This window comes from Apium graveolens, chromosome 10 (genome assembly GCF_009905375.1).
Source record: "Apium graveolens cultivar Ventura chromosome 10, ASM990537v1, whole genome shotgun sequence".
Taxonomy (NCBI): domain Eukaryota; kingdom Viridiplantae; phylum Streptophyta; class Magnoliopsida; order Apiales; family Apiaceae; genus Apium; species Apium graveolens.
The window spans coordinates 173,056,947-173,129,035 of record NC_133656.1 but is presented as its reverse complement, the minus strand read 5'-3'; the positions used below and the strand labels follow the sequence as shown (position 1 = coordinate 173,129,035).

General features: G+C 33.8%; 1 protein-coding gene and 1 long non-coding RNA gene across 2 annotated transcripts; one reads left to right on the top strand and one right to left on the bottom strand.

The window, feature by feature from the left end:
• Positions 1–30,868: 30,868 nt before the first annotated feature.
• Positions 30,869–33,159, bottom strand: LOC141693995 (zinc finger CCCH domain-containing protein 29-like). Its single transcript, XM_074499197.1, has one exon. The coding sequence runs from the start codon at positions 32,999–33,001 to the stop codon at positions 31,070–31,072; it is 1,932 nt and encodes a 643-aa protein (XP_074355298.1). The 5' UTR covers positions 33,002–33,159; the 3' UTR covers positions 30,869–31,069.
• A 12,808-nt stretch (positions 33,160–45,967) lies between these two features.
• Positions 45,968–47,160, top strand: LOC141689586 (uncharacterized). Its single transcript, XR_012562443.1, has 3 exons — positions 45,968–46,232; positions 46,351–46,561; positions 46,747–47,160. It is a non-coding gene; the product is annotated as an uncharacterized LOC141689586 (long non-coding RNA).
• Positions 47,161–72,089: the final 24,929 nt, after the last annotated feature.

Sequence of the window (72,089 nt, the reverse complement as noted above, 5' to 3'; positions counted from 1 at the left end):
CCCGACGGATGTTCATGAACTCGACGGATGATCATGAACCCGACGGATAAAGAATTCAAACATCTGTTGACAGTGACAACACAGTCAATTGCCTTGAGTGTATGCAAATGGAATATGGAAGCCTATTCAACTGGGTTTTAGAGAACAAAGAAGCATTGCCATTTCCATGTGATTATGAAGATATTCAAAGATGCTGGAATAGAGCAATGAAGTAGTATAGTATTAGACTTGATAGTTTTTGTTTTATTGTCTTATCTTATTGCTTTGTAATCTTGGTAATATATAAATCAAGAAGCATCAAATAGAATAACTAACTAGACAATCAAAAGAGAAACATAAGTAAGCTGTATTCTCAGTATTTCTCTGTATTCTTAGTTGTTCATTTGTAAGCAGCTGTGAGCTAATTGCTACACAGAGTTCTCTTGATATATTATATATCTCTGGTGGATACATTAAAATCCACCAGAAAGTTTTTAAAGACTTGTGTTTTTAATTACTTGTGTTTTGATTCATTTCAAGTTATTATTCCGCACTCTGCAAATCAATTCACACTGATATATATATATATTTAAGTTAGAACAATTTTATTTGTGAAAAAATTTCAAGAATTCCATTCAACCCCCCGTCTGTAATTCTTGTTACATTGTTAAGGGACTAACAAGGCTTATCAGCACTTAGTACATTCATAAGATTTACCAACATCAGAGCTTAACAGATAAGAAGCACTATTCTAGTTTTTCACTTAGTAATAAGATACACAAAGTAAACCTAACCAATATCAATATCATAATTTGCTTGTGATAAAAGGTTTCCACATAAACAATTACTTCAAACATGGAATCTTTAGTATATTCAAGACTACTAGGTCAGCATCTAGCACAGTTATCCTCATTGGATTGAATAGTCACAGAAACATTCATATCACAATCAGAGTTTAGAAATACACATCAGATAACAATCAGTACTTAGGAAAATTTCAATTAAAGCACAGAATACACAAATATAGTAATATCTGTAAATACTGATTATAAAATCTGATGTATTAGAACATAAACTAAGCAGATTTAGAGAAAGAACCTTAAACCATTCCAAGTTCATTTACCAATCTAGTAAAAGTAGCTTCACACAGTGGTTTTGTGAAGATATCTGCTAGTTGTTGATCTGTTGGAACAAAATACAATTCCACTGTATCTTCATCCACATGTTCCCTTATGAAGTGGTACCTAATGCTGATGTGCTTTGTCATTGAGTGTTGAACTGGATTACCTGTCATAGCAATAGCACTTTGATTATCACAGTAAATAGGGATTTTAGAATATGTTAACCCATAATCCAGTAACTGATTCTTCATCCAAAGAATTTGTGCACAACAGCTTCCTGTAGTAATGTATTCTGCTTCTGCAGTTGATGTGGAAATTTACTTCTGTTTCTTGCTAAACCAAGAAACCAATCTGCCTACAAGAAGTTGGCAGCTTCCACTTGTGCTTTTCCTGTCAATTTTGCATCCTGCAAAATCTGCATCTGAGTAACCTATTAGCTTAAAGTCTAATTCTCTAGGATACCACAATCCCAGATCAGCTGTACCCTTAAGGTACTTGAAAATTCTTTTCACGGCTGTTAAGTGAGGTTCTCTTGGATCTGCTTAAAATCTTGCACAAAGACAGGTAGCATACATGATATCAGGTCTACTTGCAGTTAGATAGAATAGTGAGCCAATCATACCTCTGTAATCAGTAATATCTACTGATATACCAGTATCCTTATCTAATTTTGTTGCAGTGGCCATAGGAGTGGATGCACTTGAACAGTCTTGCATTCCAAATTTCTTCAACAAATTTCTGGTGTACTTAGATTGACAAATAAAAGTTCCTTCTTCATTTTGCTTGACTTGAAGGCCCAGAATATAGCTAAGTTCTCCCATCATACTCATTTGATATCTTGACTGCATTAACTTGGCAAACTTCTTACAAAGTCTGTCATTTGTAGAACCAAAAATGGTATCATCAATATATATCTGCACCAAAAGCAAGTCCTTTCCATGGCTGAGATACAACAATGTTTTGTCAATATTCCCTCTTTTAAATCCACTTTCCAGAAGAAACTGAGCTAAGGTCACATACCATACTCTTGGAGTTTGCTTAAGGCCATAAAGTGCTTTATCAAGTCTGTAGACATGATTAGGAAATTTTGAATCTACAAAACCTGGAGGTTGTTCAACATATACTTCTTATTCCAATTCTCCATTAAAAAAAGCACTTTTTACATCCATTTGAAAGACTGTAAACTTTGTGTGAGCAGCATAAGCCAAAAATATCCTTATGGCTTCCAATCTAGTAACTGGTGCAAATGTTTCATCATAATCAATTCCCTGTTGTTGAGAGTATCCTTTTGCAACCAACCTTGCTTTATTCATTGTAATTGTCCCATCACTATCAGTTTTGTTTTTAAACACCCATTTTGTACCAACAACAGATCTATTCTTTGGTCTTGGCACTAGGGTCCAGACTTTATTTCTTTCAAATTCATTTAACCCTTCCTGCATTGCTTGCACCCAATCAACATCTTGAAGAGCTTCTTCAACTTTCTTTGGTTCAGTCTGAGAAAGAAAAGAGTGATAGAGACATTCATTTGATGTTGTTGTTCTAGTTCTTATACCTGCTTCAGGATCTCCAATAATCAAGTCAGGTGTATGTGCTTTAGTCCACTTCCTTGCAGATGGAAGATTATCTCTAGAACTGGATGCTCTCCCATGATCCATGTTGTCTCCATCAATATTTTCTAATGCTCCCCCTGAAATTATGCTCTCTGAGTTGGATCCTTCAGAATTTGAGTTTCCAGAATTATCAGAACTTGGCCCATCAGAACTTGAAGAGCCTGTTCTAGGTTCTTATGTTTCTTGAGATGTGGTTGTATCTTCAATATGCTCCCCCTGCACAGGTGCATTTTCCTTTGGCGTAGTTACCACAGATTCAATAACATCAGAGTTTAACCCATCAGAGTTTGTAGTATCAGGATTTAGACTGTCAGGATTTACAGAATCAGAATTTAAAACTTCATTCTCAAATCTCAGCTGATCATGATCATTAAAATCTTCAAGTCCTATAATCTTCTTATCATCAAAAGAGACATTGATAGATTCCATGACAACCCTTGTTCTTAAATTGTAGACTCTGAAGGCTTTTGTGGAAAGTGGATATCCAACAAAAATTCCTTCATCAGCTTTTAGATCAAATTTGGATAGCTGTTCAGGATGAGTCTTAAGAATAAAACACTTGCATCCAAATACATGAAAATACTTCAGATTTGGCTTCTTTTTCTTCACCATCTCATATTGTGTCTTTCCATGCTTGTTGATAAGTGTTGCATTCTGAGTAAAACAAGCAGTCTGCACAGCTTCAGCCCAAAAATAGGTTGGTAACTTTGCTTCATCAAGCATAGTTCGTGCAGCTTCAATAAGAGTTCTATTCTTTCTTTCAGTAACTCCATTTTGCTATGGAGTTCCAGGAGCGGAAAATTCCTGCTTGATTCCATGGTTTTTGCAGAACTCTTCCATAATCAAATTCTTGAACTCAGTGCCATTATCACTCCTTATGATTTTCACAGAGTCTTTGACCAATTTATTCATTTGTTTGACATGATCAATCAAGATAGATGCAGTTTCACTTTTTGTGTGCAAGAAATACACCCATGTGTATCTGGTGAACTCGTCCACTATGACCATAGCATATTTCTTCTTTGCAATAGACATGACATTCACTGGACCAAATAGATCAACATGTAGTAGGTGATAAGGCTCAAGAATTAAAGATTCAGTTTTGCTCTTGAATGAAGATTTTCTTTGTTTTGCCTTTTGACAGGAATCACAAAGGCCATCAGGAGCAAATACTGATTTTGGCAGTCCTCTCACAAGATTTTTCCTGATAATTTCATTTATATTGTTAAAATTTAAATGAGAGAGTTTCTTGTGCCAATCCCAGCTTTCTTCAATTGATGCTCTGCTTAACAGACAGATTGCAGAACCATCAGAACTTGTTGAAAGATTGGCTTCATAAATGTTACAACTTCACAGTATTCTTCAAAGAAATCCACATGATAACCTCTGTCACAGATTTGACTAACACTTAGCAGATTGTGTTTAAGTCCTGAGACTAGAGTTACTTTTTCAATGATGACATTCCCAAGATTGATATTACCATATCCCAGAGTTTTTCCCATGTTGCCATCTCCATAAGAAACACCTGGGCCAGCTTTCTCCACAAAGTCTGATAGTAGGGCTTTATTTCCAGTCATATGTCCTAAACATCCACTATCCAGAACTAGGATATTTTTCCTGTTGCCCTGCAATCACAAAGACCACTAATGATTAGTTTTAAGGACCTAGACTTGCTTGGATCCTTTGGCCTTATTAAGTTTGTTAACATTTGCAGCGGATTTAATATCAGAGTTTACGTTAACATTTTTCTTATCGGAATTTACAATATCAAACTTTGCATCAGAACTTACACTAGAAGGAATAATGCTAACATTCTTTAAAGAAGGTTTTATTTGATAATAATTATAGTACAAACTATGATATTCCTTACAAGTATAAATGGAATGCCATAAACTACCACAATGAAAACAAGGATTTTGTGGCCTATATCTAACAGATTGACTCTTAACTCCTGATTTTGAAGGTAAGGAGTTTATGTTCTTATTCTTCCTACAAAAAGAAGCCAGATGGTTAGAATTTCCACAGTTATAACATTTCTTTCTAGGAGCATTAGGAACAGGTTTATAATCATTGCTTTTATTCACACATTCCTTTCCATTCCTATTTTTCCTAGGTGGCTTTACCTTGTTTACATTCTTAACATCTTTCAGCTTATGCTTAAGCTGCTTCTTTGTCATTAAGCCTATGTTAACTTCAGTTGGCTTATCCTGTTTTGGTTTGTCAGAAGTTAATTTCTTTTGAACTTCTGATTTATCAATATCAGACTTTACAACTACAAACTTAACAGGATTTACCTTTGGCTTTTGTATAATAACTATAGGCTCAATTTCTACAGTTCCTTTATTATTCTTATCATCTCCATAACCTAAGCGCTCTTTCCAGTTTCCACTACTTAACAAATTCTGAGTTGTTCTGCCAGAGTTAGTCCAAGTCCTGATAATCTCTTTTTCCTTTTCTAACTCAGTTTTTAGAGACTCATTCATTTTAAGCACTTCATCTCTAACATAGAAAGCATCATCTCTATCTTTCTGAGTTTGATGGAACATAACTAACTCTTTTTCTAAATAATCATTCCTCTTTTTATAAGCAAGATTTTCAGAAGTTAATCTCTAACATGTTAAAGTTTGATCTCTATAACTAATGAACATGGTTTTAAGATATCTTCTCAACTCAGTAATATCATCAATATGAAAAGCATAAGTTGTTTGAGGTACCTTTAACTCAGCAGCTTCAGAACTGCTATCAGCATTTGCCATCAAAGCATAGTTCACCTCACTTTCAGAATCTGAAGTGTATGTCCAGCTTTTCTTCTTTGTGACAAGTGTCTTGCCTTTGTCACTCTTCACTTTCTTGCAATCAGGAGATATGTGGCCTTTCTCACCACAGTTGTAGCATTTGACATTTGAGTAATCTCCTCTGTCAGACCTTCCTCCTTTGCCTTCAGATTTTCTGAAACCTTTCTTATCAGAACTTGCACCTTTCCTGGAAAACTTCTTTCCCCTTCTGAATTTCATGTATGCAATCTTTGTGATTCCTTTCACCATAAGAGCACACAGCTTCATCATCTCTACATCAGGGTCCATCTCAGATAGACTTTCAGTTTCTGAATCCTCATCACTATCAAGACCTGATGACTCAGAATCAGACATTGTGATGAGAGTCTTTCCTTTGCCTTTCTTTGAGACAGACACTTTAGGGGATTCCTCCTCAGCCTTAAGAGCAATTATCCTTGACTTTCTCCCATGCCTCTTGCTTCTTTGTTCCATCTCAAGTTCATGAGTTTTGAGCATACCATAAATTTCATCAAGAGTAGTTTCATCAAGAGCATAGTTGTTTCTTATAGTAGTTGCCTTCAAGTCCCAACTTTCAGGAAGAGCTAAAAGGAATTTAAGATTAGTATCTTCAAGATCATATTCCTTATCCACCAGTGATAGATCATTCAAGAGTTTGACAAATATGTCATATAAACCAGTTAATGACTCATCAGGTTTTAAGTCAAAGTGCTCATACTCTTGAGTGAGTATAGTCTTCCTGTTCTTCTTAATTGAATCAGTTCCCTGGCATCTTGTCTCCAGGGCATCCCATATCTCCTTTGCAGTCTTGCAGTTAATTATTTTATTTGACATGACATTATCAATGGCACTATGCAGCAAATGTCTTACCTTTTCATCATTTGCAATAGATGAGATATCTTCAGCTGTATATTCACTTTTCTCCTTTGGTATAGTCTGTGCTGGCTGATCTGCAACTACAACAGAGAGCTTGGTTGGCTTATGTGGTCCTTCTTTAATTCTATCAAGGTATTATGGATCTGTAGCTTCCAGAAACATAGACATCCTTACCTTCCATATGGGATACTCAGAAGGTTTCAGTATGGGAACCTTAATAGTCTCATATCGATTATGGATTTGAGTCTTTGGAGTTTCTTCAGTTTTGGTGGGCTTGGTTGGAGTTTGTGTTTCTTCAGACATGATTGTTTTTGGATCTTAAACTTTTTGTATGTTAACAGATCTGCTCTGATACCACTTGTTAGGTCACACAAACTGTAGAAGGGGGTTGAATACAGTGTTTACAACAATCAAATCGGATATAAGAACTCAAGTAACAGAACACAGATTTTATTCAACACAATAAACTCTGTTATAAAGAACTGTTCTCTCTCAGTGATGAACAAATTATCACGAGAGCTGCTAGGATTACAAAGAATAATATTTTTGATTAAGATAAAACATATAGTGTAAACCCTATGTCTGTGTTTATATACTACACAGTTACAAGATAATCTTCTAATTGATATTGAATATAATTCTGCTTCCTAGTATATCAACTAGTTATCGTTTCTTCCAAGTATTCTATTCTTCATAGAATTTTCTCCATGCATACTTCTTTTTGTTATAGTCTCGGTCTTCTTTCCTTTCAATCAGTCGCCTTCCTTATCTGAAAGTCTTATTAAGTCCTGATATTATCTCCTGATAAATATCTTCTGAAAACTTAACTTCTGACAACTTAAGTTCTGATATCTTAAGTCCTGACTTCAGTATAAGTACTGATTTCCAGTTAAGTCCTGTTAGTTAAGATCTGAAAACTAAACAGAAATCATCTTAGACATGACATCACAAATATATATAACAAGGTACGACCTCTCGTGTGCCCACAACATCAGTAGCATCGTGCATCCATTAAGTGTTGTTGCACTCTTATGAGCAGCCTTGGTCAAACCTCTAAACAAATAGCTCAATACAGTAGCTCCCCATGCATACGATTTAATCTGAGGTGAATCCTGGATGAGCTGTAAGTACCTGCGACAAATGAAATACAGAGTAAGTAAGAATACAGGGCATGATATGGGCATGATATACAAAAACAATACGGCATTAATGTCAAATTAGAACTAAGATGCTATAAACTACAATTTAAGAACTAAAATGCATCAATTACAAGAATTATAGTGTCAAATTAGAAATAAATGAGAATACAGGGCTTCATATGCAAAATCAAGAAAAAAGGACAAGTGAAGGAATAAGATGCTATAAACTACAATTTAAAAACTGAAATGCAACAAATACAAGTAAATACCTCAGATGCACGGTATATCGACTCGATGAAGGAAATAATATGCCCCCAATGATGTATAAAAGATAAGCTCGTGTATAAACCACAAGATCATATTCTAGCCCCCCCCCCTCTGGTAGCTCCGCATATCGTTCCCTTAATTTGTAAATCTTGACCCCGTCCCTATATATATCTTTACGCCCCACCTCATCCAATCTTGCATCCTGCCATTCCCTCATCCAATACGCCTTCAGAGCGTCAAGCTCCCTATGAGTAACTGGACGACCCTTAACAGGGAGGCCCATAATCATGTATACATCCTCGAGGGTGATTGTCAACTCACCAAATGGAAAGTGAAAGGTGTTAGTCGTGAAAGGTGTTAGTCGCTGGCCTCCACCTGCAATTGCATTCATACACAAACATCACAAACATTGCCAATGACGATTCAAATAAATGAAAAAAATGATTACAAATTAGTACCTTTCCACTAAGGTCGTTATCAAACGAATATCGTTCTGAGGAACTGAATGATTGTTCGTGAAAGCTGAGAAACCCCATTGCCTCAGCAACTCACGTTGGTAGGGGTGAGCAGAAAACCGCACAAACCGCAAAAATCGCCCGCACCGCACCAATCCACACCACAAAACGCGGTTTTTAATTTTCGTGGTGCGGTTGCGGTTTGAATTTTTAATAAACCGCGCGGTGCGGTGCGGTTTGTGGTTTTAAATTTCAGAAATGCGGTTCAAACCGCATCGGAATATTTAATATATTATATATATATACACACACACACTTATATTCCTATCGGGTAACATAAACAAGCATTTTATGTTCTTAGTTAAACTGAATTTCACCAGATAGTCATAGCATCCTTATTGAGTTAGAAATATATGTTAAATTCATTAAGGAATTCAAATGGACAACACGATCTTCTGACAAATAAAAAAGAGACTACACAATCTCTTGTTTGTATTTCTTCACTAGGAAAACCAAAATCCAAGTATTTATACTAGTGAACTAAGATGTTGCATTCTGATTGACTAAAACTTTTTCGGAAATTAGATTAAATTTAAGTTTTGTATTTATTTTTTTGAACTTATAAAGTATAAATCGCAGTGAACCGCACCACACCGCACCGCATTTTCGTGGTGTGGTTTATGGGGTTTTCGTGGGTACGCGGTGCAGTTGCGGTTTGGATATTTGAGCAAACTGCATGTACGGTTTGGTTTGCGGTTTGAGGAAAAAACCGCACCGCCCGCACCGCGCTCACCCCTACACGTTGGGGATCAGAAAGTATCCACTGCTGATGATTAGTTGTGTACTGTCGTACATCCAGCTTATCCCGCACACCTCCCGCCCATATGGCAGTACTAATATGATCATCTTGCATCGTCAGGAATGATCTAACAATAGGCTCGCACTCATTCTCCATAGTAACTGCAAAGTGCACAATAAAAAATACTATATAATCGGGAAGTTACTTATACCCAACTTAAACACGAAACATTTATAGAACCGTTATTTTCTATTTTAAGTCCTACTGAAAATTCGGCATGACTCATTCGTTTATAAGCTAGCCACAACCAATCAATCAATCAACAAGCATTACATCCACTGTCTAATCACAACAACATATCTCAACTTACTATGCCAAACTATTACTAGTACATTTCGAACCATTAATTAGCACAAACGAGTCAAATTACTACTAACCATTAAAACTTTTAAAAACCAAAACAAAGAATATACAGGGCAGGAGATTAATCTATATAAGGCTTTTTCTGCTCCTATCATATTTTAGCAACCAAATTCACAACAACGCAATCCAAATAATTCGAATTATATACAGACGACAACAAATAATTCAAACAATTTGTACAATTCGTTATAATCACAGAAAATCATCTGAATTATATACAATTATCATAACAAATAATTCAAACAAATACACAGACACGCACAACACACATATCGGGAGAAAAGGGACAGGAGGCGGCCGGTTCCGCCAAGAACATCGAGTAATCAACACCAAAACAGACACAATGGGGCTCATTGCGGAAGCAGCAATGGGTCATTGCGGTAGTATATAACTGTGTGTATGTATACGTGTATGTATACATGTGTGTAGATGATGAGAATCATAATTGAATAGCTGAATCGCCTGAGTAGATGTTGAAATCGCTCGAAATCGCCTGAAATCGCCCGTTGCCGCTGAATTAGGATTTTGTTATTATGAAATTAGGGATTTCAGGAAGAAACGGGTTAAACTCGGGTCTCGTTTGCCGTAATGACTCATTGCGGAAGTAGCAATGGGTCATTGCGGAAGCGGGGGTTGTTTTGTAATTTCGCGAATTTTAAGTAATAGTTTGTTAAAATAAAGAATTTATTAATAGAAATATATAAATATAAAATAAAAATATAACAACCAAATAATAAATATATTAGGAATTTATGCATCAATTAAAATTATTTATATATTTATTATCTATTTTTTACAATTATTTAAAAATAAAACTAAATTATTTGCAGCAATGAAGCATTGCTTAAGGCGCATTGAGTCAAAGCTGTAGTACTCCTGCAATGTAACATTGTGTAGCCCGCATTGAAGCAAAATTGCTATATTCCCGCAATATAACAAAGCGGCAAGTGGTTATTACAACCACCTGTGGCTGTGGAAGGCCACCCATATATATATTAGTTAGTTATTATACGAAAATCTATACTATACTATAATAACCGGAATAAGATATAATTTGGTTCAACGGTTATTCCCTAATTTTGGTTATTAAAAATATAAATAAATAGTGTTATATATCTGTTGAACTACTGGATTATTAAAATACTATATACATAGTCTACTTATCCTACTAAACTACAATCATAACTTATTCTATTATTTAAAAAAAATAGTATTATATTTCCGCTAAACTACTAAATTGTTTAACTACTAGATATAATATACTTATCCTACTCAAATACGACAACAAGTTATCCTATGATTTTTATTATAAATTTATAATTATTATATATTTATATAAATATTTTAAGATTATAATATGACGGGATAAATATTTTTTTTAAATATTAACAGGAACCCGAAAGGATTCGAACCTCCGAATACCGGGACCAAAACCCGTTGCATCACACGGAATTTAAGGTAGTATAAATAATATATGACATAACATGTTTTTCAGTAAATAATGTAATATATATGTCTATAAGTAATTGTCTTATTAAAATCTATGATATCTTTTATAAAAAATAACTAACAATGTTAAATGATCATGTTCACACTTACACGAAATATAAAAAAATAAAGTTTATGATGCGTGTTTATTTATCAAAATTTATTTTGTTAGAAAGTATATGTAATATAATTTTAAGAAAATAGAATGCTTAATTTTATTCATTTGATCAAAATCTAATAAGTCAACAATTATGGGATAAATGAAGTAGTGTTATGTCACGATTAATAAAAAAAATTCAATTTTTGATTTTGACGAATATATTTAAGCTTATTTTTAACTTAGCATCAGAATCTACTCGATTTAAAAAACATAAAATTGACCTTTTTTCAAAAATGTTCTAGCGCTCGATTGAGCTGAAATGTATTTTTTAATAAGAGGAGTTTTGGAAAGTTTGTTTATTAGATTGATGAGGACGTTATACCAATGAAATAAGATGTTTGTGTCCTCCTACATTCACATAGATTAATGTGGTGGGAATCTTTATAAGGCAAAGTCAATAAATAATGGATATCAAAATTGCTAACTTACTTTAGACACAATTTTAAAAAAATACTCAGTATTTGGTCCAGATTATATCGTATGATCGGGTAAAGTTAATGTGTTGTACTCAATCAACCTTTTTTTCATATTTCACTTTGGTAAAACAAGATATGTATGAGTATCAAAATTTAAACTACGCGTATATGTATTTTTATAATGATAAATTCTTAAATAACGAATTTTAAATTCTGATATATTGCTAGAAACGGCTCGCACAGGCTATTACGCTAGTATATAATAATAAGTAATCTAATACACTGCTCTCCGTAATTCTTAAATCATTACTAAGGACTCAAATCCAATTTTTTTTGTTTTTTTTCTTGCGCGAAAAAAAACAAATACTTGAATTTGGGTTTGTCAAATATAAAGCCCACGCTCACCCGATTCTAAATGGGTACAAGACTCATACACAGAAATCATAATATTATTATATACAGATCATAATGTATGCACACATTTTCGATAGCTTCCTTTAGATAAAGAAAAAAACACGATAAAAAAGTAAAACAAGATGGAGTTATGTCATCAACTAATGGTAGGGAATCAAATAATTCCCCCGTGGGCGGCTAGGAGCCTGTGACTCATTTTCCCACATTAATTTATACGCCTTCTAACCTTTTCAACATTCCATGCCACTTCCAATTCATTCTTTTCTTGCTTTTTTAACTTTATTATCTATGCTTTACAATTATTCATTTTCCTGTTATCTTATTTTTCTCTTTTCTTGTCTACCATTAAAACTTAGTTGAAAAGGTTTTTAAGTGTACTTTCTTCAGTTTAATTTGTACTTGCTACTAAATAAAAATTGATTTATTTAAATTTGTACAATACTATAAATTTTCTTTTTCAGTAAATTATTATGCAGAAATTATGCTCACTAATGCATCTATTTATTATATGTTTAATCAAATTTAATTGCTTTATTTTGCAAGTGAGATTCATATAGTTGTCAAGTAATGATAAAAAAATAAAATAAAACAATAGCTCTCTTATTTCATAATTTTTTTATTTTTTATTAAACTGAATAAAGATAATGAAATCGTAAATGAGAAGAAAAATATCCAAATATACCAAACATATAATCTCAGGACAACATACTATTACTGGCCTCTAGATAAAATTTTAGCCCGAGTAACAACTAGTGCATTATTTCAGTTTCTTTATAATACTCTCTATTTTCTATTATATGACGTTTGACTTCTCTGCACACATTTCTAAATGCTTTGATCGTATAGTTAAAATAATAATTTTTAAAATTTTCTTTTTGTGAATAAAAGTATATAACTAGAACTTTAATTTACAAAAAAAAATAAAAATTATTATGTTAACAATACGGTCAAAACATTTAAAAATATGTGCAGAAAAGTCAAATATCATATAATAAAAAATGGAGGGAGTACAAATTTATGGAAGATAATATAGTGAAGTTTTGAAAAAATCAACTAATGTAGATTGAGAGCCGGTTTATATAATAATAGTAGTAGTTGATTATTCAGCAATCAACCATGACTTCATGAGTAGAGTCACCAAGTCAGCTGGTAGACCAAGTCATCTGTGGGGGAAGATGGTTATTTTTGACTTAATTGTTTTTTGTCTGATCATTGTCAATTCTATAGACGCATAATTTGACCCTTAATCATCATAAATTCATAATCCTTTCTTCTTTTTCCTTCTTGTTAGTATAATCAAGAGAAATAGTCAAACTGAGAAGGACCCCAATATATTTTTCTTAAGTTTTAACAATAAAAAAACGTAAAGAAATTATGTAGGAGGAAAAATTTCGTACTCCTCATTAGGCCTGTTCACGTATACTAGCTCTTTGACCCGCTGCATGGGTATGTTGGCAAAAATATGTATATGAGATTAATTATTCGGAGGAGTTTGTGTTGTACGATTAATAATCCTACAAATTTGCTCAATTATTTTCTTATATACATGAAAGTTCGATATTTGTTATATATAATACGTTTAAAATTTTTAGCATTATATTACATATATCTTTCGATCTAATATTTGTGTACAATTGATTTCAGTCATATTATGACAACTATGCTTACTTATAATATTTTTTTAAAACATTTGCACAAAATAATTTGTGCTCGTCACCCTGAAATCTTCGTATCGTGACATTAATAATCTTCGACGAGTATGTGTCGTAAGATAAATGATCCCACAAATTTGTTCGACTGTTTTTCTTATATATATATATATATTAAAATTTGATATATGTTACATTTATACACGTTTAAAATTTCAGCATTATATCATGTATATCTTTCAATCTAATATTTTTTTACGTTTAGTTTTGGTCGTATGGTGACAATTATGCTTTTTTATAACAGTTCCTTGTACCATTCATATAAAAATAATTTGTGATTTTCACGCTGAAGTTTTAGTACACTAACCTATTTTTTTAAAAAAAATAGTCGTTGTATTTAATATATTCACTCAAAATAATAAAATTTTAAAATTGTGTTAAAATTTTGTTCAGTTTTAAAATATATTAAGATAGATGTAATCAATATATATAGTTATAAATTATTTTAAATGATGAAATAGTAATAAATATATGTAATAATGAGTTAGACTAATTAATACATTCACATCAGTTATAACCAATACGTGTATATTAAATGAAAAGTTATGAACATATATAATTATGAGGGATATTTTATTAATTTTAGAAGGAATAAAATGTCTCAATGAACCTCGTAGTTGCTCTATTATATATATAATATATTAGCAAAAGTTTTGTGAGAAAATATTGGTAGAAAAATAAGAAAATTCCAACAAAAATTAACATTTTAACATCAAATTAGTATAATAACATGTGCGGGACATGGAATATAGAATTTTCTAATAATATTTTATATGTAATTTTTGAAATTTCAATTTACATATATTTTGTGAGAAATAAAGTGCATGACCCTTAATAATTTAGTTAAATCGTGCAAAAAATACCATTGGAAGCAAATTTCCTAGACCGTTGAGTGATGGTATGTTGTGTCATATTTACAATTTTTTTTACAGGTTTTGATGGTTCAGGTGACTGAAAATATTTTGGTTGTACATGATCTCTAACTTAAAGATATGATGTTCATTTCAATTTGTGTAGAACTAATATCTATGATTATAAGGTGATTGAACCTAGACATGACAGTACTGGTATTAGATAGAAGGACTTGGAGGTGTCGAATTAGAGTAGTTGATTAACTTATGTGATAGATTGATCTTGTATTTTGAGGGGTTAGTAGAATTCAGTGTTAATAACATAAAGTGTCAGTTTATTCATTTTGTAAAGGTACTTAATTCTATTATTATTGTATTCTGGGTTTCATACATTATTGACACTAATTACTTTTTGGTAGATAGAATGTCTTTTCTTTTTGGAACAGGGAGTCATTTGATTTACACATTAGAAATTCTGCGAGTGTTCTTAACCAAGATTGGGTTGGAGATATCAAAAGTGTTTTTATATGGGATAAAAGTGACTACAAACAATCACTATTCGGTATTGCATATTATATCTTTTATAGTTATATTCTATATTTGCACATGTTCACACACAAGCCGGGGGTCTTTTGGGAAACAGCATCTTTCTTCTTTTGAATGAAGGGAAGGCTGCGTACATCATATCCTCCCCAGACCCTGCTTTTGCGGGATATACTGGTTACGTTTGGTTTGGTTTATATAATATATATATATATACACTAAATGCCAAATGTGAATTTTTTCTATTCTAAATAACGTATATATAATTGTAAATACTAAAATATATTTTATTGTTCCTTCGACTACATGAGTGAGCACTTCACCATTTAATTACCTATTGAATTTTTTAAAAAATAATATTTTTTGTATATAATTTGGGTACTTTAGTGTACTAAAGCGGGTAAACATGAATATATTAGTTTCAGGTTAATATCACCAAATTAGTACACGAATGCAAATTCGGGTCGGGTTCGGGTTTAAGGTTTGGTACACGAAAATACGAAAGTATATGGAACGTTTGTACACGACACGGAACGTTGTCAGGTCTAATTGAACTTTGTTGTATATGGAATCGACAATATTTCGGTATAACTTCAGCGTTCTCGTATTAAAATATCAGTACAATGTTATTAAATTCATTGTGATAACGTGCAGTTAGCAAATTAATTGTATATATGTCATCGTGTGTTGCTGTATTAATGTACCTTGTGTGTATTTTCTACAAAATTTCACGATGTGACTACTGTGAAAACTTGTAATAATTAGGCTTCCAAAACCTTTAATTTTGTACTTTATATAAGATTTTTCAGTATCAGCTCTTTTATGAGAAAATGACCTAGATAGCATAAAAAATGTAAAAGGACAAAATAATGGCCATTTACGATACTCTAAAATGATACATCGTGTTGCGTTTTTGGTTCAGGACAGAAAAATATTAATTGTACACAGGTTTACATGCAATCAGAGTACCGTGCCACAGGGTCGACATGCAGTTAGAGTGTTGTGCCATAAACTTTTAATTACTAAAATAATAATTAATTAATAGAAATGTGTTATGAGTACAGGGGATTATGCATAATAGCAAGTGAGTGGACCCCGCCTATTATATATATATATAGCTACTCTAAGTAGAAACCAATTTTAGAATAGAAACTAGAAACCAAATATTTTTTTGTAAAATTACTTCGAAATATAACACATATACTATGCAAATCGATCGTTGAGAGATGTAGAAAAATATAATGATATCGGATTTAAAAAAAACTTACCGTTTGACGGAAAAAAATCAACTTAAAAACGGTGGGGAAAAGTTGAGATTGTATGTCTGAGGAGTACAGATTAGTTGAGTGTGGTGTTTTTAGAGGATATTAGATTAGATTGATCTAGTGACTTATATATTCCCTCCATCATAATATGTGTACTCTTTTGACTATTATATAATCAAGTTGACCATATTTTGACCGATAATTAAGATAAATTTATGTAATTTTTATAAATTTAAACATGCATTTTAAAGAGGATAAGATTTATTTTTCTAATGATATAAGTTTTGACATTAATTTAATTATTTACTAAGTATAATTTGTGGCCAAAATTCGAATAAATTGACTATTGACTAGTCAAAACATGACACATAATAGAAGATGGAGGGGTATATTGTTTGTGTGGTCATTAATCAACGAAAAATAAACTGTATGAATATGGTTGCTTGGTACTTATTTCTTGTACAGTACGGATATAGAATTTGTGTAAATGCTAATTAAACACGTATTTGCATGGCTTTTTAAAATCAAAAATTTACGGGGAGAAGAAACGTCGCACGCCATTATATTTCTCAAAACATCTCTTTAAGTTGCGTTTATTTTTTTAATATATGTTGTTTGAAATCTTATTTAATAAAATTGTGCTCGAGAGTGCCAACACCCTTATTTCACCGACCTCTTAATTATTTGTTTCGGAATACTATCATCTCAACAATTAGAAATTTTACTCTAAAAATATTTTTTCTTAAAAGTTTTTTTAATCTCCCTCATTTTCTCTCTTTTTTTACATTTCGGAAAAAGTGTCTGACACGTATTTTAAGGAGCATATGAAGGGCATATTTGGGCATACTATATTTCACCATAAGTGAATCATATGGCCGTTTATTGCTCCTGCGTCCTGTTTGGCAAGTAACCATATCGTGACAATCTATCCCGTTTTCACTAATAATCTGAAAGTTATAAATCTTAACATCCCACGGTCTTCATCTTTCATTTTATGTGATTCTTTTATAGTAATTGTTTATTTATATGTGTGCGTTAAATCTCTTATTTGTATACATTTTCCCTCATCTATTATGTACTTTAGTATGTGCAGGTTAAATTTAATAATTTTAATTTCTTTCGACAAATTCTTAATTAAAATTTTATTTTTTTGTAATAATTCATTTTTTAGTTACAATACATGCGCGCCCCGAATTTCGACCTCGTGACCTCTCTTAGTGAATCCAATAGGTAGAACACCTATATCAACACAATCACCCGCTAGCGATATATTTATTATTGATAAAATGTAATTTAATAATGATTATTTGATTTTTTAGTTGTATTTTTTTAATTTTACCTTTTTTATTTTTAGTAATTTGTATTTCAAATATTTATTTTAAATTTTGTCTTTTTGAATTTTCTATTCACGTATTAAATTATTATATAAAATTTTTGATTTTTTTTAAAATAATTATAAGTTATAAGTTATGATTTACCAGACATTTGAACTAATTTATAAGTAACTTATACGTAAAATTAACCAAACACTAACTTATAAGTTAAGATGTTCATATTACTTATATGCCACTTTTCAAATTTAAATTATAACTTACATTATTTAGGAAACCAAACATGCCTAAAATATTATTCTCTAACTTTTTTTTCAATTTATTTTTCTAAACAACAATTGAATGGTTATTTTTTTCAAATACATGTTTTGTGTTAACTTACCTATCCTTTTTGTAGAATAGTTATTTAATATATAAAATATCGATTAGTATTATTATTTTAGAAGTAACTTAAACTTTTTTGAAATATATAGGTAACTAAAGCAGTTGATAGGGATAAATAAATCCTGATTGTATAATTAAATATTGCATTAATTGTACAAGGTATGGGCTCCTAGGCCCAATAAGAAAATGTATGACATTCAGACCAGAAAGGTTAACATGTCGATCAGGCCTGATGGACCAGATCAGGCCTGATGGAGCAAAGAAGGCCCAAAAACCCTGATTATTTATTAATTTCGTAATTAATAAATAAGGGAGAAAAACAGCTATTAAGATAAGTCCTAGTGAGGATATAAATCCTTGTAGATTGGCCTCCAAGAAACCTCATAGGATAAGGAATCAGCTCCCTACTCCCTATGACTCCTAAGTCTATCCTAATTCAGAGACTTGACCACCAAGTCTCCTATACCAAATCCAATTCAAGGACTCCCAACATCTATATAAGGGGTCTCACCCCACAGATCAGAACTACGTTTTTTGACTTGATCCTTGGCAATCAGCAAAGTACGTAGGCATCTTGTTAAGGCAGATTGAGTCACGAAACACGAGAGCAGTCAAAATCGAGCCTTGAAGCTCACGTTCCTTAGTATTAAATACAACAATTATATATATTAGTTTTAATCCATAACATTTGGCGCCGTCTGTGGGAAAACACAACAACAACCATGGCGAGAACACGGAGAACAACTAGAGTTCTGGAGGAAGGAACACCATCGGGAACAACCCAGATGATTTCGTCCACCGTAGAGATACCTCCCCACTCAACTTATGCATCTACTCAAGCTGAAACCCAGATAGGGGCAACTCAACCTCAGTCACAAGGGATGACTCCCCCGACTATTCAAGTTACGAATCCTCAAGTTCAACAAGTACATATACATGTGAATTCTCGACCCGTCGGGTATGAATATTCAACTGTTGTTACTACTAACCTCCCTTATGGGATGCCCCTTCACCCCGAGGTTGGAGGAAGTGGATATGCTGGGCGAAGTGAAGCACGAGGGCAATCGCCCCCCTATATACGAGGTTTGGCTCCTATCCCCGAGGATCGGGAATTTTCTGGTCCTTACACTGAGAGAGACTCCGAATCTTCGGATGATGAAGTGGCCCCAAGAAGGAGGCGTCCTGGCAAAGAGCCAATGGCCGATGGAAGGCAACGCCCTCAAAGCACCCAAGGGGCGAATCCCCAAGAAGTGCAGGAAAGGATCAGGGCTCATGAGGCTGAGATCCAAAGGCTGAGGCGTGACTTGAAGGCTCACCAGGCCACCAGACCCCAGATACCTCCTAGGGGGAGAAATCCTCCTCCTGTCATAGACCTGGATGGTCCGGTACGAAGAAGGGTTGTCGTCTCAAGAACTGATCCAAGCAATCTCCTTCCCCTTGGAGATCCTGATGATCCAACTCCACCTTTCACAGAAGAGATAATGAATGCCCATATCTCAAGGAAATTCAAGATGCCCACTATCAAAGCCTATGATGGCACGGGAGACCCCGCTAATCATGTTAGGACATTCTCTAATGCACTACTGCTGCAACCCGTGAATGATGCTATAAAGTGTCGGGCCTTCCCTCAAACCCTGTCGGGTATGGCTCAAAGATGGTACAGTCGCTTGCCCCCAAACTCTATTGGATCATTCAGAGAGTTAAGTCAGACTTTTATTAAGCAGTTCATCAGTGGGAGAGTCCATGAGAAAAGTTCAGCATCTCTTATGAGTATTGTGCAGGGAGCTAAGGAATCTTTGAGAGATTACCTGAATCGTTTTACAAAGGAGGCTTTAAAAGTTCCAGACCTTGATGATAAGGTAGTCATGATAGCACTGCAACAAGGAACTAAAGATGAGTTTTTCAAGATGTCCTTGGCCAAACGTCCCCCTAAAATCATGTTGCAGCTCCAAGAGAGGGCGGGGAAGTATATTAAGGTTGAAGAAAGCATGAGGAAGACCGTAGTAAGTAATGAGCCCACTGGAGGCAAAAAGCGAAAAACTTGTCTGGAGTATATCGCTAAGGACAAGTATCCTAGAACCGAACAAAACCCTGATTCAACCCCCAAGAAGGGAGGACCTGGGCAAAAGTTCACTGAATACGCTAAGTTGAATGCTCCTAGAAGCCAGATCTTGATGGAAATCGAGAAAGATCGAGATATTCGTTGGCATAATCCCTTGAAGGCTGATCCCGCCAAGCTAGATAAGAGCAAGTATTACAGATTCCACAAAGATGTTGGCCATGACACCGATGAGTGTAGGCAATTGAAAGACGAAATTGAGTTTTTGATTCGAAAAGGAAGATTGAACAAGTATACTGGGGAAGGAGGGGACAGGAATAATAATGGAAGGAAGAACTTTGAAGATCGTAGGAGGGACCAAGACGATCAGGGGCGGAATCCCCAACCTAGAGGGCCGATTATAAATGCAATTTTTGGAGGGCCGCGACCTCGAGGGCCTGTGATAAACACGATCTTTGGAGGTCCAACTGCTGCTGGATTGTCCAAAAATTCCAGAAAGGCATATACTAGAGAGGTTATGCATATTGTTGGAGAAGCCCCGAAGAGGGCCAAGACAGAAGTAACATTGGCTTTTGATGATTCTGACCTAGAGGGTGTAAAGTTTTCTCATGACGACCCGCTGGTCATAACACCAATAATAGGAAATAGCCCGGTTAAGAGGGTCCTTGTGGATAATGGTGCTTCTGTGGATATATTGCTTCACGACGCCTTTCTAAGGATGGGGTATAACGACTCCTAATTGACACCAACATACATGTCGATATATGGATTTGCTGGAGTAAAATGTCCTGTGGAAGGGATAATCAAATTGCCAACCACCATAGGTACGGAACCAAGGCAAGCAACGCAGATGTTGGATTTCGTGGTGGTAAAGGCTAGTTCAACTTATAATGCTATCATGGGGAGAACAGGGATACATGCCTTTAAGGCAGTCCCCTCTTCCTACCATTCAGTTATGAAGTTTCCCACCCGAAACGGGATTGGAGAAGAGAGAGGAGATCAAAAAATGGCTAGAAGCTGATATGTGGCCTCTTTGAGGGCAGATGGAGTCGAGGGCAGGTTCTTCCTATTGAGGATATGGATGTCCGAGAAAATGACGAGAAGAGAGAAAAGCCAGCAGAAGACTTGATTTCGGTTCCTTTAGACCCCGAGAATCCTGAGAGGATGACTTTCATTGGAGCCACATTAGAGGAGCCCCTTAGAGGGAAGTTGGTGAAATTTTTGCAAGAAAATAGTGATGTATTTGCATGGTCAGCAGCTGATATGCCAGACATAGACCCGGAGCTGATTACTCACAAGCTAAACGTGGATCCAAACCGGAAGACAGTGAAACAAAAGAAAAGAAATTTTACCCCGGAAAGATAAGAGGCTATAAAACAGGAAGTAGAAAAGCTCTTAGAGGCTGGTTTTATTGAGGAGATCCAATTTCCGGAGTGGTTAGCAAACCCAGTAATGGTGAAGAAGGTTAATGGAAAGTGGATGATGTGTATAGACTTTACTGATCTGAATGATGCATGCCCTAAAGACTGTTTTCCGTTGCCAAGGATTGATACTTTGATTGATGCCACTGATGGGCATGAGATGCTGAGTTTCATGGATGGATTTAGCGGATACAACCGGATCAAAATGCATAAGGATGGCATTCCAAAGGTATCATTCATCACTGATTTTGGTGTTTATTGTTATCTTGTTATGGTGTTTGGTCTCAAGAATGCAGGAGCCACCTATCAAAGGTTGGTGAATAAAATTTTTAAGGATCCTATTGGTAAGACTATGGAAGTCTATGTTGATGACATGTTAGTCAAGAGTCTAGTAAAGACTGATCATATAACCCATTTAAGGGAAGCTTTTGAGGTCCTGAGGTACCACAAGATGATGTTGAATCCTACGAAGTGTGCTTTCGGAGTAGGATCTGGAAAATTCTTGGGATTGATGGTCTCAAAGAGAGGAATTGAGGTTAACCCCGATGAAATAAAGGCAATCCTGGACATGGAACCACCAAAAACTGTTAAGGATGTTCAGAAGCTCACAGGAAGGGTCGCTGCGCTGGGACGATTCATCTCCAAGTCAGGAGACAAGTGCTTGATATTCTTCAAGTCACTAAAGAACATCAAAGACTTTGTATGGAATGAGGAAAACCAGAAGGCATTCGAAGAGTTAAAGAAGTATATGGCTCAGGTCCCGTTGTTGGCCAAACCATCTTTGAATGAAGTTGTATTCTTGTACTTGGCTGTTTCAGAGAGCGCCTTGAGCGCGGTGTTGGTTAAGGAGGAACTGAAAGTCCAGAAACCCGTATACTATATCAGCAAAATTCTGCATGATGCTGAGTTGAATTATTCAACTATTGAGAAATTCGCTTTAGCCTTGGTAATGGCTTCGAGAAAGCTGCGTCCTTATTTTCAGGCTCATCAGATTGAGGTGCTAACAAATCAGCCCCTGAGAAATATCATTCACAGTCCCAAGGCAAGTGGGAGATTGATTAAGTGGGCAATAGAGCTGGGAGAGTTTGATCTCAAGTATAATCCATGTACGACAATAAAAGCCCAGGCACTAGCTGACTTCGTGGTGGAATGTACCATACCCAACCAAGAAGTCAGGGGGCAGGAAGATACCATACCTCAAGACAAGGGAGTCGATAATGGGGGCAAAGAGAAGGATGATAAAGAAAAAGAATATTGGGTTCTCTATTTTGATGGAGCATCAAAAACAAACTCCAGTGGAGCATGATTGGTTTTGCAAAGCCCTGATGGGTTCTTAATTGAGTATGCTATGAAGCTAGACTTCCCAACCACAAATAATGAGGCAGAATATGAAGCCCTGATAGCTGACCTTGGTCTAGCTGGGACACTTAGAGTCAAAAACTTAAAGGTCCGTGGAGACTCGAAGCTGATCATATCCCAGGTAAAGGGAGAATTTGAGGCAAGGGATGATACGATGGCTAAGTATGTCCGCCTAGTAAGGGCTGTGATGACCCAATTTAATGAATGCCATTTTGAACACATTCCAAGGGAAGAAAATGCTAAGGCAGATGCGCTATCAAAGTTTGCTTTATCTGAGATAGAAGAAAGTTCAGGAAGTGTGTACTTCCGTATTTTGAAGACACGAAGCATAGATGTTAAGCTTGTGGCTCCCATAGGCCTGGGGACGTCATGGATTGATCCTATCAAGGCTCACATTCAAACCGGTTGGTTGCCAAACGATGCGACTGAAGCACGGAAGTTAACTGTTCGAGCACTAAGGTACTCTTTGATAGATGGGATTCTTTACAAAAGATCTTTCGTGGTACCTTACTTGAGGTGTCTCAGGCCCGATGAGGCACGCTTGGCTCTTGAAGAAGTGCATGAAGGTATTTGTGGACAACACTTGGGGGGCAGGGCCTTGGCTTATAAGATAACTCGTCTAGGCTTTCATTGGCCAGAAATGATGGCTGATGCCAAAGAATATGTGAAGAAGTGTGACCGCTGTCAGAAGCATGCACCTGTTGTTAGACAACCTCCCGAGATGCTGACATCTATCAACTCGCCCATTCCCTTTGCTATGTGGGGGATGGATATTCTGGGGCCTTTCCCTATGGCCACGACACAAAGGAAGTTTCTGATTGTAGCCATTGATTATTTCACCAAGTGGATTGAAGCCAAACCCTTGGCCAAAATCACAACTAAGCAGGTTGCACAATTCCTGTGGGAAAACATTATGTGCCGATATGGAATTCCCCGTATCCTCATCACTGACAATGGAACACAATTCAACAACGAGGAATTCAAGAAGTATTGTGAAGAAAATGAAATTGAGTTACGGTTCACCTCTGTGGCTCACCCACAAGCCAATGGGCAAGCGGAAGTAGCAAATTGAATAATCCTGGATAGACTAAAGAAGAGGATCGAGAAGTCAAGAAATAATTGGGTGGATGAGATACTTCCCATATTATGGGCCTATAGGACTACCTGTAGAGTCACGACAGGAGTGACTCCCTTCATGTTGGCATATGGGGCAGAAGCAGTAGTTCCAGTGGAGATATCACATTCCTCTCCAAGGATTCAGGCTTTCAATGCAGAAGAAAATGAAGAAGGGCAGAGGTTAGCCCTGGATCTAATTGACGTAGTGCGAGATAAGGCACATGCAAAGATAGTAGAATATCAGAAAAAGGCTTCATTCTACTACAACCTAATGGTTAAAGAAAGGTTTTTCAAACAAGGTGATCTAGTCTTGAGGAAGATAGAAGCATCTGGTGTAGGACAAAAAGGGAAGCTTGCCCCAAATTGGGAAAGACCGTACAGAGTCAAGAGTGTTCAAGGTAGAGGAACCTACAAGCTAGAGACTATGGATGGTTTCGAAGTCCCGAGAACTTGGCATGCATAAAACCTGAAGGTTTACTATGTGTAGGGCAGTTGGATACGATTCTCACTTGTCAAGATGACGAGTAGGTTGAAAAGCACCTTGAAGCTTTGCTTGCTTAGGATTTATATGTTCTAGTTTTATTTTGAAGTTTATTAAGACTTGTGTAAGGGACGAATCCCAGACAATGTATGGAAATTCATTAGTTCTTGAAAGTATGTTTATGGCCTAACAAGTAAAAACCAAATGCATGGATGCAAGCATAAAAAGTGATAAATAAAATAGATCTGATAAATATTACAAGAAGTTCGATAAATAAAGTCTCGAAAATAAGACAAGCCACGCAGGGCTGAAAAGCTCTAAGGAGCTGAGGTACCCTCGGTATCCATATCATCGTCCTCTCCGCTCTCACTGGATGTCTCTGTCGTCTCGGAGGAGGAGGAAGAGCTTTCGTCCTCAGCAGGTCTGGAAGAAGACTCGGGAGGAGGAAGGAGTGGATCCTGAGGAACATGATCCGAGACAACTACTCGGGTACGAAACCTCTGTAGCAAAGCCTCGTCATCAGGGCAGACATAGACCGTCGGGTTAATATCAGGACAAGCCTCGTTCATGGTCCCAAGGGTCGTGTCCCAACCAGTCCTAAAAAACCCGGGAAAGACTGAATCATCCCTAATCCTCATGGATTGGGCAAACTCCTCCGAGTCCAGATAGTTGTCTATAGCTTTATCCTTCTCCGCCCGACGTACCGCCAGCTCGGCGTTAGACTCTCCGAGTTCTTCCTCCTTGCGCTTGAGCTTCTTCTCCAGGGTAGCATACTTCTTCTGTTGCCTCCTGAGGGCATTATCGGCCTTATCAGAAGCCCGCTTCCATGACTCGACTTGCCTCACAGCGCCTTGAAAATAGGCGTTAGACTGAAACAAAGCAATCAACAAAGTATAAGGCAAGAAAATGCTACAAGAATGAAAGATAAGTTCAAAAGAGAGAAGGCATACCGAAGCCAGAGACTGGGCTCCCATGAGCTTAATCCTCTCAAGGTCAGGGGTGGCCACCACGTCAGTAAAGTCCTTGGGAGTCACGCTATGGTAGGACCAATCCCAAGCATGCTTCGTGGAACCAACCACGGTATCCCCTCGGCGGAATCCCCAGAGAGGCTGAAAGGCGCCTGTAGCAGCAGCAGGGGCAACAGCAGTGATAGGAGCATTATGGCCCTCAGCTCCTTCAGTTGAAGCCTCCCCCATAGGCTCCTTGTGTTTTCTCAAGAAGATAGGCTATGTCGCCTTTCCCCGGGTGTCTAGGCCTGCGAGCCGAGCTTTCTTCATCCTAGCAGTCTCTTCAACGGGAGGAACATTATCCTCGTTAATCTCCTTAGCAGCTGCGAAACAGGGCAAAAGACAAAATAAGTGATGTTAATAATGCATGAAATGAAATAAAGATGAGAAGGGAAGAAAAATATCCTGTTGAGAAACAGAGGATAGTCCCACGTGAATGAGGGAAAACTCCTCTAAGAGAGTCCAGCTGGTAGTAGTGCCATCGTCTTGAGTAAGCCCATTATAAATAATAGTTTCTTCGGGAGTTAAGTGAATGGATTTGAGGCTACCATCACTGACCTTCCCGAAGGAAGATCGGAAGAGTGTGCCCCAATCACCATTCTCCCAACGTAACCCAACGAAACTGTTCCTCCAGTTTTGGTTGTTATCAGGAATGGAGGCGCTGTTAAAGATATGTTTACTTTTGGGCCTTTGCTTGACATAGACCCAACCACAAATACTGGAAGAGCTATTATAGAACTGAAAGACCTTCCTAAAAACAGCTACAGAAAGAGGAAAGCCCTCCCTAAGGCAGCAGACCATAAAACATAAAATGTTCCTCCAAGCGTTTGGAGGAAGCTGACACGGGTTGATTTGTAAATCAGCTAAAAGATGAGGAATAAAAGGGTGGAAAGGAAACCTAAGCCCAGCATTAAGGGCATCAGTGTAAATAAAGAGAGTGTCGGGTCTCCAGTGGCAAGTACGGTCACCACCAGAGACTGGAACTAATCTAAGAGGAGGAAGGACGTTATAACGTGCATTTAGTTTATCGAAATCTATGTTGTGCCAAGTATTACAATGATTAAAAGAATCGAGATGTGCAGTAGAGGGATATTCATCCCCCCTAGTATTAATCATATCGATTAAAGACATATACGAAGAACAGATCTCGATATCCTTACCTCGTTTTGAAGCCGAGGCTATCTTGGCCGCCCTCTCGGAACTCTTATAAGCCAATAGTAAAGCTGGAAAAGCTTGGAAACTTTGAAAGGAAGAAGGTTCTAAAAGCTAAGGGAGGAAGGTTGAGAGAGGAGAAAGATTGGAGAATTTTAGAAATGAATGAAATGAAGAGTGAAGAGTGTGAGTGAGAGCACACTCCCCCCCACCTTTATATAGGAGGAAAAAGAGGAAATTGGGCCTAGGAAAGCCCATTCAGGCCCAAAAATAAGAAGGTTCTGGAAGCATCAGGAAATTCCTGAAAAATTTAAGAGAAAAAACTTGAGTTTTTTGAAGATTCTGGAAGAATCCAGAACAATCCTAGAGTAATTTAGAATTTGGGCTTAGAAACAAAAGCCCGGTTAAGGGCCCAAATGATTTTAGGGGTGGAAAAGAAGCCCAACTAAAAAAATGGGCCTGAACCCAAAATGTTGGCCCAAATTGGAAGCCCAGTTAAAATGAGCCCAAATTTTAGCCCAGCATTAGGGGCCTAAAAAATATATATGCACATATTCTTGACTTTGTCGACCAGAAAGCACAAAGAAATCCTGGTCGAATGGTCTGAGGTCGAATTTCCCTCGACCAGGGCTGATAAAAGAAGCTAATTCGGTCAAAAAAGGAATTCTGACCAAAATTCTTGGTCGAAAATGATAGTTCTTCGACCAAAATGCCAGAATAGTATTTGTTCCTTGACCCTGTCGACCAGGAGACAAGATATATTCCTGGTCGAATCAATTCTGCTCGAAATAGCTTCGACCAAGGCAAGAAAGATGGTTAATTTGGTCAGAAACACAAAAATCCTGACCAAAAGGGACGAAAATCCTAGTCGAAAAATTCCTAGTCGACAAAAAAAAAATTAAGGGAAAAATTTTGGCCGAAATTCGACCAGGATTCCTGATCGAATGCATCATCCTCGAAAAGCCTTCGACCAAGGCACAGCAGAGGCTAATTCGACCATGATCCTTGTCGAACAGGATTCCTGGTCGAAATCTGTATAAAAAAAAAGAAAAAGGAAAAAGGGGGAAGAAAAAGAAGGAAAAATTCCTGGAAAATTACAGAAAAATAAGGAAATTCCTTAAAATATTTTCTGAAAAATGCTAATATTTTCAGAAATAAGGAATAAATCCAGGAAAATAAGGATAAATCCCAGAAATTAAGGGAAAATCCATAAAAATAAGGATAAATCCCAGAAATTAAGGGAAAATTCCAGAAAAATAAGGATAAATCCCAGAAATTAAGGGGAAAATCCAGAAAATTAAGGATAAATCCTAGAAATTAAGGGGAAAATCCAGAAAGTTAGAGAAAAATCCCGAAATTAAGGGAAAAATTCCTGGAAATTAAGATAATTCCTGAATAAAAGGAACAATCGTTGTAAACGTGTAGGTCGCTCCACACTTTACGCAAAAACGAAACCCTGTAAGGGAATGAATAGACTTAACTTCTGCGAAACCTAATCAATGTTTCCCAAAAGTTGGGGGGCAAATGATAGGGATAAATAAATCCTGATTGTATAATTAAATATTGCATTAATTGTACAAGGTATGGGCTCCTAGGCCCAATAAGAAGATGTATGACATTCAGACCATAAAGGTTAACATGTCGATCAGGCCTGATGGACCAGATCAGGCCTGATGGAACAAAGAAGACCCAAAAACCCTGATTATTTATTAATTTCGTAATTAATAAATAAGGGAGGAAAACAGCTATTAAGATAAGTCCTAGTGAGGATATAAATCCTTGTAGATTGGCCTCCAAGGAACCTCATAGGATAAGGAATCAACTCCCTACTCCCTCGGACTCCTAAGTCTATCCTAATTCAGAGACTTGACCACCAAGTCTCCTATACCAAGTCCAATTCAAGGACTCCCAACATCTATATAAGGGGTCTCACCCCACAGATCAGAACTACGTTTTTTGACTTGATCATTGGCAATCAGCAAGGTACGTAGGCATCTTGTTAAGGCATATTGAGTCACGAAACACAAGAGCAGTCAAAATCGAGCCTTGAAACTCACGTTCCTTAGTATTAAATACAGCAATTATATATATTAGTTTTAATCCATAACAGCAGTAAATATAAAAAGAAAAATATGACTGAAAATGTTATTTTATAACTCTAAAGCGATAAATATCTATTAAGTAAAAATATATTGGCATAGTGGTATTGAAATGTGCATGACTAGGCTCATGTACAATTCACACGAAGAATATATATTTTAAGTATATTAAATATACGAATAAATCTGTCATTTTACTAAGAATTTCTCTTATTATATATAGAATAGAAAGATATAGTTTTAGGGTACATCTTACTTTGATAATATTTTAAATTTACAAATTAAAATTTTGAGAAAAGAAATAATTTTTTTAGAAAGATTATAAATTCAAAATAAATTAAAAACATGATTTATCAATGTCACTAATATTTGAAATTTTATTTTCTTAATATTCGAGAGATGTACATTTGTTAGTCAATTTTTGAATAAATGATGTCATGAAATACCACATATTTTGCTTAAAACATAAGTCACAAACTTAGGATAATTTATATATGCATTTATTCTCTCTTTGATTGAATTTAAAGTTTCTAAAGTGCAGGATAAATCTACTATAATATATTATTTCTCAAAAATAATAGAAGGGGAAATAGAAGCATTTCCCTGTGTAACCTTGTTTTCTGTTCACTTTCCCAAACTAACCTACTTTGTTCAATTCTTCCCAAAATGACCTACTTTTTTCAACTTTTCCCAAACTAACCTACTTTTTATATTTTCTAACTTTTAGTTATAATTATAAATTATACATTATTATTAAATTATATATATGCTGAATTAATTTTTTAATATAACATTTTCAATAATAAATAAAATTAAAATACAATAATTCATTAATACTTGGTTAAATATAATGCATATTTTAATTTTTTTCTATTTTGTTTTACATATTTCTTATTTGAGCAATTAAAAAAAACTTGTTTGGACAACCACACTACATTATTGATATCAGATATGATCAAATATGAAATCTGGACAACCAATAGAAATGAAGATATTGAGATAATTTTTTTTTTATAGGTATCACTCTCTTTGTTCTCATATAGTTGTTGCTTGTACGAAATGTAACCTAGACTGGAAGCAATACATTGAACCATATCATACTCTACCAAAATTATATGAGATGTGGCAATATGAATTTTCCCCAATACCGCATCAATCATATTGGACATTTCCAATAGCAAATAATTGGGAGGGGTATGGAAAGCTCGTACCTAATGAGGATTGGAGGAAGAAAAAGAAGAAAAAGCACAGCAAAGGTCAAAGTCAAAGAATTCGCACAGAAATGGATAACTCGCAGACTGGTAAAATTTGTGAAAAATGTGGACAGCAAGGTCACACGAGACGCAGTGCACGTTGTCCTCAAAAAGATCTTTAATGTAATATTTTTAATTTAATTTTAAGTTGTTAGTTTATTAAGTTGTAATGTTTTCAGTTTAAATAAAAATGTTCTGTCTATGTGTTTTAGTTTATTAAGTTGTTTAATTCAGCATATATATAATTTAATAATAATGTATAATTTATAATTATAATTAAAAGTTAGAAAATATAAAAAGTAGGTTAGTTTGGGAAGAGTTGAAAAAAGTAGGTCATTTTGGGAAGAATTGAACAAAGTAGGTTAGTTTGGGAAAGTGAACAGAAAACAAGGTTACACAGGGAAAGGCTTCGGGGAAACATTCGTCACATTCAACTTTCTTTGTTTGCTAAGCAACATCTGTCACATTCATGTTTAAAATTTAAAAATTTAATGGGGTGTTGTACTCACCGTTGGTCTATCATCATTGATGCCTTGTCCTTGGCATCTCTCTCATTCTTGCCCAATGGCCATTGGCCAAGTGGTGGTGACACCTATATTTGTCAGCAATTATTAAAAAACTTAATCAAATTGTCTAACCTGCATGACAAGAAAATATTCATCCGCCCTATCAAAAAGACGAACACAAAACAAATAGTTGGAATATGCTAAAATCGTAGACTCGTCGTCTACAGACAAAATAAAAAGAGTGGTCGCATTTAGCTAATTAATCACTAATCCATGGAAAAATTCAAGCAGATTATTATTCCATGCATTTGATATGAACATATTGGTCACAAGTCACAACCAATGTTCTTTACATTGTAATACAAAAACATTAATGGAATTGCAAGAAGATATAAAAATATAAATGAATATATTGTTAATTTGATCTGCCTAAACACTTGTGATCTTGAGATCAATAATATCAGAGATTGTTCTGATTTCTTAGGTTCTAGCTACAAATAGTAGGTACTAAAATCAACAAGAATATTAAAGAATAATATTGATGTGTGTTGTTTGGTTAATGATGAGAACCCAATGAATGGTTTTGTTTAATTATGCCACCATCTGTTCTTGCTCTATGTACATCTGCTCAGCCCAAGCTGGAAGCTGAACACCATTTCCTGGATTGTGTTTTTGGTCTGAACTGTATAGGCCAGCCCCTGTTGATGAAACATCTTTCACCAGTGAATTGACCCATGAAACATCGGGCTCATCGACGAATGAAGGATGCATTCCTGAGTTTCTTGATCCTCCATTTCCACTTCCAAATCCAAATGAGGCGGATTTACGGAGCTTGTTCATGTCTTCTTGATAGCCCCACTCTAGTTTCCCAGTTGGTGAGCTCCAGTCAGCCTGATTGGAAGACATCATTGATGGTGAATTCGCAGCTGCTGATGAAAATCCAGCAGGCCTGTTGTGACTCACAGCTCCGCGGTCAATAAAGCTCTGGCTACGCTGCTTGGCAAACGCTGAGGACCTGGAATTCATGACTGCTGCTGCTACTGCAGCGGATGAATCAAAGCCATAGGCGGGTTGTGCTTTTCTAGCTGGCGAGGAGGAGGCGTTTGTTGGGTAGCTTGCTCTGAGCTGGTTCATGTTCTGGCGCATTTGATGTCCAGTTGGGGATTGCATTTGAGGTGTGCTGGCTCTGGTAACTCGCGGTGAAAGGCCTTGCAATTGAGACAGATACGATGAATCAGGCGATCCAAAGATCTCTTCTAGGTTTGTAGGAGTCATTTCCCCAAACCGGTTGCTGTTGTTGTTGTTCCACCTTGATGGCGAAGAAAGATTAGACAAATCATCAATCAATTGCCTTTGTTGCTGAGTTCTAATGCTTCCAAGTCCAAGCAACTCCAATTCCAAATCCATATCTCTAGCATTCAAAGCCGTCTTCAATCTACTACCAGGTAATTGTAATGCAGGCGGTGTGAGATTCACCTTGTTCTGCCACAAATTCCCACCCATAGGAGATGAACAAGCCACGGAAGGAGACATTGGTGTCGCAGAACCACCAATCCCTCTCGGACTCAAACTACCCATATCCATTGAACCAACCATCCCTGATTTAGGTGAAGGCATAGCTGATCCAGTTGAAGCATACAAAGGCCTCAACTCCTCCACTCTATGTGCAAAAAAACACACTTTCCTCCCACACCCTGTCTCATCCTTACACAACCTTGTCCTATACTGAGCTGGATGTAACCAAGACTCGAAAACTCCGTGAGCATACTCACAATTATCTCCTTTCACACAACTTCCTTTCCTAAATTCAGGACAAGGCACACAACTATAAGTAAACTTCTTTGGATCACGACGGCGAGCATTCTCACCGGGATGCACAAAAGGACATTCAGTCCAATCATGAGAATAAGCCCTGGAACAAGGCTTAACCTTAAAACTATACATCCTGAAATCATCAGTGCCATACAAACCAACATTAATATCAGGCAAAGCAACATCAACAGGATACTCTTTCTTCTCAACAACTTGCTCAATTCTTGCATCCTCTTCTCCAGACTCACACCCTGTCAACAAAATCTCCAGCTCCTTTTTTCGCGAAAACTTGAGAATAAAATCACCAGGCTTATTCCCATTAACATCAACACAATTCACATCAGCTGATGAATCAATCAAGAACTTAACAATCTTGGCAGCTCCTTCAGATCCACCAGCAGCAGCACAGTGAAGAGCAGTAGCTGAATCAGAAGAAGAAGCCCTGTTAACATCAACTCCACCAGCTCCAGTAATATACTCAACAATCTCGAAACTTCCATAAAGAGCAGCAATCATAAGAGGGGTTCTTTCTTCAAACCCCATCTTTTTAGACCCAAATTTTCTACCATACCAGAAGCTAACATCATCAAGATCACACCCCTTGTCTTCAATTTCATTAACAAAGGCTGTAAGATTATTATCAGCAGCTAACTCAAGTAAAGATGAGTTCTTCAAAACCTTATCTTTCTTTTCTTGAAATCCAGTATCCATCACTAAATCTGATGAGTAAATTTCAAGATTTTGATATGGGTCTCCAAGATTTTCAAGAAAAAATAAAGGGTCAAGAACAGATTAGTATTTAGAGAAGTGAAATGTTGTGAAGTGAGAGAGATGAACTTGAGAATGTAAGAATAGCTGGAGTGTTATATATAGAGATAAGTTTGTGTAAGTATATGTAAAGGAGAAAGGAAGGAAAGAGGGAAGGGAGGAGGAAAGTGTGACTTTTCTTCCTCTTCTTGGGGTATTTGAGTCAAGTCAAAGTGTTGGAGCTGAGGGTCCATGCAAACAGCACTTAGTTTGTGTCTTACTGGTTATGTTTGAAATGAAATTCAAATGTTGTTTGAAATGTACATGCAAATTAGATTCAGGGGGGACCCATGTTGTTTTGTTTATATACATGTGTAATCAACTAACAACAGCTTATAATTCAAGAGTGGTTTCTCCGTCAGAGTGCGGTTGTCGCTCGGCTGGAATTTTACTTTTGTCTATTCTTTGCAATATTCTACAGCTGCTGTTTGTGAGTATTCAAATTTTAGGCACACATGGTGCCATTTACTATAAAGTGAACTGTGTTATTATGGTTTTTAAAATGTCTTCATGCGATCAATTGCATTTTCTCGTAGCCGAGACTTCTTTTCCCTTGTCTTAAAATAGTTGGTATTTTTTTAGGTTTTTTAACGATGTGTCTCGTTCTGAAAGCTCATTTACATATATATTCCATTTATAAATATATTTATAAATATATCTCATTTTTTAAAAAAAATTACAATTTTTTTTATCGCAGATAACCCGCAGCCGCTACCTTCATATGCATACCGGGTAAATTCTACGGGTTCACGCAATAATCTGCAAATCACGTGAATTAAGGTACACCGGCTCCGGCTCATGAGGCATATAAATTCTCCTCCCCCGAGTGATTCGAACATTTGACCAAGAGGATCCTCTTTAACCAACTGAAATATCCATAGTTGACTTAGCTATTTCACATCATAAAATGACATGTATAACCTTTTAAATTCACTGTTTAACTAAATAATTTTATATTTAGGTTTTATTTAGCAAAAAAAATATCTAGATTTTGATATTTATATATTTAAAGTTTTGGCCTCTATTTGAATAGCATTTTATTTAGGCTATATGCTTGTATTGATTTATTAAAATGCTTTATAAAATTATAACCTAATCTTTTTATAATTATAATTTGATTGTTTGATGTGTTATTTGCGTGCACTGCCACGCTAATATGTTCTGAGACATAAAAGATTTCAAAGTTAATGTTGAGGCTGAAGGTGGATAATTACTAGAACTGATGATCTTTTTTATAAAGATTAACATAGATGGAGGCTTCTCTGAACTCAACAATGTTTTATAAAGACAATGTTTTATAAAGATTAATGTAGAAAAATGTTTATCTGAACTCAACAATGTTTTATAAAGAGTAATAACAATGTTTTATAAAGATTAATGTAGAAGAATGCTTCTCTCAACTCAACAATAATTTTTTTAACTTACCTACTCGCTAACTTATTACTTATCTCTTATTACTTATCTTATTTTTACTTGGATTTATTTATATTTAAAGAAAAAATTAATTTATGTGGTTTTAAGTGAACTAACAAAATGATTAAATTAAGAACTATGGACATTTTAGTCATATTTAGTAAACATTATTTATATATATAAATTAATTATATGCATATGAGTTGTATATGAGTTAAAAATTAATCATGTGATATATTTATAATTACCGACTAAAATGTGATACATTTGTAAAATACCCTATTAATTTGGGATATATTATATAAATTCTCTATTTTTTTGCAAAAAGATTATAATTTAGACTTAATTGCAGGTTGGTGGTATTTGTTAGAAATTATCCCACATCGTTTGTGGTAGGAGCGGATTGCTATAATATAAGCAGACATATAACTCCATTAGTATGAGACCTTTTGGGAGTGACCCAAAATCTCGGTACAGAGCAGACAATATCATACTGATGTGGAGTTAGGTCTGCTCAGCAAATCCAACAAGTGGTATCAGAGTTTCAAATTGTAATGGTCCAAAATAATCTCAGACGGGCTTCCAGAATGGTCCTGGGAGGATGCAGATTGGGTACGCAGTATGGGCTCAAGGAAAAGGCATGTGGGCCTTTCAGTATGGGCCTAGGGGGAGACAGAAAGGTAAAAGGATTCCAGTATGGATCCAGGGGGAGCAGATCACACAATCAGGTGGCAGATTCGATAGGTGTCGAGCCCGATATGTGAAAGGGGAGATTGTTAGGAGTTGTCCCACATCGTTTGTGGGAGGGGCAGATTGCTAAAATATAAGCAGAAATATAACTTCATTAGTATGAGGTATTTTGGGAGTGACCCAAAAACAAATCCGCGTGACTCAGCCAAAAGCAGACAATATCATATTAATGTGAAATTAGATCTGCTCAGCAAGCCCAACAAATTTAGTTATAATTTTTTTTATGGAAATGGTTGAGATATAATAATAGGCAATAACATGACTCGACTATAATGTTTTTAACATTCAATTGCATTCTGTTACTTATATTTAAGGGACGTTATATCACTTTATAATTCAAAAACTCAATTGCAGGAAAATGAGTTCAATTATAATTTATTTTTTTTACAAAAATGACCAATCCAATATAATAGACACATCAACAACTCAATATTAATTATTTGTTTTACTAAGATAATAATAAAACAAACTTCTACTAGGTGGAAAGCGAGTGACCAAATACTAAAACTCGATTCATTTGAGGTACGATGGAAACTCCATAACAAGAAATAGCATACCAAGTTTGAAAACGATCGTAGTAGAGTAATTTGAGGATCATGAAAAATATTATATATATGTATATACTGGCTACACGACAATTTCAATATTACAAGAATTTAAATGAATGTGATTAAAGCATTTCTTACACCCAGTTCACTCAAATCTTGTTCCAGTAATCTATGATTAAATAAAACAAGCTGTGGTGTCATAACTATTGGGAAAAATTTCATTTTCAACATCTAAGGAAGAAACTCAGCCTAATTAAAAATGATGAAATTCAAAGTTCATCACAATGAACCAATTTGAGCCAACTTGGTGCAAAAAAATCCACTCAGTGAAGTTCTAATATTAGTGAATAACTGAAAGAAGCAATACTGATACAAAAATACTTGGCGATTACTAGCTGGTTGATCGACTCTGGAAAGTAGGGGTCGCCCAATATGAGTATCATCAGTTCGGTACAATAACAACATGAAATATTGGCGTTGGATACGTGACTCCGTCTACCTTGACAAATATCGACAAATATCTGGAACAAATCAACCTAAATTCACCGGGGCTTAATTACTCGGCGTAACTTGGTTCATGAGCTTATTATTTAAGTGAGAAGCAACAATAATACCAACACATAAGAAGGAGCTGCTGAAAAATAACAGGAGAACTAAAAAAAAGAATTCAACAATGTCTGAATCCTCATAAATGTCTGAATCCTTGGAGAATCATTCGAATGAATACATAAATAAAAACCTAAAAAAGAATGCATTTGAACTTTTTTGCAAGAAACTGATCAACCTATGTATTATAGGTTGATCAGTTTTGTTCACTAAAATAATAGTTAAGTTATCTTCCCACAATTAAGTTTTTAAATGATAAAATAATATAACGTCCGTTAAATATAAGTAACGGAATGCAATTGGGCATTCAAAAAAATTAAAATGAGTAATGTGGTTCATATTAATACAACTCAACCATTTTTGTTCAAAAAAATAAAACTCAAGTCATCTTCCTGCAATTAAATTTATTATCTATTTAATTAACTTCAATTATTCATTCAAAAAGGTAGAGGACGACAATACTGAATCAATTTGGTTAGCTACGTGGTATAAAAACAAAAGAGTTGGACACTTCGAGTGGGAAAAGATAGACTATTAAAAGAAGACACCAGACAACATTAACACTCCCATTATTTGTCGAAAAATAACTAAATTTTGATAAACAATTTTTTTGTCAGGTGTTACCCAAACAAAATTATTATTCTCTCATTCAAAAAAATTATCATTAAGCTAAAGTACATGCAAGATATTATCAAATATTCAGATAGTAACACTCTAAATTATGATCGTTAATGAACTGAACTATTCATTAAACTTGTCCGGTTTGTCAGAATTCGAGTTTGATAAACTCGTCCGATAAACTTATCGAAATCGAGTTTCAACAACGTTTCTTATCCGATAATCTTAACGAACCGAACCGAACTTTTAAGGTGTTTGACTTGGGTTCGGTTCGTGTTTAGTTCATGTTCAGCTCGTTATTTAAGTTTGAGTTCGGTTCGAAATATTATATGTATAAATAATATATGTATTATTAATAATGTATATTAATTATATTTTATATAAATTTTAAATAAATATTTAAAGTACGTATAGTGAAGGTACGTAGTGGAGGAAACCGACTTTTTAATTTATATAACCTTACTAATTTTGAAAAATTTTGAAATATAAAGAATTAAGAAGAATGTGCATTTAAGAAAAATGTAAAGAATTAGTTGGGACGAAGGGAGTAGTGTTCATAGTCAAGTTATTATATTTTGAATGGTAGATGGCTCATAAGAGCATCTCCAATAGTCTCTTGAACCTCTTTTTAAATTTATTATATTATACTGATTATTATCAACTTAACATTCATTCAACTCCAACAACACTATTTATATCCACTCTTTAAATAATATTTTAATATTAAAATATCTTTATTGATGAGAAGTACAAAATAAAGTGGAGAGAGAAATTGAGTGTTTGTATTATTTTATAATAAAATATAACTTAAGAGTGGATAGTTGACTCTTAAAAGAGAGAAGATACAAGAGACTCTTAAGAGCAACTCTAACAACTCCTCTTTATAGCCTCCTAAGTCAAAATTTGAGGATTTTGACATGAAAATGATCTCCAACAATCTCCTAAGTTATTTTAAAAAATTTAGGATCTCTATATCCTTCCTCACTAGTGAGGAGTTCCTAACATTTCCTCATTCAGTTTATATTAATAAATAATGTGTTCATGAACTTTGATTTTGTCATGTAGTATTTTCATTTAATCGAAAGAATAAAAATATAAATATAGAGTGAATTGAAGAGAATTATTGGGGGAAGAGTAAATTTTTCCCTCTCAAATAGTTAAGAATCTATAAATTATAATATTTATAGAGAAAATTTAAGAGTCTCTTGGAGTTGCTGTAACGATTTAAGGAGTTTGTAAGAGTCTCTTAGAAGCTAAAATTTTGTTAATACTCTCTATTTTTCCACTTAATTGAAGAGTTTGTTGGATATGCTCGAACAAGATTAAAATGTTGATTTTAAATCAATATAACTATTATATTAGTAGGCAATATACAGTTTAAATATACTTTTTAATGTTATATAGTTTAAAGAGTTGGACATTTCGAGCGGAAAAAGATAGACTGTTAAAAGAAGACACTAGACAACATTAACACTCCCATTATTTGTCGAAAAATAACTAAATCTTGATAAATAATTTTTCTTGTCAGATGTATATACCGGTAAAAAATATTATTCTCTCATTCAAAAAAATCATCATTAAACTAAAGTACATGCAAGATATTATCAAATATTCAGATAATAACAATTTAAAATAAGATCGTTAACGAATTGAACTATTCATTAAACTTGTTCGATTTGTCAGAATTCGAGTTTGATGATCTCGTCTGATAATCTTATCGAACTCGAGTTTGAACAACCTTTCTTGTCCGATAATCTTATCGAACCGAACCAAACATTTAAGGTGTTTGACTGGAGTTCAGTTCGTATTCAGTCCGTTATTTAAGTTCGAGTTCGGTTCAAAAACAATATGTTTATAATATTATATATATAATATATGTATTATTAATCATATATATTAATTATATTTTATATAAATTTTAAATAAATATTTTTATTGGTGAATAAAATATATAATAATAGGTTGCTATAATTTTTTACTTAAAATAATATTTTAGTTTTTTTAAAAAAATACATATAATGTTAACGAACATTTTGTATTCGGTTTGATTCGATATCGTGAACAATCCGTGTTTGGTTCGATTCGATTTGTTCTTAAATAGCTCGTGATTGGCTCCAATATTACCGAACTCGAGTTCGAATAAAATAAATTTGTCCGATAAAATTACCGAACAATATTTGGTTATTTAAGATTTTGCCAGAACAAGAAATTTTGTCTGATAAGATTACCGAATTTATTCGAGTTCCACTCTTTTACAACTCTACTTTAAAATACCACAGGAACACTTTAACATAATCTTTTACTTTTTGACTTGAATCCAAAACTATTCTATAAACTGGGTTCAGAAATAATGTTAAATAATAAGTTCATCCAAAATCTTAACTTATCGTCTAACAAGGTTTTATTATTTTTAACAATAAGGATGGTGATGGTTATGTGTTCCGGTGGCTGCTGATTATCAGCTACGGTTCTGTCTTACGACTTATGAAGGTAAGATGCACATGAAGGGTCTACATGTTCTCGACTGGTAAGTTTTACTGGTCAGAGAGGGCAAGTTCCATAGGTGACTGGTTTTATAAACCCATCAAATGACATATCATATAGGTTCGTTATACTTGGTAAAGGCGCTTGCCTAAAATTTATCAAAGAATCGAAGTGATATAGTCTGGATCATAATTTGTGTTAAAGATGGTTCATGCAGTCCTGCAAAATTTATAATAATTATGAAAAAGTTTACTCAAGACCATTTGATTACAAAATATAGGTCGTTTGTAGTCTTATTTTGAATTGTTTATCTTATTGATTGCAAAAAGAGCCGTTGAATCCCTAAAATTTATGAACTTAAAAGTTTATGCAGGCACTTCTTTTTAGTCATGTACACGGATAATTTCATCGACAGAAATAATAATGTTATCATGTAATTATGAGCTAAATGAACTCATAATTATTTACATAAGTTATAAGTGGGACAGGTCCTCCCACTCCCAGCAAGAATAACACCGGTAGGGCGAATGAAGACCAATTCACCAAAATATATTAGGATTATATCGTACATTTGATACAAAGATATAAGAGAAAACTTGTTTGGTGATTGCACAAATATTATTAGTTGATCAAGCAAGACGTGAACATGGTTGTAAAGATCTGAAGGTTCCGGGGTGAATGGTAAGAATAACTCATTTTAAATATGTGAATGACGAAAATAATCTTTTTAAAAAAGTGGTCAATTTTAGCTGATAAAATATGTATATAATAATGGATTAATCCATAATACACATTTAGGATATGAATAACCTATAATATGCATTTCAGATTAACGTAACTTGAAATATTTTACAAACAATACACATTAGGCAATGAAGTATATGAACTTAATATATAATTGTATAATGCGTATTATCAGACAGCAAACGTGACATGTAGTAGATTCAAGTTCTGGCAGTTTATTTGAATACGTATTGGCTGATGAGTTATACAACCGGCCATTATTGACCACTTTTTGAAAATGTGTTATTTTTATTAAAAACCTGTAAATATCAAATAGTTTTATTTTTTTTTCAAGGTTCCGTTATCATTTTATTTTAACTGTAAAATGTTAAGAGAGGTTTTATAATTGTAAAATATTCGATTTTTTCAGTTAGCCATGTTGTTCGAATTTGTTGAATACCGTAAGATTTTGTTGATCCCATTCTTGTTAACTTAAAATTTTAGATAAAACATTTACTTAAAATGATATTAATTTTGGGTTTAGAATCTTACTCAACAAAATTAACTAAAAAACTGTGAAAGAGTATTTTCTGCGATAGAGAAAAAGAAAAAGGACAATGGTGAATGGGAACTTAGGCAGAAGACACTTGTATTTTATTTTTATACTTTTGTTTTATTATTACTGACTTTTAATTTTAAGAAATCCTATGGGGGATAAAAACTTCCAGCGAGTCTTGTATTCACCTCCGTATATTTGGAAACCGACAAATTGGAATCTGGTTTAATAAGAATCGTTAATTTCGACAGAGCACACGCGTAAATCTAATGGTTGTTTTATGATGATTCAGATTTCAGACACGAGGTTGGATATTTAATGAAGATGCCAAGTGTCAACGAGTCGGCCCCTAGCCTTCCCAAACGCGTCTTTTTTCTTTCGCTCACTTCTATCCTTTCTCAGAGGTCAAAACTAATGTCTCCTCCTTTTCCGTTTAAGATCAAAACACACTTTGATTCTTAACTTTTATTTTAAATAAAAACAGTATATCTATTTTGTAAAATATAATTTATAATTTTTAACTTTCAAAAATCTTATATGACGTTTTAATTTTCGTATATATTTTACCGATTAGTTATAAATATATTTATTTAAAAAAAATTCTTATGAATTAATATATTTGTCATTTATTTTTATTTGCAAAAAAAAATTCACAAATAATATTTTAGCTATCCGATAAAACACATCAAAATTTGTGTAAAAGTCAAAATATTATGCAAAAAAGAGAGCGAATGTCTTTTTTTAAGTTATACCTAGGAACTTAATTTTTTTTGGAAGGAGTCTTACGGATTTATATAGGGCGATATAATTTAATTACTAGCCTGGAGGATTTAGTACGAGCCACGGTTCTCGTAAAATAAAATTTTAGCTTTTTATTATTATTTTCTTTAAAAGTATATGAAATTATTTACGAAAATTTAAAAATAGAAGAGTGTATTCATAAAATATGATCCATATCCTCGTAAATGTCAAAATCTTATAAAAAAGTAAGGGATTTTTTATGGTGTGCCCAAGGCACATAATAGTCACTAACTCCCATACAAATATCCTCTTTTTATTAATGGTTGAATAATAAATATTAATGACCCCTGCATTCACATCGATTGCACAAATAAAAAAAAAAGATCGAAAAAGTAATCATCCATGTGCATGTATGTTTAAAATTTCGAAACTCTCGAACATGTCAAACTTTAACCCAGAAGATATAGAAGTTGAGTGACATCACAAATTGTTTGTGTTCCCTGTGTATCATTCATTACTCGTTAGATTATTTCGGTTAATTTCAGTCAATCATTTATTGTCAGTATGATCATGTTATATTACTGAAATCGAAATGGGCCTAGCTAGGGTTAGAACCACAGTCAGACCATCATCTCTTTAGTGGCCTGGTCCAATAATGCAAGGCACAAAATCATGTCTATTGGACATAAGACTTTTTGTTTTTGGTTTTGTAAGAACAAGTAGAATACTTAACTACATGAGAAAATATACCCATTGACTATTGTAGTTGCATTGGGTTTCTGTGGTCTAAGTATATAATCATAAGATGGATGGTTCTTCAGCATGCACATTGCATATCATTTGCTTATATTATTGGGCTTTTTTAAAAGGTTGCATTATTGGGCTTTTAATTAGAGATATCATTCACTAACTACACCCTTGAACCTGAACAGGTCGAGAGAGATGAACCCATTGACTATTCAATTAGAATGATAGCCAAATCTTCTCTTTCTTTCTCTTTCATCACCCTTTCGAATTAAGAGATAACACAAGAAATAAATATCGGGTGCCCTATTACTAATCTTAAATATTTTATACAACCACATCATTAACCATCACGCATAAGATATACTGTAGTCATCATCGAAGGTTAGTAAATAATACCCCTCCCTGCAACTTATTTGTTTATATCTGGGTTGTACACGAAAGTTAAGAATAAATTTAAATTAATAGTTAAAAATAAAAAAAATGAGTGAAGTGTTGTGATCAATTAATATTTTATGAATTGAATATAGTGAAGGTACGTAATGGAGGAAACTGACTTTTTAATTTATATAACCTTACTAATCTTGAAAAGTTTTGAAATATTAATTTATAATAAAATATAATTTAAGAGTAGATGACTGACTCTTAAAAGAGAGAAGGTAAAAGTGTTTCTAAAAATATTTTGAAGTTACAATTTTGTTAATGCTCTCTATTTTTCCACTTACGAGCTGGTTTGAAAAGTTTGTTAGACATGTTCTAACAAGATTATTAGAATGTTGATTTTAGATTAATATGGCTATTATCTATACTATACTATAATAGCCGGAATAGAGATAATTTGGTTCAACAGTTTGGTTCAACGATAATTCTCTAATTTTAATTATTACAAAAATAGATAAATAGTGTTATATATCTAATAAACTACTAAATTATTAAAATACTACTAAATATAGTATACTTATCCTACTAAACTACGAATACAACTTATCCTATTATTAAAAGATATAAATAATAGTGTTATATATCTATACTATAATAGCCGGAATAGAGATAATTTGGTTCAACGATAATTCCCTAATTTTGATTATTACAAAAATAGATAAATAGTGTTATATATCTAATAAACTACTAAATTATTAAAATACTACTAAATATAGTATACTATCCTACTAAAATACGAATATAACTTATCCTATTATTAAAAGATATAAATAATAGTGTTATATATGTATTAAACTACTAAATTGTTAAACTATTAGAAATAGTCTATTTATTCTACTAAATTACGACCACATGTTATTCTAATATTTTTATTATAAATTTAAAATCATTATATATTTATATAAATATTTTAAAAATATAATATAACTAGATAAATAAAAATTTAAAATATTAATAGAAACCCGTACATCGCACTGAATTTATGCTAGTATTATTAGTAGGCAATATAATGGTTGTTTATTTTTCTATTGTAACTAAAAAAGTAACAGAAGGTCGTGGTTAATAAATTATGCGGCCCACATTATATTTCTTAAAATGCATTCAAGTCGGTTCTGTAATCCTGTTGCAGAATCAGCAATCTGTCATGTAACATTGACTCAAATCTTTTTCTTCAAGCACCTAATCCGATATTTTTATGTACCAATATATTATCATATCACTAAATTATTTTAATTTTAATTTTATCTTCCAAGACAAACAGTAAAGACATGAAAACTGGTTCACATTACACCCGAGCTCGGGAGGAAAAAAGAGGGAGAGTAAGGAGAGATGAAATAATGAGTGGATATGAACTTGAAAGAAATGGGAGTTTTGGAAAACTTTAATTTTGCATGATAGATTAGCTGGCTGTTTTGTTATGATTTTCTTTGATAATTTCTTTGATATAAATCAAATTAAAGGAGATATCATATGTAATGTGAAAACCGTGCTATAAAATTATCTCAAAAATATGAAAGAATTACTAATGAAGTCACTTACATTAACATTGATATCAATCAATAAAAATATTTTTTAATGTCACATTTTTAATATCAAGTCATTTTATAATGATTTTATATATGTAATTTGGTATATTATTTGATATTATTTCTTCTTAAATGCATGTACTAGTCCATCTAAAATTTTAAGATTTTAGTGCGACTTATTACTTAACATGGTATCGTGACTTGGTTTATGGCGGAACTCATGTTCGAGTCCTCCCACCCCATTCATTTAATTTAAATATTTGTTGTTGATTGATATCAATCAATTAAAATATAGTTCCTCCTGCCTAAATTGTACAGAGACTTTGGGTAAGAAAACGAAATAAACCTCTATGTTGTGTAATATTACAAGAATGCCACTGCCACTAATCTATTTATAGCTGCTTATTACAGGGTGTTTACGTGGATTTCGGTTTCCATGCGAGTGCTGTAACATGTGTGGCAGAGGCTGTAATTGAATTGAAGCTTCCGAGAGAAGTTGAATGAAATATTTTTAAATTGTAAATTCAAATTACATAGAAAGTAATTCCAAATCCCAATACAGCCTCTTTCTGATTAGGCTTTGAAAGTATTAATGGTTCATTACATGTTGTTTAGTTGAGTGTTTTTTACTAATTGAAGAAGAAGAAGGTAATGGCTGATGAAAGGCCTGACCATCTTCTTTCTAATGAAGATCTCATGACAGATTATGGCAGGAAGTATAAGAGAAAGAAAGTCTGCCCGAAAAATCAAGAGAATATTAATGTAAATAGGAATGTTGTTGATTGTTATAGATTGTCTTCTCCGTCTGCCATTAATACGAGTTATGGTAATGTTCTTATTACTTATTGTATATCGTTTTTATACATGACTAACATCTTAATTTCGTACTCATATTATTTTGTATGTGTGTATTTGTATGGCAGGTGATTTGTCTGATTCTAGACCAAGTTCTGTTCATTCTTCCCAGACTACCGATCACCCCTGTCAACGATAACGAATTTATGTACCCAACCAGCGTGACGGACATTAGAAAAACACCTAAAGGTGATGTTCTTATCTCTAACATTTGTGATTTTGTTTAAAATTTGTCAAGTGTTACGTACTGAGTTTTGAAAGTGTAATATATATTGACAGGAAATACTATTCCTGTGTTTAGGCCTGGATTCGATACCAGGAGCACCTTTGATAGTACTGTGCTCGGAAGTTCTTTATCTAATGTTGCAAACTTTGATAACTCTTCACATTATGCCGCAAATCAGAGGGAAGAGGGAGGTCAACATAGTACTCATGATTCGTTTTATGTTATGAATTTTCTTTTGTTACTTTCAATGTGACTATATGAATGAATCAGGTTGTAGTACTCGGTTTGTTCACTTAACTGGACGAGGAAATATGACTGCAAAGAAGAAAGTTGTGTCCTTAAACCGACACAAACCTCTGCCAAGAAAATCCAAGGAGGTGAATCCTGGGTTTGGTCAAAATTTATTTGAAGAAGAGATTGTTACCGATGATGAAGAACTAAGTAATGATTTCAACGAATGTCCTAATGTTGTTTCTCAACCTTTGTGGTCTGATGATTCCGATGGTTCTGATTATGAAAATAACGGTTCTGGATGCAGTGGTTAGTTCTACTAATTTTAGTAGTAATGTGAACTTAGAGGGAACATAGTTTGTGAAAATTAATTTTCTGAAATGTCATGTTTTTATGTTGCAGATGAAAGTGACAGTGGGAGTCTGTATGGTTACGTTGTTGATGAAGACCATGATATTGACGACCCTCTGTTTCCTCTTCAGCAAACAAACCCATGTGTGGTTCCGGAAGAGTATCGGGCCTAATGCCATATGTTCAAAATACAATGCTCGGATGTGGAAAGAGGAAAGGGTTAATAAAAATGTCACGAAAGGCACGACAATATTTTCTGTGTATTGTCTCAAAGGTGCAGTGAAGTTGCCTCCAATCCCTCCTACTCCTCCTTACTTTCTAGGTTCGTATAATGATCCTATTAAAGGTCCAAATTTTCATAGATTGAGTCATCTATACAATGCCATGTTTGCCTTCACGTCTACCGGTGGTAACATAGATCACTCCATAAATAATGGCAGAGCACCTTACGTGTACAGATTAAATGGTTGGCGACACTGAAGATACGTGCGAAGAACGTGACATTGTTGTTCACGATAAAAATCAAAGGTTTGGTCCGTGTCTCTTATGTACATCCAAAGCTGATGACTTTACAATATCCTTTACTTTCCCCTCGAGGAGAAGATGGATTTCACCCTAAAATCAAATTCCAGAAGAATGATGAAATTAAAGGTAAACCTCGTGGATATTTGTCAATGAAATACTACTACACATATTCTTTCCAAGTCAGAGACACTGATGGTAAACCATTTATAATATTACCAGCATTTCAAGTTGTATTAAAATTGCATGTCTTATTGAAAGTTCCTTAACATTTGATCTTTTGTATTTTTATTTAAATTCCTCCCTCCCCATAGGTTTGACTCCGAGGCTTGGTGGAAGACTGTTCCAACAGTACTTGGTAGATGCATTTTCTTTTATTGAGCAGACACGACTATGGTGGTTTCGTACTCATCAAACAACCTTACGGGATTAATTATACAGCAATATATGTGATTCATTAAGTAGAGGTGATGTTGATACCTCCAATGCCGGTAAAGGTATCATATTGCCTGCTGGGTTTGTTGGTTCAAAACGGTACATGCAATAAAATTTTCAAGACGCCTTAGCTGTATGTCGTTTCATTGGCCACCCAGACATATTTTTAATAATGACGTGTAATCCATTATGGGATGAGATACATAAGATTATTGAGTATCTTCCAAGTTGTATTGCTCCTAATTGTCATGACATAATTTCCCGTATTTTTAGATCGAAGCTTGATCAACTGTTGGCAGATATTAAGACCAAAAAATATTTTGGTGTTTGTAATGGAGGTAACGATACTACATTCATATATGTGTCTACTTAAATTATGTACTAACCAATATCAATTGATGTTCAACACTATTATGGACTAAACTAATTTGGATATGCAGTGATGTACGCAGTTGAGTTTTAAAAACGAGAACTCCCACATGTCCTCGTTAGTACATAAAAGAAGTGCTTGAAGTAATTAATGAATATAAATTTTATGTCATAGCCTAATAAAAGAAGTGGTTGAAGTATTTAATGAATATAAATTTTTCTTATTATTTCAGGGCTTACTAACAAGTTAATGAACCACTATAAAAATGAATATCTATAATTTATATTGTACAACATACAACTAATATTTTATTTTTTTGAAGACCTATATAAATAATTTTAAAAAAGTAGTTTAATCAATTTAAAGAATTAAGCAACATAAATTTCATTTGGAGAAACAGTAAATGTATGTATTAGTCGTACTTATTTTAATTGACACACAAATCAATAATTTGGGAACAAAAACAGTAAAAAAATATTCCCATAACGGGTATCAAAAAAATGTTTCTAATGTGGGAATATGATGCTGTTAACCTTTATAGTATTAAAATTATATTTAATTTTTGGTCACCCTATGTTAATAAATATTGAAATACGATATTGTTAACCGAAATACTTTCGAAGTAAATAAGTAATAAAATCTTATCAGCATTTTCCTAAAATCAAATATATATAATCGATATGTATGAAAATATGACTATCAATCTATTTTTGGAAATACGTACGTAAATCATTTCAAAACTGTAACTTACTATTCTAAATATATTTATGTACAAAAAGAAATCATTCATTTCAAGAATTTAGCGTCTTTATTTTAAGAATTATGTGACTTTAATTTTGCTGGTGAAAAAATGAAATATATTCAATTTACCTACTTCTTTTATTTGACAAATGAATCCACCATGTTGGAAAAAAATTACCTAAATAAATAAACTTATTTGTCGTGTAATGATACGACTAAGATACGGCTAACATTCTCTTTTTTTAAGGACCTACATAAATATATGTATTTTGTCGTACTTTTAATAATTTATAAACAAATCAATAATTTGGGAACAAAAAAAGTAAAAAAATAAACCCAGAACGGGTTCCCAAAATTTTTTCTAACGTGGGAATATGATGTTGTTAACATGTATGATTTGAATATTATATTTTATTTTCCGTCACCCTATTTTAATAAATATTGAAATACGATATTGTTAACCGAAATACTTTCGAAGTAAATAAGTAATAAAATCTTATAAGTAATTTCCTAAAATCAAATATATATAATCGATATTGTATGAAAGTATGATTATCAATCTATTTTTGGATGTACCTACGTAAATCATTTCAAAACTGTAAGTTACTATCCTAAATATATGTATGTATAAAAGAAAATCATCCATTTCAAGAATTTAGTGACTTTAATTTCAAGAATTACGTGACTTTCATTTTGCTGGTGAAAAAATGAAATATATTCAATTTACCTACTTCTTTTATTTGACAAATGAATCCACCATGTTGGAAAAAAACCCTAAATAAATAAACTTATTTGTCGTGTAATGATACGACTAAGATACGACTAACATTCTCTTTTTTCAAGGACCTACATAAATCATTCAAAAAAAGTAGCTTACTGTCCTGAAAATTTATTTATAAATTTTTTTGTTCCATTTCAAGAATGAAGCTACATAAATTTCAATCGGAGAAACAGGAAATATATGTATTTGTCGTACTTTTTTTAATTTACAAACAAATCAATAATTTGGGAACGAAAAAAGTAAAAAAAGGTACCCATAACGGGTTTCAAAAAAAATATGTCTAGTGTGGGAATATGATGTTGTTAACATGTATGATTTGAAAATTATTTTTAATTTTCGATCCTCCTATGTTAATAAATATTGAAATACGATATTGTTAACCGAAATACTTTCGAAGTAAATAAGTAATAAAATCTTATCAACAATTTCCTAAAAGCAAATATATGTAATCGATATTGTACGAAAATATGACTATCAGTCTATTTTTGGAAGTACCTACGTAAATTATTTCAAAAATGTAAGTTACTATCCTAATTATATTTATGTATAAAAGAAATTCATCCATTTCAAGAATTATGTGACTTTAATTTTGCTGGTGAAAAAATGAAATATATTCAATTTACCTACTTCTTATATTTGACAAATGAATCCACCATGTAGGAAAAAAAACCCTTAATAAATAAACTTATTTGTCGTGTAATGATACGACTAAGATACGACTAACATTCTCTTTTTTTAAGAACCTACATAAATCATTTCAAAAAAGTAGCTTACTATCCTAAAAATTGTCTGTATAAAAAACTTTCTTCCATTTCAACAATAAAGCTACAAAAATTTCAATTTGAGAAATAGTAAATGTATGTATTTTTCGTACTTCTTATAATATACAAAAAAGTCAATAATTTGGGGGGGGGGGAAGTAAAAAAATATACCCATAACGGGTTCCAACTTTTTTTCCTCACAAGGGAATATGATGTTGTTAACATGTATCATTTAATATTATATTTAAATTTCGGTCACCCTATATTAATAAATATTAAAATACAATATTGTTAACCAAAATACTTTCGAAGTAAATAAGTAATAAAAACTTATCAGCATTTTCCTAAAATCATATATATATATATAATCGATATTGTGTGAAAATGTGACTATCAATCTATTTTTGGAAGTACCTACGTAAATCATTTCAAAACTGTAAGTTACTATCCTAAATATAATTATGTATAAAATAAAATCATCCATTTCAAGAATTAAGTGATTTTAATTTCAAGAATTATGTGATTTTAATTTTCCTAGGTGAAAAATTGAAATATATTCAATTTACCTACTTCTTTTATTTGACAAATAAATCCACCATGTTGGGAAAAAACCCTTAATAAATACACTTATTTGTCATGTAATGATATGACTAAGATGCGACTGCCATTCTCTTTTTTTAAGGACCTACATAAATCATTTCAAAAAAGTAGCTTACTATCCTGAAAAATGCCTTTATAAAAAACTTTGTTCCATTTCAACAATGAAGCTACATAAATTTCAATTTGAGAAACAATAAATGTATGTATTTGTCGTACTTCTTATAAATTACAAACAAATCAATAATTTGAGAATAAAAACAGTTAAAAAATATACCCATAACGGGTAAACAATTTTTTTTTTTCTAAAGTGGGAATATGCTGTTGCTAACCTGTATTATTTGAAAATTTTATTTAATTATCGGTCACCCTATGCTAATAAATATTGAAAGACGATATTGTTAACCGAAATACTTTCGAAGTATATAAGTAATAAAATGTTAGCATCATTTTCCTAAAATGAAATATATATAATCGATATTGTATTAAAATATGACTACCAATATGTTTTTGGAAGAACCTACGTAAATCAATTATTTTCTAACACTGTAATATCTTCAAATTTTATACGTAGTGAAAGAAGATATTGTTAACGTTAATAGTTTGGAGACAATGTAGTTTTAGTGCTTTGTCTAAGTAAACCATAGATGTTTCCTATATAAATATATTAATTTAAGCGGTTACATGGTATACACAGTAGAACCTACCTTACTCAATAACAGCCAACTCAATATCTGTACATAAGTTGAAGATAAGATCCAACAACCACAGTTAGGTGAGAAATAATTGAAGAAGAAAGCACCCACTTCAGGTAAATATCCCTAACCACTCTTTGCTCTCATTGACTATGCCTTCGCTTCATTAATGGCTAACATTTACTGATACCTGCACAATCAGGAAATCTGCAGAACTTGATATCAAAATGGAACTACACAAGTACGATAATTTAATCGATGTCAACAGCTCTTCCTACGATTGGAAATGTAGAGTTAGATCCCAGTCCGTGTGGAAAGGGATGAACCGAACCACCCAGGAATTTTGGGGTTTAAATATGCTTCTGATTGATGATACGGTTAGTAGCATCAATAAATTATGAAAACTTTAATTTTTATTTTCAATTCTGACAGAATAATTTTTATAACATGTGTAGAACCATCGTATGCATGCTTATGCAAATGCAAATTTGTGCGCTGATTTAAACTGTGAGTTAGTAGAAGGTCGAATTTACATAATAGAGAACTTTAAAGTTAAAGATTTCCTAGGAGATGAGACCTATCGACTAGTCAGAATAATAAACATATATTCTTCACAAAAGAAACGAAAGTGGTGATAGAAAATGAACAAGGCTTGGTTATTGAGAAATATGCTTTTGATATGTTCTAAATGATCGAAATCGAAAAATTGGCATCTGACAACCGGTTCTTAGTTGGTAAGACCAGTTTAATTTAACTTTTTAAAATTTTTGTTGTATTACAACTAAACTTTATGACCATGTAGACATGGTTGGTTACTTGAGGACCACTGATTATGACCAATAAAAAAAATGAAGACAAACAAAGGATCAAATTTGATTTGGTGGATGGCAGGTGTGTACCTTTCAACAAGCCCGATCTTACAATATTTATGTATTTAATCGGTTCATCTGATTCATTTTTTAAAGCAGGAATTCGGTGCCCGTTACTTTATTTGATGAGTTTGGCATTTTGATGGACAAGGCTTTGGAAGGATATGAAGATGAAAATGTCATAGTAATATTGTCTTGTGCTAAAGTTAGCCGTTACGAAGGTTAGTTAAATTTCCAATTTTCTTTACGTCCGTTATTTTCAATGATAATGCTAAAAGGTACTACTGATTTCACATTCTTCACTCTGTACTTAGGAAAACCACATCTAACCAACTATCCAGCAATAAGATTTTTTATAAACCTTGACCACTATAGCGTGGATATTGTAATGAACATGTATACGTTCGTACTAAAGCTATATCAATAACAAAGAATATTGTTATAATTGGATTTTGTTTTGGTAGAGAGGAAGAAATAAGTGACTATTCAGACTCTGATGTTGAAGCAACAAGACAGACCTTAACAATAAAAGATATTTCCATGTTAACTGAGGCACACATTGAGGTTATCTCATTCTCTTCAAATCACGGTATGTTGCAAATAAACTATCTTAATAAAATGCTTCTTCATGTACAATTTATGGCAGCGAGAAGTTTGTTGTGAAGTTCTAATGAACAAAGTGATTGACTTGAAGAAATGGTACCTAATTAAATGTACTAAATGCCTGAATGACGTTGAGTATGAAGGAGAGAAGTTCAAATGTAACCATTGTAAAAGGATTATACCTCACTCAAAAAGAAGGTGACGGGGTATTACAAATTTGTAGCACAGAAATAATGTAATAGTAACTGCTAATAACATCTGTTTTTTTTCTATTTTATGTAGCTCCTGCTTGCAAACTCTGTGCTCGGATCGAACCGGTATAGTTACAGTTACTTTACCACATTCAGATGTAAGCCAACTTGATCATAAAACTGTGGAAGACTTATACTGTCCTCAAAGAGAGGTACTTTCGTGCCAAGGAATAATTTTTCGCTACAATTTAATAACTTACATGTTCCTCTAATATATTTACTTTGTTGTTAAGGAACTAGGAGAACAAGTGTTCCCCCATATCTGCGTATGTTTGAGAACCAAAAGTACAGTCTCACTCTACTTATAACTGAAGAAAATGTGTTGAATAAGTGCCACCTGTACAAAGCTACATCTTTTGGTAATTTGAATGAATCATGTGGTACTTTCACCCCCTCTGGAAACCAATCTCTCGAAATGAATGACATTTCAACAATGAATGTAAGAGAATATGCATAAAGAATTTGGTTTTATATTACAATAGGTAAAGTCATAACTCTCCTTTTGTGTTGAAGGATACAGAGACAGCACAAACCATGGACGAAACTCCTCGAACTGCAAAATCTACCAGCAAAAAGACTAGGGCAAGAAAAAATCATGCAGCAGTACCATTTGATGAGGAAGGTGAAACTGGGGAGTAGTCAAAATCAGACAAGGCAAGTTACAACCATTTCCTTTTTCGACGTTAGTATATAATATAAAGCAATTTACTAACGACAATCCTCATGGTTTACACAGAAGAAAAAAGTGAAGTAACAACAATAAAGTGATGATGAAGACAAAACACTTTTTCTTATATTATGTAGGGAACTGAATTCTACGAATCTAAATTCCTCTGAATTTATGTTTATAATTTATGTTTGAATTTCTGTCACTGAATTCTGTTTTAGTAATATTACTAAGTAATGTTTTGTACAAAAATACAAAAGCCTGTTTAATTTCAAATACAACAAACATATTTTAACCAAAAAATGCACACTTGACAACTTATTTCATTACACAACCATCCAATAAAATCTAAATTCATAACAGATTCAAAAATAATCAACATGAAAAATGCACATCACTTCTTGGCTGAACCTATATTTACATTATTAAATTACCAAACCACAACTCATCCTATCAAATCATAACTAAATGCATTTTGTGGTAGGTTATATGTAATATATAATAGATGATGTCAAAGCTTACTGGAGCTATAAATGTCATTAACATGATGATATCAAAGATTACTGATGCTGACAATGTCATTAGCAATCAGTTATATAATAAATGATGTCAAATATTACAGATGCTGACAATGTCATTGGCAATCAGTTAAGCTTGGGGCCAACCCTAAGTAAGTTGTATTGTAACCTTAATCTGTAATCTATACTTGTAACACTTAATGTCTATAAAATGTAAATGGAGCAAACTGGAGCATTTTTCCCTAAACAGTGTCAAGCCTAAGAATTCTATCTGGAAGAAGATCAAGAAGGTCATGCCTCAGAAGAATTATGAAGAAGCTTGGAGTTAAATAATTCTGTTTGGTGAAAAACATTCTAAGACAAGATCTCTACAAGTCACAGAATTAGTGTTATAGAGAAGTCATTTGAGAACTCAGAAAGACCTATCGAGAACTCAGGAATTGCCTATCGAGAACTCAGGAATTGTCTATCGAGAACTCAGGAAATGCTATTGGAGATATCGATAAGTCAGATACCCATTCGAGAATTGAGAGATATCGACAAGTATACATTCATTAGAGAACTCTGAGTTATCGATAAGTCAAAGTCATTAGAGAACTCTGAGTTATCGATAAACCAAAATTCACTAGAGAACTCAGAGTTGTCGATAAGTCAAGTCAACAATGAAGTTTCAGAGATATCGACAAGCCAACATGCCTATCGAGATGTCGAGTTCTCTATAGCTTAATTGGAGATCTCGAAGTGAAGAAATTTCTTTAAGTACAGAATTGCAGAACATTTCAATATCCAAGATTGCAAATCAACAAACAATTCACACAGTTGAATTGACAAGTCTACAAAAAGCAGCTTGAGAGATGTGCAAGATCAATGGCAAAGATTAACTTACAGAGGAAGATTAAAGTAAACACGGGATGCTAAAGATATGCTAAGCCAGAAATGGAAGATTTGCTTTTCTATAAATAGAAATGACAAGTGACATTTTAAAAAAGCTAATAGCATGTTTATTATCCTTTGTGTAAACCAGGAGTTAACTGAGTTATAAAGTTAACACTGGTCCTCAAGTTAAAGTAACAATCTAGATAGAAAATCTTGTATTCTCTCTCAAGAAAGAAGCTAAGTTCTAAAACAAGAACTTAGAGATTTTGTAGCAAAACACTGCTTGATTTTTAATATAAAATTAAGTGAGTTTTGAAGATCTTTGTTTTACATATTTGCATTGTTATTTATGTTTAACATCTATTCTACTAAATCATTGATAACAACCAACTGCTAAAGCCAAAGTCGATCAAAAAGTAAATATTTAAGCCAAAACACATTCACCCCCCCTCTGTGTTGTATTCATACCTAACAAGTGGTATCAGAGCAAAATCTGAAAGTAAACAGATTAGATCTTGGAAAAATGAATACATAGAAAATCAGTAGTATCAAGATTCCTCCCTTTGATAAGGCCAACTACACTTTATGGAAAAAGAAAATGTTGCTGTTTATAAGAATGGCCAATCACCTTTACATTCAAATCCTCAAGAATGGGCCCTTCACTCCTATAGTTAGAGTTGATAAAACCACAGATGGTGACATGGTTATTCCAGCTCATTTTGCTCCCAAGGATCCCTCTGACTATACTGATATTGAAAGAGAGAAAGTTTCCCTAGACAGTGCTTTGCAACTGATACTAATTGAGTCACTTGACAATGTAATGTATAATAACATTGTCAACTGTGACACTGCTAAATAGATTTGGGAAAAGATTGAGATACTCTGTGAAGGAACTGAGGAGGTTAGGTCAAATCAAAGAAGGATATTGATTTCTCAGTATGAGGGTTTTATGGCTAAACCAAATGAGGGTATTACTGATGTGTTCGAAAAGTTTAATAAGCTGATAAATGACTTGCAGCTTCATGATAAATTTTATGATGTTGAAGAAGTGAATTTGAAGTTCTTGCTTACTCTCCCTGATCATTTGGAACAAAAGATCTCTGTAATCAGAGAAGGAAGGGATTTGAGTAGAATCACACTGGAAGTGCTCTATGGGGTTCTGAAAACTTATGAACTTGAAATGATTCAAAATAAATCATTAAGGGTTGGTCAAGGATATGTAATGGATGGTTCAAGTGCACTGATTGTGAATGATGGCCAGACCTCTAATGATGAGCAAAGATCCCAAACTCCAGAAATTTCTACAAGTGAGAAAAGAGTCAATGACACTAAAGAGCAAGTCATACTGGAATTGGATGAAGAAGATGAGTTCTACACTCTTGATGAGCTTGATGAGCTAGACAAATCAATGGCTTACTTGGCTAGAAAATTCTCTAACATTAGAGTGAAGAAATCAAGATTTTTCAAGAGCAAAGGACATTCCTTCAACAAAGACAGCAGCTGGAAAGGAAAAGGGAAGTACGCTCCTGATAGCAAAACTGGCTACAAAATTGGATCTGTTGATAGATCAAATATAAGGTGCTTTAACTGTGATGAGTTGGGCCATTTTGCTACAAAATGTAGGAAACCCAAGAAGGCAAAGAAAGACAAAGCCTATCTTGAATTGGAAGCAAAGTATGATGCTCTTATAAAGAAGCAACAAGGGAAAGCATATATTGCTGAGGGTAAAAGCTGGGATGATTCAGATAATGATGAAGATGAAGAAGTTGGAAACTATGCACTCATGGCCTTGGAGCAAGGAGATTCTTCATCATCTAAATCACAGGTACCAACTCTTACCACAATTGATTTAAATGTGAGTCAATATAAGGAAACTGTTGAAAAGATGAGCACAAAAATGTTCCACATTCATACAAGCATGATTGCTGCAAATGAGGAAGTTAGCAGATTGAAAAAGATCAATGAAAAACTTGAGAGTGAAAAACAAGAGACTGAATTATTGCTGGTTGAGCTTGATACTGCTAAGCAAGAAATTGCATACTTAAAGAACAAATTAAAGTGTGCAAGTGAAATTGAAGCAGTATTGAGAGAAAGGCTGGAGAAGAATAAAGTGAAGCTGAAATCCTTTAAAAATACTTCTGAGTCGATTGGCCAATATCATGAAAAGAACAAGCCATGTGCAAACATTGCCATTAGTCTTGATTATGAGGATTTGAACAACGAAAAGAAGTTTGTCAGTGACAAAGGAAAATCAACTGAAACTGAGGATGTTCCAATTATTTTGAAGAAAGTTGAATCACCTTTGTTCAAGGCATGTGAGGTGAAATTCAGTGAAGAAGAGTTGATCATCAAACAGGAGATAGCTGATGAGGACAAGGAAAAGAAAAATGATGAGATAACTCAGTCTTCCATCTCTGTTGAAACACCAAAAGCCAATCAAGAAACTAAGGAGCCTGTGAAGGAGATTAAAGCTGAACATGTCAAAAAGAAAAAGAAGAATAGAAATGGAAAGATTGGGATAAACAAAAGCAATAATTTTGCTTATGTTGCAAATGCTCCTAGAAAGAGGTGTGAGAATTGTGGATCAATGAATCACCTAACTCATCTTTGTAAGAAGATTGTTAACAATCCACCTGAAGGAGTCTGCAAGTACAATGAAGCTAAGGCTAATGATCCCTATTCATTCTGTGACAAGTTTGACTGCATTCCCTGCAACATGAAAGTGATGAAGAGTTGCCACAAATTGAGAATTGATCTCATAGAATCAAAAGTTGGTTCTATATCTGAAAGGGAAAATGCTCAACAGTCTATGAATTCCATTTTATCTCAAAATTCTCATTCTACTTCTGCAAAATCAGATAACAAGAAGAAAGTGCCCAACACAGCTTGGGTAGCTAAACACACTTAATCCTCATTGTGTGCAGGGCAAAGGAAAGAAGGTCATATGGATCATTGATAGTGGATGTTCTAGGCATATGACAGGTGATAAGGCCCTGCTATCACAATTTGAGGAGATGGCTGGCCCTTTGGTGACCTTTGGAGACAACAACAAAGGATTCATAATGGGATATGGCAAGATTGTTTCTGGAAATGTTGTCATTGCAGATGTAGCACTAGTTGCTGGATTAGAAATAAATCTTCTAAGTGTTAGTCAATTTGCAGATAGAAGTTTTCAAGTTGTTTTCAACAAAGAAGATTGTGCTTTTATTAGCAAAAAGACTGGTGAAATTGCTCTTAAAGGAGTAAGAAAGGGAAGCTTGTTTGTTGCAGACTTAGACTCAACAAATAAGGATGGAGTGTGTTGTTTCTACACCAAGGCATCAGAAGAGCAAAGCAAATTGTGGCATAAGAAGCTATCTCACTTGAATTTCAAAGCAATCAACACCTTAGTCAAGAAGAAGCTTGTGAGAGACATGCCCAGTCTGGAATTTGCTCAACTGGAAGTTTGTGAAGCTTGTTAGAAAGGAAAAATGAAAAGATCAAGTCACAAGTCAAAATCTGTGAATTCTATAAGTGCACCTCTGCAACTTATTCACATGGACTTGTTTGGGCCAGTAAATGTTTTGTCCATTTCAAGGAACAAATATGCCCTTGTCATGGTTGATGATTTTTCAAGATACACTTGGGTCGAATTCATGTACTCTAAAGATGAAACTCCAACCATTATAATTGAGCACATCAAGAAAATTGAGAAGCAAGCTGAAGGAAAAGTTAGTGTGAAAAGATTGAGGAGTGATAATGGAACAGAATTCAAAAACTCAACATTAAGTGAATTCTGCAAAAGCAAAGGTATTGTTCAAGAATTTTCAGCAGCTAGAACACCTCAACAGAATGGAGTAGTTGAGAGGAAAAATAGAACATTGGTTGAAGCTGCTAGAACCTTGCTATAAGATGCTCAGTTGCTAACTAGTTTTTGGGAAGAGGCTGCTAAAAATGCATGCTATACTCAAAACAGATATCTCATCAACTAAGCTCATGGAAAATCACCTTACTCAATCATGTCTAACAGGAAGCCTACAGTGAAGCATCTACATGTGTTTGGAAGCAAGTGTTATATTCTAAAAGACAACTCTGAATATGTGGGAAAATTTGACTCTAAAGTTTTTAAAGCAATTTTTCTGGGATATTTATTGGAAAGAACAGCCTACAAAGTTTATGTGATTGATCAAAAGAAAATTATGGAAAGCACAAATGTGACTTTTGATGATGACAAGTATCCAGGCTTGGAATGCCTTGATGTAAATGATGTTGAAGCCCTTGCATTTGAGAATCTAACCATTGATAGTGATTCTGATGAGGAAGATGAAATTATGGCACAACAAATGACAAATGAAGAGACCTCTGAACAAAATCATGGGAATGAAAGCTCTCTTCAGACACCTGAATTTGATGGCACAAACTCAGGGGAGAAGAAGAGAATAGAAATGACAGTCATGGTAATACTGAAGAAAATGATGAAGGCACTAGTCAACAGACACACACTAGAAAGTGGGATAAGAGTCATACAGTAGAAGCTATTATTGGTGATCCCTCAGCTGGTGTGAGAACTAGAAGTGCAATTGTTAATGAATGCCTACATGCATGTTTTCTATCTCAAGTAGAGCCCAAGAAAACTGAAGAAGCCCTATTGGATCATGATTGGATATGTGCTATGCAGGAGGAGCTGAATCAGTTTGAGAGAAACAAAGTTTGAAAATTAGTCCCTGCACCAAAGAACAGAAGCATAATTGGAACTAAGTGGGTGTACAGGAACAAAATGAATGAAAATGGAATTGTTACTACAAACAAAGCAAGGCTGGTTGCTAAAGGCTACACACAAGAAGAGGGAATTTACTATGATGAGACTTTTGCTCCTGTTGCAAGGCTAGAAGCAATAAGAATTTTTCTGGCATTTGCTGCACACTCAAATTTCAAGGTGTATCAAATGGATGTCAAGAGTGCTTTTCTTAATGGTGAACTAGAAGAAGAAGTTTATGTGCAACAGCCACCTGGCTTTGAAGATCCAGGATTCCCTAACTTTGTTTACAAATTACTCAAGGCTCTATATGGATTGAAACAGGCACCTAGAGCCTGGTATGACACACTGTCAGAATTTCTACTCAAACATGGTTTTACCAGAGGTACTATTGATAAGACTCTCTTCTACAAGAAGCATGGTGAAGATATGATACTAGTTCAAATCTATGTGGATGATATCATCTTTGGATCTATAAATAAAAAGTTTTGTCAAAGATTCTCTAGGATAATGCAGAGTGAGTATGAATTGAGCATGATGGGAGAATTGAGTTACTTTCTTGGCCTTTAAGTTAGTCAAAGAAGTGATGGTATTTTCATCAGCCAAACCAAATATGTGAATGACTTATTAAAGAAATTTGGTATGGTAGATAACTCACATGCATCTACACCAATGTCTACTGTAACCAAGTTGGATGAAGACAAGAAAGGCAATAGTGTGGATATTTCAAGCTACAAAGGGATGATTGGATCATTGCTTTATTTGACTGCTAGTAGACTAGACATCATGTTTGCTACTTGTCTATGTGCTAGATTTCAAGCCAATCCAAAGGAATCACATTTGAGGGTTGTGAAAAGGATTTTCAGATACTTAAAGGGAACTCCAAACTTGGGATTATGGTATTCTAAGGGAACTGGTTTTGAAGCTGTTGGATACACATATGCGGATTTTGCTGGATGCAGGGTTGATAGAAAAAGTACTAGTGGAAGCTGTCAATTTCTTGGTCAAAGACTTATATCCTGGTATAGTAAGAAACAACAATCTGTGTTAACTTCCACAACTGAGGCTGAATATATAGCTGCTGGAAGTTGTTGTGCTCAGGTGCTTTAGATTAGAAATAAGCTAATGGACTATGGTCTAGTGTTACACAAAATTCCTATTATGTGTGACAATACTAGTGCCATATCTATAGTAGCTAATCCAGTTAATCATTCTAGAACAAAGCACATTGATGTTAGTTACCATTTTATTAGGGAACATGCTACAAATGGTACCATTGAGCTCATTTTTGTTCCAACAGAGAAACAATTAGCTGACATTTTTACTAAACCTTTGAATGAAGCAACCTTCACTAGACTTGTGAGTGAAATTGGAATGCTCAATTCTTCATCCTAAGGCAAGAACTCAGCTAATATGTTACAGCAGATTAATTTCTAATGAATCAATCTAGTTTGATTTAATTGGAAATTAACTGAAATATGAATAATAAATATTTCAGAATCTCTGTATATTTATTTTTCTTAAAAACTCAAAAATTAACTTAGAATATTTCAAATTCTAAGTAAACTGCTTAGTTGTTAATTTACATCTTAAATGTATAAAATTAACACAAGGCAGAATAACAGTACTCAAAGGTATAGAGAACCGAGTTCTCGATAAGTCAAAATGACTTATCGACAAGTCATTTTAGAGTTCTCGAGTGAGTCCTCGATAAGTCTATTTAAAGACTTCTCGAATGACTTCTCGATAAGCTCTATTATGACTTATCGATAAGACCATGTAGAGTTCTCTAATAGTGTTAATTCACAGAGTTCTCGACAAGGATATTTTGAGACTTATCAATAACTCAGAACTAAAATAATTCAATTCAATGAATTATTTTAGACAAATACTTTTGGAAAATTTATTCTGATTTTAATTTGATTCAATTCAAATAAATTAGAATCATTTTTAGTCCATTTTCGGACAAACTGGGCATTTATCAGAGTTCTCGATAAATCATTTCTTAGTTCTCGAAAAGAATTAATAAATGACTTATTGAATATACCTTTTCCAAATTCAAAATTACTTCTCGACAAGTTTAATATCAAACGTTTATTTGACTTCTCGATAAGTATTTTACTTTTTCTATAAATACCCAGACTTCTCGATTAATTTGAACTTGGAATTTTTCAAAATTATAAGTAAACTGAATATTTATTACTTCATATCTTCAGTAAATGAACTTAATAAATAACAGATCAAAAGAAGCAAAAAGTATAAAAAACTGAACAAATTTAATTCATAAATTCTGTTCATAAAAATACTTTTGACATACTTCATCTCTAATTTCTCTGACTTATTGACACATTAACATGCTTATATGATTTCTTGTTTATGTGAAAATAAGTTAGTCCAATGTTAGTAGACTAGTACATTATTTGTGTTGTTTTGAGTATGCTGATAGTGGTTAATTTATTTGACTGATTGCTGATAGGATGGGTTACTTTTTGTATAGGGAGTACGTGCTTATTTGCATGGGGAATAGTCACTCTTTAAAGTAAACTAATATTCTTGAGTACTTGCATGGGGAAAAGTAACTAGTCATTTCTAGCTGTCAAGTATGCTTATGTTGAAAGGCATATGTCATAGCCTATTTGTTTATTCGAGGATTTAACTCAACTCAATTAAGAATGTAATAAGTAAATAGTGGATCTATCGTCAGAGAGATCTCACAGAGTAACATATGTCAAAGGATTAAGAAGCATTGTTCATCTACAGACTTGATTACTTAATTCACTGGAAAAAGCTCAAGAAATTGATCAAGCCTCAGTGATATAAATCAAGATTGTGGATTTAATCAAGTGACAGAGATCTCGTCAGGGTATCAATTAATTACAAGGATTTAGTCTGAAGAAAAACAAGAGTATCAAGGTCAAGGCATGAAGAAACGTCACGGAAGTTAGTCACTCATGAACCAGACAGTACATCGAGTGTCAACAATGAAGTGGTGGAATTGATTCATATATTTCAGTGATTTTCAGAAGATATACAGAAGAATGGATGCTGCTCAAGATTAGTATTAATTCTCTATTAATTAATTAAGTCATATAATTTAATTAAGAAAATAAATTATATCTGCAAAGATTAATTTATTTGATTAATTGAATTAATTGATTAATTAATTCTGAATTAATATTAAGAATTTTCAGAATTTAAATTGGTTTAAAAATCTGTTTTAATTCAACAAGACAACTGATTGTATTAGTATGACAATCGGTATGACAATCAATAGTCATACCGAAAGTCATGCTAATTCAAAAGGATTGTCTTACCAGAATTATTATAGGATTTAAATCTATTTATTTTCAGCAAAAACAATCTGATTGTCCTACCGAAAGTCTTGCTAGTTCATTCTGATTGTCTTGCTAGTTCTAAAAGATAGTCCTACCGAAAGTCTTGCTGAGCCAAAGAGATTGTCATGCCAATTCATTTTCATTCGGTTGGTTGATAAAAGAAGCAGAAGCTGGACATTCATTTTAATCATCATACAGAACACATAAGTAAAGAACAAGCAGAAAAGAAAAACAAGCAGCAATATTTCATCTTTTCATCTGCATACTTCAAGATTAAATTTCTAGATTGTAAAGTTAAATCCAATCAACTAGAAATCTTTATCTTGTTCTTGTGTAACAATCTAGCGGATCAAAATCCCTAGAACTTAATCTCAAATCGCTTTTAGCATTTGATATTTTCATTGCAAAAATAGAAAAAGTTCATGTCAAATTTATTCTAGATTTGTAATAATTGATTTGAGATTAATCCCTTGTAAACGATACCGTTGTTGTAACACCTTTCAAGTTTAATAATAATTTTATTTAAATTGAATTTTGTTTCACATATTTATTCCGCATTTTATTCGATTAAACGGTATTGTTTGTATTCAACCCCCTTCTACAAACATATTGAGACCTAACAATTGGTATCTGAGCCTTCTGATTAACGAACAAATCAAGATCCTAGACTTTTGTGTTTCTTTCACTCCTTGAATTTTTATTTATTCAAAAATTCATAATGACTTCACAAAAAGTTGGAACCGTTAAAATTCCACTATTTGATAAAGAAAATTATATCATGTGGAAGAAGAAGATGCTATTGTTTTTACAAGTTGCTAATCCCAAATATCTGGAAGTGTTAAAGAAGGGTCCAAAAATTCCAATGGTTATTGAACCAGAGGTAATAGAAAATGATGTGGTGATCACCAAAGCTAGAACTTATGTAAAGAATCCTGAGGATTTTTCTCCTGCTGAAAAAGAAGAAGCCTCCCTGAATGCTAGCCTTCAATTAATTTTAGTAGATTACCTTGATCCCTTGATGAATAGACATGTGATGAATTGTAAAGATTCCAAACATATCTGGGAAACTATTGAGGTTATTAATGAAGGCACAAAGGAAGTTAGGGAGAACAAGTTAGAAATCCTAACCTCTGAGTATGAATACTTTAAATCCAATCCAGGAGAAGGAATCACTGAAGTGTTTGAGAGGTACAATGCATTGATCAACAACCTGAACATTAATGGTAAATACTATTCCATCAGGGAGATCAACAAAAAGTTCCTTTTAACACTGCCAACTCATCTCGAACATAGAATCACTGCCATAAGAGAAGGAAGAGATCTGAGTGAGATTTCTTTGGAAAGGTTCTATGGTGTGTTAAAGACTTATGAGTTGGAGCAGATTCAGCAGAAGGAAGTTTACGGGAAAGGAAGAGTGGTCAGCACGTCTACTGCTCTAGTAGCTGAAGATCAACAACATCAACAATCTCAACAGTCAGAAAGAATGGTACAGTCTTCCAAGGTTGAAGAAAATGTGATAGTAGCAGAATTTGATCCTCCTACTACAAATGAATCAGGAGATGATTTTTATTCCTTGGAAGAACTGGAGCAATTGGAGGATGAGTCAATGGCCCTGATTGTCAAGAGATTCTCAAATGTCAGATTCAAAAGGAATCCCAAGTTCAAGTACAAGTCCAACTACAACAGATTCCAGAAAGGTGGATCTTCATCCTCTAACACCAGCAGTGGTGGGTACAAGACAAGGATGGTTGATCGAAGCACCATTCGATGCTTCAACTGTAATGAGTTGGGACACTTTGCCATAAAATGCAGGAAGCCAAAACAATTTAGGAAGAACTCTTATGATTCTAATCAGAAGAGTAAATCTGAAAGGGCTTACCTGGCAAAGGGAAGAAGCTGGGATGATACTGACAGTGAAGATGAAGAAGTTGGGAATCTTGCTCTCATGGCTAGTGATGCAAATACCTCATCATCAAGAAAAGAGGTAAAATTTACTGATGCTGAATTAGTTTATCATCTAGGAGGTTCCTTAGATTGTGCTCGTCGTGATAATGAATTGTTAAATCAACAAATCAAAGACCTTGAGAAAGAGGTCAATGAATTAAGACTTGTGCACATTAATCAAGATAAATTAAAAGAACAAGTATCTTTACTAGAGAATAGAGTTGACTGTTATAGACAACTTGAAACTATTCTCAAAGACAAGATCACCGGTCTTGAGGCTAAGGTTAAAGCTTACTTTAATTCTTGTTCGAAGTCCAAAGAGTTTTACAATAAGCAAGCTGTTAATCAAACATCTGGAATAGGTTATGATTACAATGCTGCTATTGGAAAATTAGGCATAAACTCCCCTCCTCATGTCTGTGCTAAAGGCAGGGAAGTACCACATGTGCTTAAGGGTGTTGATGAACCCCTCTATAAAGAATCAATTGCCGAACCATTTGATGAGACCTCATTTATTATTCAAGAAGAAATCCGTGCTGAAGATAATGCTAATGAGAAAGCTGTCTCCAAGTCAAGTGTGTCAAAAGTTCCTGTCAAGGTTGTGAAAGCAACTGAGACTAACTCAGACACACATGAGTTGGATAACACAAATGCCATGTCTACCATGCATAAGTTGCCTATTGTTAATCCCTCTCATAAAGCATGTGGTGTTCCTGATTGTATGTCTTGTGCTTTTAATCTGATGTATGCTTATTTTAATGGTAAGCATGTTTCTAATGATAAGACTACTCCTCGTCAGCATGTGAATAATAGAAAGCATGATAGGTCTAAGACTGTTAGTCCTCCTAAAGCTAGAAAGGAGACATTTGTGCCTAAGCCTAAACAGAAATTTGTCAAGGCTGTTCACAAGGTCAAATGTCCAATCATTGAGAAAGTTGAGAATATTAAAATTAAGAATGTTGTTTTGCCTGATAAAGGCCAATTTTACAAGTATGCCGGACCCAGCCAAGCTTGGGTTCCGAAGAAGGTCTAATCCATTTGTATTGCAGGGCATTAAACAGGTTCAACCGGTAGTGTGGATTCTTGACAGCGGATCGTCAAGACATATGACCGGAGATAGAGCCCTGCTATCAAATGTGGTTGAGAAAGCTGGCCCAGTGGTTACCTTTGGAGATAACAGCAAAGGTTTAACGGAGGGATATGGCTGTTTGCTAGCTGGAAATGTTATCATTGAAAATATGTATGTTGTGCAAGGACTTGAACACAATCTGCTTAGCATTAGTCAGTTCTGTGACAACGGCTACAATGTTTTATTCGACAAGCTGAAGGTCAGATTCTGCACAAGAAAAGTGAAAAACCCTCCTTGATGGGAATCCGGAAAGGAAATCTGTTCGTATCTGACATGAACTCTGGAAGCAATCCTGAAGTCAATTGTTTCTATGCAAAGGCATCGTCAGATGAGAGTTGGCTATGGCACAAGAGACTTTCTCATCTCAATTTCAAAACAATGAATTCTCTTGTCAAAAGAGAATTGGTCAGAGGTCTGCCTCAGCTGGAATTCTCCCCAGAAGGACTATGTAAGGCTTGCCAGAAAGGAAAGTCAAAGAAAGCAAGTCACAGAGGCACTGACACATCTTCCATAACTGGTGTTCTGCAATTATTGCACATGGATTTATTTGGACCAGTTAATGTCCTTTCAATGTCAAAGAAGTGTTACTGTCTTGTGCTAGTTGATGACTATTCCAAGTATACGTGGGTTTTATTTCTTCACTCTAAGGATGAAACACCACAAGTTGTGATTGATCATATCAAGATGATTGAGTTAGATTCTAATGTCCCTGTTAGAGCAATAAGGTCAGATAATGGAACAGAATTCAAGAATTCACTTCTCAATGGATTCTGTACAGACAAAGGGATTACCAGACAATTTTCAGCTCCTAGAACCCCTCAGCAAAATGGAGTGGTAGAAAGGAAGAATCGTACATTGATTGAAGCTGCAAGAACGATGTTAAGTGAATCAGGTCTTCCAATGTACTTTTGGGCTGAAGCTGTCAATACTGCATGTTATACTCAGAATCGAACTCTAATCAAAAAAGACTTCATGAAAACTCCTTATGAGATTTTGAATGAACAGAAACCTTCTATCAAATACTTTCATGTATTTGGTGCCAGATGCTTCGTGCTCAAGGATGGAGATGATCGTCGTGGTAAATTCGAGGCAAAGGCATATGAGGGTATTTTTGTTGGATATGGAAGAAGATCATACAGAGTGTATATCATTGATCAACACAAAGTAACTGAAAGTGTCAATGTTACATTTGATGACACTAAACTCCCTAGTATCCAAACTGAAGATCCTTCTGAGAAACTGAAGTTTGATGATATGTCAGATTCAGAATCAGAACATGGTCAAGAACCTGAGGTTGTTGCTGGTGAAGAACCTGTTAATCATGATGATACTCAAGGTAATAGTGATGGAAACTTTGGCAACAATGGAGATACCACTGCTACTGACGGAGAATCTTCAAGTCAACATGGCAACAACTCAGGGGAAGATGCTGAAGGATCATCTAGTAGGACACAACATCCCAATGAATTTTAAGGCGAATCATCAAGATCAAATCTTCCAAGACAGACTGTCTGGAATAAAGCTCATCCTTTTGAGTTGATTATTGGTGATCCAGATGTTGGAGTCAGAACTAGACGTGCTACTCAAAATGAGTGTATGTTCCCAGGATTTCTTTCTGAGATGGAACCTAAGAAGATTGAGGAAGCACTGACTGATCCAGATTGGGTGATTGCTATGCAAGATGAACTCAATCAGTTTGAAAGTCAACAATTCTGGAAACTGGTACCTAGACCTACACACAAGAGAGCTGTTGGTACTCGATGGGTATTCAGGAATAAACTAGATGAAGATGGTGTGGTTATAAGAAACAAAGCAAGACTGGTAGCTAAAGGTTATTCACAAGCTGAAGGCATTGATTATGATGAAACCTGTTAGGTCCCAATGTGTTTGTAGAAGGGGGGGTTGAATACAAACAGTACCGAATAATCGAATTAAATGCGGAATAAAAAATGTGAAACAAAATTCAAGTTAAATAAAAATATTATTAAACTTGAAAGGTGTTACAATAACTGTATCGATTACAAGGAATTAATCTCAAATTAATTATCACAAATCTAGAATAAATTCGACATGAACTTTTTCTATTTTTGTAATAATTAGAATCAAATGCTAAACGCAATTTGAGATTAAGTTCTAGGGATTTTGATCTGCTAGATTGTTACACAAGAACAAGATAAAGATTTCTAGTTGATTGGATTTAACTTTACAATCTAGAAATTGATCTTGAATAAAGCAGATGAAAATGAAATATTTGCTGCGGCTGCCGTGTTCTTGTTTTTGACTTGTGTATTGGATGATGATGCTTTCTGCTGCTTCTGTTTCTTTTTAATTCATTCAACAGAATTGAATTGAACTGGAATGACAATCCTGAGCTCAGCAAGACTTTTGGTATGACAATCAAATGAACTAGCAAGACTATCAGAATGAACTAGCAAGACAATCAGAATGAACTAGCAAGACAATCCTCCTCCCAGTGTAACTTTCGGTGAGACTATTGTTTGTACTAGCATGACTTTCGGTATGACTATTGATTGTCATACCGATTGTCATACTAGTACAATCAGTTTGACTTGCTGAATTTAAATGAATTTTAATCCAATTTAAATTCTGAAAATTCCTAAAATTAATTCAGAATTAATTAATCAATTAATTCAATTAATAAATAAATTATTCTTCGCAGATATAATTTATTTTCTTAATTAAATTAGATGACTTAATTAATTAATAGAGAATTAATTCTAGTCTTCAACAGCACCCATCTTTCTGCAAATCTTCTGAAAATCACTGAAAATTATGAATCAATTCCACCACTTCAATGTTGACACTCGATGTACTGTCTGGTTCATGAGTGACTAACTTCCGTGACGTTTCTTCATGTCTTGACTTTGATACTTTGATTTTCTTCAGATTAAATCCTTGTAATTAATGATACTCTGACGAGATCTCTGTCACTTGATTAAATCCACACTCTTGATTTATATCACTGAGGCATGATCAATATCTTGAACTTCTTCCAGTGAATTAACTCCTCAAGTCTGTAGATGAACCTTATTTCTGAATCCTCTGACAGATGTTACTTTGCAAGATCTCTCTGACGGTCGATCCACTATTTACTTATTACATTCTTATTTGAGTTGAGTTAAATCCTCGAATATACAAATAGGCCTATGACATATGACTTACAAAACCTATGCTCCAGTGGCTAGACTAGAGGCCATCAGGATATTTTTGGCATTTGCAGCATTCTCTAACTTTAAAGTTTATCAAATGGATGTCAAGAGTGCCTTTCTGAATGGAAAGCTGGATGAAGAGGTATATATAGAGCAACCTCCTAGTTTTGAAGATCCAGATCATTTGGATTTTGTCTACTTTCTTTTCAAGGCTATCTATGGACTCAAACAGTCTCCGAGAAAAAGGTATGACACTCTCTCTGAATTTCTTATTGAAAATAGCTTTATTAGAGGTGTCATAGACAAAACTCTCTTTTCTAAAAAGCATAAAAATGATACAATATTAGTCCAAGTCTATGTGGATGATATAATATTTGGGTCTACTAATGATAATCTTTGCAAGAGATTTGCTAAGTTAATGCACAGCAAATTTGAAATGAGCATGATGGTAGAGCTGAAGTTCTTTCTTGGATTACAAGTAAATCAAAGGTTAGATGGAACTTTTATTTGTCAATCCAAGTATCTCAAGGAACTCCTCAAAAAGTACAATCTAGAGGATTCTGCATCAGCAAGGACTCCGTCAACTACAGCTGTCAAGCTTGGACCATGTGAAAACTCCACTAAGGTAGATGTCACAAGCTACAGAGGTATGATTGGCTCATTACTCTATCTTACTGCAAGTAGACCAGATATTATGTATGCTAAATGCTTATGTGCAAGGTTCCAAGCGGATCCTAGAGATATTCATCTCGTTGCTGTTAAACGAATCTTAAGATATCTTAAGGGAACACCAAATCTAGGTATTTGGTACCCTAAAGAATCTGGTTTTAACCTTGTTGGATATACAGATTCAGATTACGCAGGAAATGTTGTTGATAGGAAAAGCACCTCAGGGAGTTGTCAATTCCTAGGTAGCAGGCTAGTCTCATGGTACAGCAAGAAATAGCAAACAGTTTCCAACTCAACGGCCGAGGCTGAATATATTGCTGCTGGAAGCTGCTGTGCTCAGATCTTGTGGATTAGGAACCAGCTACGAGACTATGGCTCTGTATCAAACAAAATTCCTATTTTATGTGACAATACAAGTACAATAGCCATCACCAACAACCCTGTGCAACACTCGAGGACAAAGCACATCGACATCAAGTATCATTTTATTAGAGAGCACGTCATGAATGGTACTGTTGAACTATTTTTTGTTCCAACAGAAGAACAAATAGCAGATATTTTCACTAAACCTCTTGATGAATCCACATTTACCAAATTAGTTGGTAAATTGGGTATGTTGAATAGCTTTAGTGATTAAACTTGTGAATATCTGAAATCTGTTCTTGAGTGAATTTACAAATGAATTTTTCATAAATGAAAAATTCATTTGTAAATTTATTTTATCATTTTCCAATATTTTTTGCTTATTTCTATGTAATTTTTATTATCTCATCTGTTTTATTTACTCTACTTGTTAATTTTAAATATCTCAGAATATTTTATTTTCACTAAAAATATTTTTCTATGAATTTTACTTTCTAAAATTCAACAGAAATCTATTTTTGGAATGAAAATAATTAATTCTGAAATATTGTCTTTATTTTTGTAAATATTTTCTGAATTTTTACTATTAATATAAGACTTTATTTCAGTTTTCCATATTTGTTAATATTTTCTGTAAATATTTAATTGTCTCTCTACTGAAATGACAATCGGCAAGACAATTAAAATTGTCTTGCTGAATCATTTCAGTACATATATATATATATATATATTTATGTGTGTTTAATTTGATTTTAATGCTGCTATGACAATCGGCAAGACAATTGAAATTGTCTTGCTGAAAGTCATTTCAGTCTAATTGTGTTTTATTTTGTTAATCAGTATAGTTTTATACTGGCAAGACAATCGGTATGACTATCAATTGTCTTGCCAGTTATAAACCTTATATATAAATATTTTCCTTTTATTTTATACTGGTATGACAATCGGTATGACTATCAGATTGTCATACCAGTTATATATATTTATTATTTATTATTTTTATTACTTTATTTCTTCTATTTTCTAAATTTGATTTTGCCTGGTATGACAATCGGTATGACAATCCCGGATTGTCATACCAGTTATACTACTTAATCATTTTTGTGTTTGTTTTAATTTTCATCAGTTCAGTTCAATTTTTTTTTCAAATTTCAACAGTCTCTCTCTCTCTCTCTCTCTCTCTCTCCTCTGTTCGATCAAATCAACAGTCACCATTGTTCCTCTTGCTCGAGTTTTTACTCAGCACACTCTTCTGATATATACATACACTCGTATACATACAGGAGTGAAGTGCTGCCCAATTTTTATTTTATTTTTCCCAGTTATTTTTATCAATCATTTTTTCCCCAAAACAATCTTGTGTTTGTGTTTCCCCAAATCATTTTTATCAATCTGATTGTTTTTGTGTCTTGTGTTTTTGGTATTTCAATTTGGTTTTGTATCTTGTGAGTTTTTCAGATCTGTTATTGCGAATTAAGAATTTTAACGAGATACAGTACTTTCTAAATTTTTCGAATATAATTGATTTATTTCGAATTATTAATTTTTTTTAATTCGAATTTTCTTAATATTATTCTTAAAATTCTGAAAGTGTGTGTTTTATTATAGTTTTAATGGCTCTCAATTTTCAAATTGTTTCGCATAATCTTGTTGATTACTTTAATTCAGATAAATGTGATGTAGAAAAATTTAAGCCGTGGATTAGATTTTTAAATGACCATTCGATTGTTAGCTCTGCTATTAAATCAAATGTGATTTTAAATGTTGATATGCTAAGACTGATTTGCACAACCTCTACTGTGCCGATGATTTTAAATCTTTGTCATTCACCGTGGTAAACACACAGTATGTGGTTGATGAAACAGTCGTCAATCGAGCTTTAAATTTTCCTATGGACAATTTCTGTAATTTGCCCTCTGAAAATGATATTTCAAACTTTTTCCATGCTATTCACTATCAAGGGGTGATCAATTTAACCAAACTTTCAAAATCCAATTTGGTGTCTGAATGGGATATTTTCTTCGATACACTTTCTAAAGTGTTTGCCAACTGTACTAAATCCAACTTTCATAACATCACTTCCACTCTGCAGTATATTGGTCTTGCGGTTGTTTTCAATCAAAGGATCAATTTTGGCAAACTACTTTT

Bases quoted from the DNA above. Each gene is read 5' to 3' on its own strand.
- LOC141693995 (XM_074499197.1), bottom strand. From the start codon at position 33,001: ATGGATACTGGATTTCAAGAAAAGAAAGATAAGGTTTTGAAGAACTCA.